Source organism: Papaver somniferum, unplaced genomic scaffold (genome assembly GCF_003573695.1).
Source record: "Papaver somniferum cultivar HN1 unplaced genomic scaffold, ASM357369v1 unplaced-scaffold_19, whole genome shotgun sequence".
In the NCBI taxonomy this organism is placed as follows: Eukaryota; Viridiplantae; Streptophyta; class Magnoliopsida; order Ranunculales; family Papaveraceae; genus Papaver; species Papaver somniferum.
In genome coordinates this window covers 3,490,323-3,562,411 of record NW_020628818.1, presented here as the reverse complement: position 1 = coordinate 3,562,411, position 72,089 = coordinate 3,490,323, and the positions used below count along the sequence as shown (strand labels likewise).

Here is a 72,089-nt window from a genome sequence, read left to right as displayed (position 1 = left end):
GCAGGGCTGGGGTTTCACCTGTTCAGGAAAGAAGATTTGCTGAAAAGAAGCAGAAATGGATGAAATGGCAGAACCAGGTTTACAGCGCTCAGAAATTCGGCGCTTTTTGTGCAAGGAAGACGGTCGTGCCTCATTCCCAGGAATATTACGAGTACTGAAGTGTTGGTGGCGGGGCTACAAAAAGTCATCTTCTACAGCATGACATATCTGCTGAATCTCTCCACAGCCAGACTAGATGCAAAATAAGAAAAAAAAACTTCATCAAAGAGTAGTTTTTGGTTTATTCTTTTAGTATGTACGAATTCTATTTGCTATATAAAACTTCAGAATTCAGATCAATATATTTCTTGTGTCAAAAGAAGAATTAGTAGACCACGTTTTTTTCTTAGCTCATCTCCAAAATTAAGAACATCAAATTTCTTGCTTCTTATCACCCCCAAGCTTCAACAGTCTCATTTTCTGAAACATCACCCCCAAGCAGGGGGCGGAGCCAGCCTGTTGCCCAACCCGGTCCAGGTTTAGAATTTTGAAAAAATTCGGCTCCCACCATTTATCATTGGGCCCATCCATAACAAGATTTTAAAGAATGATTTTTTTTAGGGACCATGGTTTTTTGAGGGGATCATGGTTTTATTAAGCCACCTTCCCTATAGTTATATGGGGTGTCTTAAAGTGTTGAAATGACTAACTTACCCTTAACCTAATTTAATTTAAAACCAACCTAATAACCACCTATATATATATAACCACCACCTCCTCCCACCACCACCGCCCACCACCGTCGATTACCACCACCACCACCACCAACAACCACCGATTACCACCACCACCTCCTCCCACCACCGCCGATTACCACCACCTCCGATTATCACCACCACCAAGCACCGATTACCACCACCACCGCCCACCACCGCCGATTACCACCACCACCACCTCCGATTATCACCACCAACAACCACCGATTACCACCACCACCTCTATATATATAGCTTAATTTAAAACATTAAACAAAGATATTCTCACAAACCCATTACTTGTCATTCGTTTTTGGTTGAATAAATGAGAAGTAATCATCAAAATGAGTTGAAAATGGAAGTTGCAGAGAGGTTTAATGGAGGTTCTTTTTTTCAAAGAAAAGTTCGGCTACGTCGCAAAACGTTCGGTCTCATCGCAAAAAGTTCGGTTATCACGAATTAATATTTTCTTAACCGAACTCAGAGTTCGGTTGATTCGCAAAAAATACTTTTAACCGAACTCTCTGTATTAGAACAACACAAGTCCGTAAGTTCGGTTCCTTCGCAAAATAAGGATATCAACGAACTTTAAGTTCGGTTGGTAGAGCAATTTGATATGTAACCGAACATACAATATGTACCCAAATAAATTGTTAAGTTCAAAGTTCGGTTACGTACCATTTTATACTAGGTAACCGAATATAGCACTGTAACTTTGGGTTTTTTTTTATCGGTTAGATACGCTTTTGGATAAAAGTTTGCTAACCAACCGAACCTCTAGACCCTAAAGTTCGGTTACATTGCGGGCAAACCAAACATTACACTGTACAACCAAAACCTCCATTAACGAGCGAGTTCGTAACCTGCGTGTTTGGAAAACATAACCGAGCTACACTTTCAGGTGTGTTCGGTTACATGTTCTTGACATGTGGTAACCGAACTGGCCCAAATCTACATAAAAAATTTCATTTTTTTGAAAGTCTGGAGCAATTAAACCAACATTATATAAGTTTTAAGCATACCTGATAACCCAAATGCTCTTCCTCCGGTTATGGTTGGTAAAATCCATCGTTTTCATCTTGAGATTGAGTTTGGGGAAGAATATAATCACCATCTAAGAAATAACTCATATCCGGATCATTGTGAAGATTAACAAATACTCTAGGAGAGGAAGATTCAGATGTGCTATCATCAATTGAATCATCACTTGAATACTCAAGATTAGTGAACTCAATTTTTTATTTTATTTTCCACGTTTTTCTTCTTCATCTTCTCTAACTTCACTCTCTCAATAATTCTACTTCTTTAGCTTAATCATTTCACTAATGATTTCACTAATCATTACCCAAAATTAATCAGGAGGGTAGTTTAGGTATTAATATAAATATCTAGGTAAGGGGTGACCTAGATTTACTTATGAGTGTCTTACTAAAAATAGAACCATGGTCCCCCAAAAAAACCATGGTCCCCAAAAAATCGTTCATTTTAAACTTCCCTCGGTCCCTGACTCCGGGTGTCGGTAACATTTTAAAACCTATTCAAAAGTTACATTTTTTTTTTGAAAAAAGAATGGTTATATTAGAAAAAAATAATAATTACAAGCCCAGGAACAGTACATTCACAAAATTACATATGGATGACTGTATTCCAATGAAATAAGACCTGATTAACAGAAACATATTTAAACACATCCTTGTCCAAAAACTAAAGAAAATAGTCTGCTTTATAAGCAAAATAATAAGTTCCTCAACTTCCATAGCCCTATCACCAAAATCCATGTTGTTCCCTTCCTTCCAAAGGTGCCAAAAAAACAGCATAAATCACCTTCCACCAAATCTCCCATCATTTTCCTTTAAGATTATTGAGTTTCCAAGCCTCAAAATGTTTCTTCACAGTATTAGGAGCAACCCAACAAATCTTGAACGCATTGAAGAAATGCGACCAAACTTCAAAAGCATATTGGCAACACAACAAAAAGTGATCACTAGTTTCTTCCTACCTTTTACAGAACAAACACTTATCCTCGTGTACAATCACATTTTTTTATAGTCAAAAGCCTTCAAAAAGGCTAATGGTCCCCGTCAACTGTTGGTGCGAGCCAAGCAGGAGGCACGTACCAGTACATAGAGGATTTCTACGTTTTTCCCATTGAGATAGCTCATGAGCAACCGAATTACAAATTCTAGGTTGAAAACTAAAGATACAGGCAGATATCTTAGAAGAATACAACTTAATGTCTTTAAATATGGCATCTGTACTAGGAGCACCATCAAAAAAACCAGAAGAGAATTGTTCCACCAACTTCTTAGCATCGCTTTCTATGATGATATGAGTCATCTTCTGTTCCACTACTTTCTTAAGAACTTCCCAGATAACTCTAGCTTCCGCTTCTTCTGCAGACGAAACTTCAAACACCATATCAGTACAAAAAGAGGCTTTGCTTGTGAAATCTCTCATCACATAACCTGCACCATTATCTCCAGTAATGTCATTGAAGGCTCCATCTGTATTACATTTTATCCAACCAAACGATGGGGGAGTCCATTTGTGACTTAGAAAAACAGGGGTAGTAGGAGTAGCTACAGGGGTAGTTTTCCTAGTGAGAAGCATATCTCTAGCTCTTTCTATGACAGAAGTATGATTTTCAGACAAATTTTGAAAAACCAGATTGTTTCCACTAGTCCAAAGAGACCATGGGATGGAAACAAAGAGACTTTGAGAATCGTCAGGCAATCTGGAATTTTGGTCCAGGAGCCAAAACATAAGCCACTGATAAAAAAATTTCAGAGAAAAGAAAGAAGTGTTTATGCAGAAACTGGACAAAAACCAAACCTTAGAGGAGAAATGGCACAAAACTAAAGCATGCATAATTTTTTCATGAGGATCCTTGCACCTTGCACAATCAACAGAGTGCATAGGCATTCGAGTGTGAAGGACAGTTCTAGCAGGTAATGCATTTTTTGCTGCTTTCCAAAGGAATAATTGAATTCTGTAAGGAACTCTAATTTTCCAAATATGCAACCAAAGATTTTTACAGGGAGAGGTTTTGATGCCTCTGAGTCCCAAGTAGGAATATTTTGAAGAAAATTTACCATTCTTTGAAAGATCCCAAGCCCTCCTATCAGGAGTGCAAAGCTGGCTTAAGGGAATAGTGACAATATTCTTAACAGAAGCATTATCGAAGTGGGTAATGAGTCTAGACACATTCCAGGTTCTAGTATTATCATCAATAAAATAATCAACTTTAATATTAGGGTCAGGAGGGACAAGAGGATTGGGGGTCGCAGAACCCAAAGATGGGATCCATTTATCACACCAAGGGTCAATAAATTTTCCATCACCAACAATCCAGGAAAGAAAAGGTTTTATCAAATTCTTTATAGCATGTAAGCATTTCCAGGTCCAAGAACACTTATCAGGACATTTAGCATTCAGAGAAAATCAGTTTTAGGGAAATATCTAACTTTTAAAATCTTGGCTAACATGCAGTCAGGATTTTTAATAATTTTCCAGACATTCCTATCTAACATAGAAAGATTGTTTATTTCAGCTTTTCTGAATCCCAACCCACCTTCAGATTTAGGAGAGCAGAGAGTATCCCAACCCAGAAGGTGAAGTTTCCTATCTTTTGGGTCAAGAGTCTCTCCCCACCAAAATTTGCAAAGGTGAGCATCCATATGTCTGCAAAAATGTTTTGGGATTAAAAAAGCCCCCGTCTGAAATAAAGGAATGGCTTGACCAATATGTTTGACCAAAGTAGTTCTAGCAGCCTGAGAAAGGAGCTTATGTAGCCAGACAGTAATTCTGGCATACACAGCTTGGAGAATACCCATATGGGTTTGGATTTTTGAAGCTTGGAAAAAGGTAGGGGTCCCAAGATATTTATCCCCTAAATCTCTACTTTGAATCTCCAAAATATTAGCCAAAAGGGCCTTCCTATGTTCAAGAATTCTTCTACTGAATAAATACCAGATTTATCAAAATTAATTTCTTGCCCAGAAGCTAGGCAGTACTTTTGGAGGTAGTCTTTTATGGTAGTGAAATTTTCTATGGTAGCAGAAGTAAACAGAAGTGAATCATCATCAAACAGAAGATGAGTCATCCCAGGGGCATTTTTACAAACTTTGATACCACTCAGGGTACCCTTCCTTTGAAGATTATCTATATAAGAGGAAAGAGCCTCAACACAGATAATATAGAGGTAAGGGGATATAGGATCCCCTTTCCTTATACCTCTTTCAGGTTGGAAAAAACCAATAGGGCTACCATTTAAAAAACAGAATAAGAGACAGTAGAGACACATTGGTTTATGAGTTTAATCCAATTTTCGGCTAACCCCATTTTCCTCAAAACATTTTCAAGAAAAGACCACTCTAATTTATCATAAGCTTTATACATGTCAATTTTGATTGCAGCAGTACCCTCGACTTTGTCATTATGATTGACAGAATATATGGCTTCATTTGCTAGAAGAATATTATCTGAAATACTCCTATTTGGTATAAAGGCACTTTGGTTTTGGGATATGATATTGTTCATAAAGGGTTTTAACCTGTTAGCTAGAGTTTTAGAAAGGATTTTGTAAATGAAGTTACATAGTCCTATGGGTCTATACTGGCTGACCAACTCAGCTAAAGGGACTTTAGGGATAACAACAATATTGGTATGATTGGAGACTTTAGCAATATGCCCTGTTCTGAAGCATGTTTGGGTCATATCAACAACAACTTCTCAAACAATATCCCATTTTTTTTGATAGAATAAGCCTGTGAAACCATCTTGTCCAGGGGATTTTTCCCTCCCATTTGAAAGACAACATTTTTAATTTCCTCAGCAGTAAGGGGTAGGTTTAGATTATCATTATATTCAGCAGAAAATTTTACGTGCAGATCATTCAAAATTTCATCTTGAAACTGATGTGGCTGAGAAGAATAAAGATTTTTGAAATAATTTATGAAAAAAATTCCCAATACTATCTCTATCAGTTAGAATAGTATTAGAGGAATCCTTGATCCAGCTGATAGCATTTCTCTTTCTCCTGAAGAGAGTGACTCTATGGAAATAGGGTGTGTTTCCGTCACCTTCCATAATCCATACCTCTCTAGACTTATCTTTCCAATAGAGTTCTTCCAGAGTGTAAAGGTACTCTAGTCTAGCTTTGAGTCTAGCAAAAGTAGTAGTATCAGTAGGGGCAGAAATCTGTAAATCTAACAACTCTTTCCTGATGGTAGATATATTATTTTGAATATTACCAAAAGAAGATTTGTTCCAATCTTTAAGACCTTTTTTTGTACTAAGAAGCTTGGATATTAATTTGTAGGCTGGAGATCCTATAACATTAACAGTCCAAGAATTTGCTATAATGTCTCTGCAGGTTGGATCTTCAATCCACATAGCCATGAAATGGAAAAGTCTAGGCATGCAAATATCCTCATAGTTAAATCCTATATGCATGGGACAATGATCTGAAGAATCCCAAGGGAGGTTATTAACACAAAATTTAGGACAAAGGTCTTCAGCAATTTGGTTTAAAAAACATCTGTCAAGCCTTTCAAGAATTAAATCAGGACCTGGTTGCATATTGGACCAAGTAAATCTAGGACCTGAAAAGCCAGGATCATGCAGGTTAAAAACAGAACAAAAGTTTCTAAGATGTTCAAAATCAAGATCATTTACTTCAACATCTCCATTTTTATCTTCAGTTCCTAGAAGAGTGTTAAAATCTTCAATGAAGAAAACATGATCATCTATGGGAGCATTAGGTTGTTGGAATTGTTGTTCCAAAAAAGAAGGTCTTTGACTACTATTAGGTTCTCCATAAACAAAATGAATATGACAATTTTTTGAATGTATGGTGTCAGTTGAAGCAACATAGATTCCCCTCAAGCTGGATGAGATAACATTCAGGTGAATTTCCTTTTTCCAAGCCAAAACCAGACCACCACTTCTACCAACACTAGGGACATTAAAGGTGCAGGGAAAACCCATATTTTTAAGTTTTCTAGACGCCATATCTTTACCCATTTTAGTCTCAGAGAGGAAAATGATATCAGGGTTAACATTCTTACATAGCAGACTAAGTTCTTTATTTGCAGATTTTTTTCCAAACCCTCTAATGTTCCAAGCAACAATATTAATGTTGTTGACAGGGAATTGATTCAAAGTAGAATTGATAGAATCAAAAAAAGGATTTGAGGGTATTGAGTTTACCTGAGTGGTAGAATCAGATCCACCACCAAGAGAAGCACGGGTACCATTACCACTCTGAGAAGTGTGTTGGGAGGAACCGAGGCTAGAACTAGCAGCATAGAGAAGAGAGTTGTCATGAACACCATTGTTGCTTGAGGGATTGTCAACAGGTACATTATAGCTCCCAAAGGAGTTGAACATCGGTTGGGTGTTGAGGGAACATGTTGAGAGGTCAATAGCTGGTAAATCCCCCAATTTGGTAATTGGAGGATACAATTGAGCATAATCTGGTTCAGTAGATGTTTTTTCTTCAGGGATAACCACAATGCTAGACAAATTGGAATTATCTCTGGTACGTTTCCTTAACTAAGCCCTGGGGTTAATTTTTCTTTTGAGATTTGCTAGAGCATCTTGTTCAGCTAAGTTAACTGATCCTCTAGTGATGATAGGGTTGGTATTTGGGATTGCAGCAGTTTTGAACCTTCTTGATGAGTTAGTGGTACGAATCAGACCACTAGGGGTTGGCTCAGTACCAGAGATGGAGGCAGCAGCAATAACGTTTTGAGTGGTAACTTGATTGAGACAATTGGCATACCATTCTCCAAATGAGTTAAATGTTGCTGAAAATGACCTACATCAAAGATCTCCAGGGTAGTGGATCTATTGACAAAAGGGCCCATCTAGAAAGCATTTGTTAAGCTCTTCCTGATAGTGTTTTCCATTCTTTGATCAATAGCTTCAACTTTTCCTTTATTGTGCAGCTCAATAACTGGTGATTCAACCTGAGTTTCTGGTATTATTTCATTTTGTTGGATGATAGTATTAGTGATAGCTGCAGAAGAAGTGTCGACTTGCTTGGTTGTAGTGGGCATCATTAGCTTTGAAACGGCTGGAAGAACATACTTACTGCAGGAAACATCAAGTTCTTTGATATTCTTTTATTTTAAATTCCAAGCAGGACACTTCTGATCTTTATGGTCAAGGATGCGACAGGATGTACAGAAATACCTTGGAACTATGATGTGTCTACATTCAATAAGGAAGGGTTCACTTCTACCACTTGTAAAGAGAGGAATACCTGTTGGTAAGGCTTTCTGCACTGGAATTCTAATGCACACTTTGACATTCTTCTTAAGGGGATGTTTACCAAAAGGATTTTGTGCTTCAAGCAGTTCTCCCATACTGAGAGGGAGTTTTTGTAAATCCTCAAATCTGTACATTCGTTTGGAATGTTGCACAGAATAAACCACATAATTTCTTCATCAAAAGAGAGTTGATGGTTTACAGGCCATCCTTCCACTGGTACCACTTTTAACACCATAAGGTAACCACAGACAAACCAAGGCTTTTGAGAATTGATTCTGTTGAAATCCTCTTTAGATAAGTAACGGATGAGAATTTTGTTTCGCTGACCATTAAAGGTGGTAATAGCTGGATGTTGAGCTAAAGGCCAATTATTGCAGATATAAAACCTGATGGAAGAAGTTGGAATCAAAGTTTCACAGCAAGCATATCCCACCATACACCATTTCCAATTGTTATCGGCTTCATCTAAAACAACTTTTTTGTCAATGAAAACTGGTTTAGCAAGTCTAGATGGTAAAGTTAGTTTCTCAGCCATTTGAGTCGAGAGGGTTTGGATTTCTTGGTTCAAGTTTTGAGTGTTATCTGAGGAACTTGAGATATCCATACTGTAAGAGAGTTGGATATAAATGACAATGGGTTGATAGAGATCAGTGTTCCAAAGAACTAATATAAAATACAGGTGTAGAGAAAAGAATTTCTTGTTGGTACTGTGTTGATATTGATTACAGACAATATGAATGAAGGAAAGACAGGGAGGGTTTGTTTGTTTATGGGTTTGAACCTTAAAAATGGAATAAGAAAATTGTTGACTATGAACTGAAAAGGGTTCAGGGGAAATTTGGAGTAAGGTAGTTGTTGTTGTACTGCAAAGCTTACTTTTGGGGATAGAGTTAACATAAAGAATGTCACTTTCGTATCCTTTCTTCTTGGGCATTATCAATTTTGAAGTATTCACGTGAGTAGTATGGACAACACTCCATATATGGACAAAACCAATAATACAATGTTGTGTTTTATGTGGTAGGTTATGGTGGAAATGTATGACGTAGTTTGAGATAGTTGGATATTTATTTGGTTAGTCTTTTATTTGGTAGAAATCATTATAGTGATACCGCCAAATGTAGTAATGGTAAAAGAAGAATATGGAGAGAGGTAAAAAAAGAAATGAAGGGAAAATGTTTGATTTTGAAGATGGTTTGGAAGGTATTGTTGTGGTTCAATAGAAAACATAGGTTTGGTTGTGATGCTAGTAACCCATCTGGCAGACATGCCCCAGACCCCAATGGTGCCTCTCTACTGATGTTGCCTTCTTCTAGTCTGCATAAAACACAAAATTTTAATTAGACCCCAAAACACTTTGTGGGAGTTAGGTGACCTACCAATGCAGCACTTGAAAGAAGTTCTGTTGGAAGTTAAGGGTAATGAAGAGGTTAGGTGTTTAAAATAGGTGTTTATAGAGTAATTATGAAGAGGAAGTTGGAAGGGGTATGCATGGCTTTGAAGGGGCGTGAGTAACCAGGCAACGAGACTGATTACCAACATCCATAAATGGCAGTTAATGAAGGCAATTTTACTTTTAAAAGGTTGGTTTTGGATGGACTTAACATCTCCGTTAGTTATTTTACCAGAAGGGGAAAAGATTAGGCTTAAGATCTCTGAGAATGGAGGGATCCAGTAACTCTAATCAAACCAATGCTCAACTGAATTGCCGGGGAAGGGCTTCCCATTGCACCACCAGAATCTCCTGAATATGCACAAGCCAAATCACTCCTTTCTTCTTTGGGTTTAGAGGAATTGCAGAAGTTAAGAATTGATGTCCAGGTTGATATCGATCATCAAATTCGAGAGCAAATACGTCGGAGGGAAGAGGAGGAGGCTGCTCGTCAGAGGGAGGAGAGGAGGATCGATGATCTTTATGCTGTGTAGCTACCCAAATACCTTGGGCTACGAGATAGAAAGTATGAGGAATAGGCGGAGAAACATGCAAAAGCACGGGTTATAAACAGATGTACCCCTATATTTACACCCGACTTAACTATGTACCCCCGTTTTTTTCCCATTTACAAATATGCCTCTGTTGGATGTTTTCCATCCAAAAACGTTAAAAAAGTCAATTTCTCGGTCATATGTCAATTTATCTTGACCGAGATGAGAAAATGATGCCACGTATTTGTGAAAATGAGGCCACATGTTTGTTTATAATTAAGTATTATGTGTCACAGATCTCGGACACACATCTAGGTCAAGGAGATCCCTAAGATATCTGATGGTATCGACTAAGTTACTATGGTTTCTCCGCCAACACGTGTAGTTACTTTGTTTTCTCCGCCAACACGTGTGGGCTTGCTGGACCAGAAACACAACACGTGGATGTGTGATGACCATAAATCTGAATTTCAGCACATCTCTATGAAAATTAACGGTATTCGATGGAAGAGTTTTAGATGAAGATGGGGGAAAAGAAGAGAGAAGCGTCATAATCTCGTAAACCCTTTCTTCTTCTTCCCTCTTTTACTCTCTCTGTTGCTCTTCCCCCTTCTCTGTTCCTCTCTCTTTTTCAGATAGAAACGTCGATTTTCCACTCTCTGTTTGTAAACGAGTAAGTAAATATGGTGAAGTTAAGACGCGGAAAGAAGAAGGAGAAGAAGAAACCAGAAAAAGAAGAAGAAGGATAAGAAAGGTAAGTGAAAAACATCATTGGGTTGTTCTGTGTGTTCGATTGATTAAACTTTTTTCTAGGGTTTCTGTTTTTTTTTTTTCGATTTTGGGTTTGTTTGTTTGATTTTGGGTTGTTGTAAATGTTTGATTTTAGGGTTTTCAGTTCTTAAGGATATGGGTTTTGTTTCTCCAGTAATTGATGATTCGATTGTGTGGATTGATTAAAGTTTTTTGAATAGATTTTAGGGTTTCTGTTTTTTTGAAGTTTAAGTTTCAATTGAGAATGTATTGGTCATGTTAGGACTATATGGCTCTAATTGGTTGATTTGTGAGGTTAGTTTGAAGTAAATGATCCTTGTATATGTATGTTTGAACTAATACTATGTTTATTCATTTGGTGCAGACCTGAAGTTGAAGATAAGTTTCTTAAGAGAGACATAAAGGTGAAGGTTATGAACACTGTGATGAGTTTTGAATTCAAAGGGTTAGCTAGAACATATATGGGTCTCCTTCAATTGAAATAAAATATCAAGCCCCTAATTAGATTGCAGCCTAATGAGGAAGTGGATTTAATATGTTATAGTAACCCCTATTTACCAGATTCATTGCTTACTGAAAAAGAATTTTGGAGGTTTTGGGATAATGCAGAAGTACATGAGAATTGGACTACACTGCATATGCAAGTTATCATTCCACATGATTATTCTGAAGGGTTAACAGAGGTAGCTATTCACACAAGTATTTGACACCAAAAAAGTCTTCAACACCAAAGAAACCAGTGAGCAAAACCAAGCAAATTCCTATAATAACAAGTCCTAGACTATCTAAGAAGAAGAACCAATGTCAGGCAGCAAACAAGAAGTTATTCATTGACTTAGATAAAGAAGAAGTATATGTTCCTCAATTTACACAACAAACACAGTCTAGTGTAGCTGGTAACATACCTGAAGAACAATTTGAAACATTTAATCATGACTTTTGGTTTGAAGCAACACATGCAGCAAGCGTTGTTGAGGATGATCAGTATGTTGTACAACTTCCAAATGAAGAACCTGATGAGTGTCACCCTGAGAAGGATTTAGAAAAATTCAACTGTGGGTATGATAATGAAGAACAACATGCAAAGGACTATGAGGAATTTTTGATAAAGGCTGCGGATGGTGGATGAGAATGCTGATGCTGCTTGGTATCTCTTGAAAGAAGAAAAACCCCAAACCTGGTCCAGGTCCCATTTCGAAAAATACAGCAAATGTGAGCACCTTAATAATAACTTTTCTGAGTCCTTCAACAATATGGCAAAGAAGATGAGGGATAAGCCCATCTGCAAGTTAGGCCTGATGTATGGAGATCTGGTGATGAATACTTGGTATAAGAGAAGAAATGAGTCTGCAAAATGGAGAGATGGTGACATAGTTCCTAAAGCAATGAAGTTGATAGAAAAGATGATAGCTTTGAATCCTAATTTTAAGTTGGTTCCAGCTGTGAAGTACAAAGTCTATGAAGTGATTAGTGTGCATGAAGCAGTTTTTATTGTGGATATTGAGAAGAAAATTTGTAGCTGTTTGCAATGGGAGTTAAGGGGATTTCCATGCCAGCATGCTGTATGTGCTTTGGCTCCAATGAGACCTAACTGGGCTGAGTTAGTTTCCTAAACTTGAACCCCTTTGTACATTTTGGTTTGTATTACATTTTTGCTTGGACATTGTTTAACCAATGCCATTTTGTTTTGTTATATATTGTAGGTACTGTAGCCCTTACTACACAGTGGACTACTACAAGAAGACATATGCTCCTGAATTCAATCCACTAGAGGGTGTAGCTGACTGGATAGAGGTACATTTAATTTTAAATATTTTTTGTTTAAAATATTATATGTTTTGTCTTTATTGTTTGTTGTGCAATAAATCAGGGTAATAAAGTAGAGTCCTTTAGGGTTTCATTGTACTAGTATAACAGCCTCCACAAGTTTTCTAACTCTTATCTTCTTCTTATTCTTTTTCTTCTTACTTCTTTGCAGCCAGAAAAACCAGAAATGATGAAGCCACCAGTAGACATTAGAAAGCCAGGCAGGCCAAGGAAGAAGAGGATATTGTCATATGATGAACCAAGAGGTCAGAAGAAGGCTAAAAGATGTAGTAGGTGTAAAAATGAAGGTCACTACTCATCAACTTGTGTTGGTGGTCCAGTTGGAGGAAATCGTAAGGGATTCAAGCCTAGAACATGTGTTGATGGCACAAAGCAGACAACAGTTGAAGCTCCACCAAAGAGAAAGTACAAAGCTAAAGATGCTGCAAATTCTGGAGGTGCATCTGCTGCAAATTCTCAACCTTGTGCTAGCAGATCTAAGACGCAAACAAGCGTTGCTCAATCTTCCCAACCAGCTGCAACATATTCTGCAAAATCCAAAGGTGTCATGAGAAAGGCAGGTGATGAATCTTGTTCTCAGCCCAGTTTCAGTCAGCACAACACCCATGTTGGATCTGTTAGCAACAACATAACCTTTACAGCTCCAAACCCAAAAGGAAAGAAGAGAGCAAAGAAGTATATGAAGCTTTAGATGTACCTATTTTATGTTGGTTTGTATTTATGATGACTCTATTTTATATTTGAATGTTAAGACAATTTCTGGAATGTTATGTTAAGATAAGACAATGGAGAGTTACTGAAATAGATAGTCTTTTATTACTATTGCAGTGTAATGATAAACTCACAAATAGGAAAAACTGAGTCGTTTGAGCGTTGCGAGGATGACCGTAGTAGTGCGTGTATGAGTCTCAATATTCCCAGAAGGTATAGTACTAGAAAGCATCCTATAAGCTCAAACCACCTCCCAAGATAGACCTCTCTCTCTCACAGAAAACCCTTTTCTCTCAGAACTTTTGTAAACCCTAGCAGCCAGAGCCTTCCCCTGCTCAGATTGGCTCTATTAGAGCAGATCTGAGTAGGGGAAGCTCAACCCACCCTTAATCTTCTTTTAATCTTCTGTATTTCGTTTTTTTCCTGCAATTTCTTTCAGTTTCTAGGTTTGAACCTGATTGATTTTAGATTCAAAATACATTTGTTTCTTTACAAGTTTTTCTTGAATTCCTTGCATACTTCATATACTATTGTTTCTATAACTATTGCATCTTACACAAGTTCAATTTGAGTTTGGAATTACAATTCTCTTTGGAGCACTGTTGATTGTTAAGTGAACAATTTTGAAAATAGTAAGGATTGATTGTCTTCTCCACAGGCTGAGACTTACACAAGTTCAATTTTAGTTTGGAATTACAGTTCTCTTTGAAGCACTGTTGATTGTTAAGGGACCAGCAACGTGTACACAACTTACGTGGAAGAATATACGAGTTGGCAAGTGAGTTGGATGATTTAACTGCTGACATGGAGGTTAACTTTCCGTTAGCCGTTTTTTCAAAAAAACGGTCAAAACAGGAGTACATTTGTAAATGTGAAAAAAAACGGGGGTACATCTGTATGCGCCCAAAAAACAGGGGCACCAAGGTACGAGAGTGCAACGAGAGTGATTCTGAGGCCTCTGAAGGGTTTGAGTATAATGTGGAAGAAATAGACACCAGTGACCTTGATTCTGATGCTGCAGAAGACAAGAGCAAAATGGAGGCTTATCATGAAGGGAAGTTGAAGAGAAGGTTTGAATATGAGCTTGCAAATCCCAAGATATTTGCACGCTCCATGAATGAAGGCGATTCAAGCAGAGTGAATGTGAGGATGCTAATTGCCAAGTCCGATGAAGATGATACTGATGAAGAGGGTGGTGGGGATAGCAGTGAGGATACATCATCTTCCAGTGGGACTTCGCCAGCACCATCTGACAGTGATGATAGAGAGTTTTATGAGGAAGAAGGTTGGGGTACTGATGAAGAGGATTTATGGTAATCTCTTCAGAATTACCAGGAAAGGCTAGATTTTCAGGTTGTGCATACAGCTTGAAAACGGTTAACAAGTTTTTAACAAAACAACTTTTCTGGTAATTCTTCTTTGTTCCGACCTTTTTGAATCTACTGCTGATGATGGTAATCTTCTTATTTTGTCGTTTTAAAGTTTGGTAAGCTTTGTTTGATGTTTCTTGATGTTTTTGGGTTTGATATGTGATAAAGTTCGGGGAGGGTTTTTGTTTTAAGGTAATATAGCTGGAAGAGGTGAGAGTATTTTGTTTAGTGGTATGGAAATATGTAGTGACTGGGATTTGAATGTTGATATCCAGATGTTTGAAGTTAAATTTGGTAGTTTGGTAAGTTTCAGTGTTTGGAAAGTTTGATAGATTGCAATATGTAATGAAACTTTGGAAATTTTTAATGTTGAACTTAGTGAAATGTTTGTACTTTGTTTCAAGAATCTTGAATAAATTCTTGCAGTTCTTAATGTAAGAAAGAACTATGTTTTGCACTGATTTTCTAATTGGAGTTGTGGTAAGAATCAGTAGAGATTTGAAGATGATATAACAGCTAATGAGAATTACAAAGAGAATGAAGGATTGATGAATACTAGCAATGTTGAATCTCTGGGAGAAATTTTCAGATAACATGAAAGGAGAGACTAGAATGCATACGTCAGGATGACGTTGCAGAGCTCTGTTGTAATAACTCTACTTGATTACAATCACATTTCTATGTTTTACATTTGTTGTAAAACATTTTACAAGACCTGGGGAGAAATATTAATAACCTCTCTATTTCACTCGCCTAGACATTCCATCCTAATTTCATTGTTGCAAAAAGAAAAAACCAAAAAAGAAAAAAATATTAGTTCTTGTTTTCTTTTCTTTGCCTTTTTCATGATAATTATACACTAGAATTTAAATCTTCAATGAAATTCCTAAGAACTTGTGATATCGGTGTAATGCATTGTTTTGTTTTTCTTGGTTGAATGTAATTAGGAGTATATAATTGGTTTAATGAAATGAACGGACCATTTTGACTTGAACAATGAGAATAATAGAAAATCTTTCTAAACCATCGACTTGACTAACAAGGCTATAAAAAATTGGTATCAAACAGTAACAAGGTTATAGACAAGTAAACGATCTCATCCTGAAAAGGTATAAACCAGAACGTAAAAGTAATTGTACCTAATTGCATCCAAATGATTAAAACACCATTCTCATAAATTCTTTTAAACATCTAAAAAAAATATGATTATGTAAAATATAGGTTCGTTGACACCAGTGAAGGTGAAATACATGAGTTTTTTATGCTCATGCGGTTGATGTGAAATTTCCAATCTTATTGTCACCTTTATTTTGGACATGCAAAGGCCATAGTTCATTACAAGGACAAAGATATTAAAGATATACAAAATCGAGTGGATTATATAATATAACATTGGGTTACAAATTATAGCCAAAAAACTTGTCAGCATCTTATTATCAATAAATTTGTGTAATCACGCATAGCAGTTGGGAAGTGAACTTATACATCAACGTCAATTTATATATTAAACATAAAGTATTTTTCCTTCATGCACATGAACACTATAGGTTCTCTAAGTATATGAACAATTACATGAGTTTCAGGTTTCCATCAAATTAAAAAGAAAATGGGTCTTAATCAAGTTTTACTAGACATACTACACATAAACAAAAAAGAAGAATGATGATAATCATCATCATGATTAAAACTCAAAAATCCCTAATTCCAGTTGGGATTTGAGCAACAAAAAACCAATAAATCAAAATCCTATTTTGGTTTCTTGAGTTGGATATTATTTTGATAATCCTTAATTTGATGTTGGAGTACTTTTTACATGTTTAAAATGACAATTTGTAAAGTGTGGTTAGTGATAAAGAAAGAAAAAAAAGACGGAGATGCTTCAGGCAAGTTGTTCATTGAATTTTCTAAAATAATTTTTTTTCTCCTAATATTTGCTAATGATGTGTATGGGTTTTCAACATATAAGGGTGTGTTTATACATATAACATATCCTAGATCAAGTCGGCTACAATTTTTTTCTCCTTAAATATGTTTCAAGAGGATTGCCACTAAAACTGCTCAGATCTAACACTTTTTCTTGATATGCAGTTTAAATTTTATGCTATCTTAAAACTTGTGTATGATATATACTAGAGAAATTATCTTGATTCGTGTTCTGTGAATTTCTCATATAACTGATTTAGCATCTATAAAGACGTCATATATTGTATATTTTTCCCGTATTTTCAACTTTTGGATCATGTAGTATTTCTAATAAGGTGTTTACAAAGCTACATGTGGATGATGTTGAATCATCACAAAAATGATATTGTGCTACTTCTCAATCACCTAGATTTTCTCTCATTTGGCTTTTATTATCAAGTTTTTAGTGAGTTAAGTTATTCAGCATGATGGTCATTCAAGGAGAGTTGTATTAAATTCGGTTATTTGGTGAATCCCCATTATGGACTTGGCTGGTCAATTTATTCACCTAAATGAACATAACCATCTTCTATGTGTTTGGAAGTCATTTTGATCCATAGAGGGTATGATCACAAATGTGATACTTGTTTACTTGTGGCAGTGCATCTTTATTTTGGCAATTTATTGGAGAAACTATATTAATTAATTATACAAATTTTCCCGAGTATTTGGCCATGAAACAAGTCCTCTACTCGTTGAATAACAATGCACTAGTAACAAGAGTATTATCGAGGACTATATCGCTTGTGTAACTTAAAGAAACCCAATGTAGGATAAAACTTTGGATCCTCTGAATAAAAAACTAGACAACAAAAATAGTTTTATAAGATTGAAACTAAATATTGCTCTGTGTATGTTAAACCTGTTACCATTTTAGGCATTTGTCTTGCTCTAATTGACTACTGGTGAACCATATCTAAAGCAAGGGGACTGCAACCAATTGCATAAAAAAAGAATAGTTAGAGAAAAAAAGAGTTGAAACAGGCTTCCAATATGCAAAAAAATAGAATGGATGCAGTATCACCTTGGGAAGTGATCTTAAACCCGCTCTAATATTGTTTAGTGGAAATATATGTTAAGTTAGGAAACATAGACACAACATTAGCTTTGTTTTGTGTACAAGTTACACACCTTTTATCAATTTCAAAGTCTCTACTTTCTCTTTTTCAGATTAGTAAATATGTTTCTTTGAAAGCAACTAACATCTCAACTTTTTGTAGTAAAAATTCTCTACGTTTAAAACCGTATTAACTGTGTAACTATAATGAATCCACATCTTAATACCAATCAAAGTCTTATACTTAATGAGATTATTTTTCAGAAAAATAAAAAAGTTAAAGAAACAAAGAAAGAATATTAAGCTGGTGAACAAAAGTGCATGCAACTAGTTGTTGATTCGGTTCGGTGCCCCTTTTGTTGCAGCTCGACACATATATATATATGCATAATTTAAATTTTTTTCCTTTATTGAATTAAAAAATAAATCTGGCTCGTTTTTTCTATGCTCATCTTAACATCGGTACGCGTTCATCTGGAGATTTTTATTTTAACTCTTTAAACCTTAATTACTGGTTGTCAATACAATTTAAAGTGAAACAATTCTTGTTGATATTTGTAAAGAGCAATTCTAAATCCGTTAGTATAAATGTTAAACTGATGAACTTATTTTAAAAAATAGTGGATTTCACCTAAATGTCATTAGACCCACCGACAAATATTGATTGATCTAAGCAGTAAATTTCTGATTTGTAATGATTCTCAACCTCGAAAAATATTCCGTGTGGGATCCAACGGATAAGGGATGGATGGCTATCATTTGGATCTGGAGTGGTGGAAGTAGGCCCACCACCCTTCTTCTCATTTGTGAAATCTTGAGGTTCCCGTTACATTAATCATTTTCCAAACTTTACATGGTTGCGCCAAATCTAATGCCAAGATGGTTTAGAATGTCTCTCTCTCTCTCAAATCAAAGAGAAGCCGTTGCCCCATTAAACTTCAGTTTTAGTTTGAAGAATCACCGCGTGTTAGCATTTTTGGTAGATTGAGCGTTAAATAAAGACGAAAACTCATGGCTTTGCCTTTGGATGCCCTCAAAGTTCTAGTTTTCCAACTCTGGCTTATTAAATCTCTTGGTCGGTAAAGTCAAACAATATTTGCGTACTACTTAATAATCTCCTGAGAGAAAAATAATCTGAAAACCCAATCTAATTACTTTGCCCTTTTCACAATCAACTTCCAATACCCATAACAATAGAAATGAAAAATAATTTCAAAAGTGAACAACCTTAAAACTCCAACCAGCATCATGTATCTTTATGTGTTATGGAATCTTCTTATACTCTAGCAACTTTTTGGCATCTCATTTACGTATTAGGATCAAATAAACAGAAAAGTGCTCTTTTGTCAACCAAAGAAATACAGTATAAGTTACAAAAGTATTAAGTTAGGTCAGCTGGTTATATATTAATTGTTTATCGATAAGGGGTGAACTGGGATCGATTAGAGCGAACTCCATGCATGAACATACCAGCCCACAGTTGTACTGCCACTCTCATTTCTTACGCCAATCTTTCACTATATAAAGAGTTGCATCTGTTCTTCATTAATACAAACTACACTTACTAATAATTAGCTAACTAATACAATTTAATTAGCTAGCTAATTATTAATAAGATGGACAGGAGACTCGCATGTTTTTTCGTGGCTTTCCTTGTTGCCTTCATCGCCATGGAAGCCACATTTGTTCAAAGTGATGATAGTGCTGGCAACGGCAATGGAAACAATAACAACGGCGATGGAAATGGCAATGGAAATAGCGGTAATGGCAATGGAAATGGCAACAATGGTGATGGCAATGGCAACGGTAACGGCTCTGACGGAAATGGAAACGGTAATAACGGTAACGGCAATGGAAATGACAACGGTAACAATGGTAATGGCAATGCAAATGGTAACAACGGTAACGGAAATGGAAATGGTAACAACGGCAATGGCAATGGAAGCCCAGATAAGTATACATGTCCTGCCACTGCTGAAGGGCGATGCTCTAATGTCCCCCTTATCTGTCCTCCTGAATGCCCTTTAAGAAAACCTAAGAAGAACAAGAGGAATAAGGGATGTTACATCGACTGTAATACATGTGAGGCAACTTGCAAATGTAAGTCTCCTAAATCTTACAAAAATTACTTTTGCAAGCAAGCTATTTTCTCAATTATAACTGCATATATGCGCTCGTTATCTCCATCAACAAGTAATTAATAAATTTATAAAAATGAGAGGGTGCTTGTTTTTAACCATGTCTTTTCTGTTACAGTCAGGAGAGCAAACTGTGAAGGTTATGGATCCATCTGTTACGATCCAAGATTTGTTGGTGGTGACGGTGTTATGTTCTACTTTCATGGAGCTACTGGAAGTGACTTTGCACTTGTAACTGACGATGAGTTCCAAATCAATGCACACTTCATTGGAACCAGACCACAAGGAAGAACCCGTGATTTCACTTGGATCCAAGCTCTCTCGGTTATGTTCGATACTCACAATCTTGTTCTTGCAGCCAAGAGAGTCTCAAAATGGGACGACAAGGTTGATTCTCTTATTGTTCGATGGGATGGAGAAGATATTGAAATTCCCACAGATGGGGAGGCAGAATGGAGAATCACTGTAGACGGAGATAGAGAAGTTACTGTAGAGAGAACCGACGATACAAACAGCCTAAGAGTAAGCATAGCCGGGTTGGTAGAAATGGACGTAAAAGTAACACCAATTGGCGTTGAAGAAAACCGTGTCCACAAGTATCAAATTCCATCTGATGATGTTTTTGCTCACTTTGAAACTCAATTCAAGTTCAAAAATTTGTCAGATTCAGTTGATGGAGTTCTAGGCCAGACATACAAGTCCGGTTACGTTAGTCCCGTTAAGGTTGGTGTCGCGATGCCAATGATGGGTGGAGAGGGACATTTCAAAACACCATCCCTTCTTTCACCTCTATGCAAACATTGCAGGTTCAACAGTAAAACCACCAAATCCGAATCTGGTGCCATCAGTATGGTGGTTTAGTAATCAATTTGTCTGATCAATAAAAGCCAAGTTAAGCATTCTAACTTGATAATCATGCATGTACTGACAAGATCCATTGGTTCACTATTTCGAAAGAGTTAATGGTTCTTTGTTGACTTCGTTTAATTTTCTGTAAATAAGGGCAATAATAATTTGCCCATGTATACAAGAATACATTATTCATCAATGTGAGTTTATTATTATTATTAATAACTTGCGATATTTACCACTGTGGTCTCTGGTTTCGAATTTGTCTTACCAAGTCTAAATACGCGACATGGAAGCTTGCAGCTTGATATATAACGGGGTTAGAACTCAACATTTGGAAACCCCTTATAAGGGCCTATTGGGTGGACATATCGGACTTCAAAACGTACTCCCATTAACTTCTTTCCTAATAGACGTCGAACCCCAATCCGTGCATGTCCCCTTCCCGAGTTACATAAACCTTTTATTCTATTCCTCTCTTTGCGGCTATTCTGAACTGTGGTTTTTCTCTCTCGTTAGAAGTTCTAGTTGTACAAGTTAGGGTTTCATCTATCCTTTCTGCTTTACAACATGAATATGGATTTATCTATAAAATCTGTAAGTTGTCTTTGATGCTTGTTTTTGTTCGATCAATTTTGATTTTGTATAGAAAAATTCTATAAAATCTTCTTTTCGTTCGCATGGTAGATTTTGCTGATTAAGTTCTTTGATTTTGAACTTGTAAACCTTCCGAGTGTTTTAAGTTTGGACTGTTTTCTTACACTTGGTTGATTTTCTTGGAACTTTTTTCATGTGAAGTGGATTTCTTGTTTTGGACTGGATGTCTGTTACTTGTGACAGTTATGCATAATGTTCTTTTTGCTTTGACGATTGTGTATTTGCATTGCAAAATCTGTTCTCACCTTAAGGTGTTAATGTTGGAGGTGAGGATTTCTGAAGAAATTGCTATTAACGAGAAGAAAATGAACATGACTTCGGATGATATTAACAAGGAGAGACAATATGCTTGTCGCTACGAGGGATGTGGAAGGGTAACATGTTTAACATTTTCACCTTATTTGATATTTGACACAGTCAGGCCAAACTCTAATTCCAATATGGCATTTTCCTCTTGTATCAAGACTTCCTGGTGAAGCCTAATCTTGCTTACGCTGCTCTTTTTTTAAAGACTGGGTAGCTGGATACCTCTACGTAGAATTTGATATGGAATATTGGAATACCTTTCAAATTTCTGAACTTTTCTTTGCTTTTATCTATAGCAACTGGTTTCTAAAAGAATTTGTATATATATATAGTAACTATCTACATAAAAGTTTCCTGTCCTTGGGTTTTTGAGAAAATGGCTAAATCGCGGTCCATGATCATGAACATATATGCAATTTACACCTTTAAGAAATCTCAAAATTTTCATTTTTGGAATTGCTAATCTGTTTTGCCTGCTTATTACCGGGTTATATATGCATGATTTTCTGGGACATTTATTCCAGAATCAGTTGATACAACTTCATTCTTCCCCACATATTTGGCATCAGCAAATTATGAAATTGTGTTTTTGTGTTGCAGGATTTTTCGGATACTTCAACGCTGAAAAGTCACGTTCTTCTCAATCACACGGGATTGAGGAATTTAGAAAAATGTCACATTTGCCCATATGCTCAATGTGGGAAGAGGTATGCTCAATGTGGGAAGAGGTATGCTCACGAGTACAAGCTGAAAGCCCACATTAAGTGTCGCCATGAAAAGGTTGGTTTCATTCTCTTTCCTCCCTTTCTTTTTTTCCTTCTAAGATAGCGAGACGTTAGCAGACAACAGTCTTTTGATTTCTGCCAATCCTTCTCATTTGGGGGTAGCATCTCCTTTCTTTCTTTTTACCTTATTTACTTAAGATCTGCTCGCTTTCTAGAATCTCCCCATTGGCAAGCACGGTCGTCAAGAAAGTAATAATCCTAACGGATTGAAGCGTCGTCGAACTACTAGTACACAGTTAAATAAAATCCCTTCTCTGGTTGGAAAGGCAACAGTGTTCACGTTCAAAGAGGATTCTGCTGCTTCCTCAACTTTCTACAGCCGCGCATTCTTCAAGTCTGTATACAATTTTCTAGTTCCTCCGGAACACAAAGAATTTTACAAATGGGTGGTAGAGATCTCCCCGTTAAGCTTCAACCTTACCCGTGACATATCTTGTACTCCAATCAATTGTCTCATTTCTTCAAACTTGATCCGAGCTAATGCCTTTGTCAATATATCTGCTTTCTGCTCAGTTCCTGGTATGTGTTCAACGTTAATGACCTCCTTCTCGATGCATTCTCGTATGAAATGATACCTTTTGTGAATGTGTTTCGTCTTCCCATGAAACACTGGATTTTTAGTGAGTGCAATTGCAGACTTATTATCAATCTTGATGAGAACCTCTTCAGGTTCTCTTCCTTTGATTTCACCCAACAGTTCTTGAAGCCATATTGATTGTTTAGCTGCTTCTGTTGCAGCCATAAACTCAGCTTCACAGGATGAGAGGGCTACAATGTCTTGCTTCTGTGAACACCATGTAATAGGTTCTCCTAGATAAAATATATGACAAGTTGTACCTTTTCCATCATCTTGGTCAATATTATGACTGCTGTCACTATACCCAACAATTCCTTTTGATCCTCCTCGACCATACTTCAATCCACAACTGATTGTTCCTCTTAGATATCTCAATATCTGCTTTATTACATCACCATGAGACTTGCGTGGACTCTGCATATAACGGCTTGCTACTCCCACAGAGAAAGCCAAGTCTGGTCTTGTGTGTAACAAGTATCTAAGGCATCCAACATTTCTTCTATAACTCGTTGGATCAATCTCAGCTTCTTCTTGTGCCTTTGAAACTTTAAGTCCAAACTCCATTGGTATCTTAGTTGGATTACAAGTTTCAAGTCCTGCTTCTTTCAGAATTCTCCTTGCATAAGCTTCTTGTTTAATCTGAATCCCATCTACTCCTTGATGGACTTCTATGCCAAGGTAATAAGTGAGTTTTCCGAGGTCTGACATTTCAAACTTTGATGACATTTCTCTCTTGAACTCATTGATCACCTTAAGGGAGTTTCCAGTCAAAAATATATCATCTACATAGACTGCAATCACAAGAAGCGTTCCCTTTTCTTCTCTTCTGTATACTGATGTTTCTTTAGAGCACTTAACAAATCTGATTTCTCTTAAGATTTGATCTAACTTTGTATTCCATGCTCGAGGATCTTATCTTAGACCATATAGAGCTTTTGATAACTTATAAACCTTATGCTCTTGTCCTTTTACTTCAAAACCTTCTGGGTTCAACATACACATCTTCTCGCAATTCACCATGTAAGAATGGTGTCTTAACGTCTAAGTGGTGAATTTCCCATGAGTTTGATGTTGCTTCAGCTATTAAGAGACGAATTGTCTCTAGTCTAGCAACTGGTGCGAAAACTTCATCAAAGTCTATACCTGATTCTTGAACGTATCCCTTAGCTACAAGTCTTTCCTTATATTTGTTGACAGTACTATCAGCATTCCGTTTTATTTTGAAGATCCACTTAAGACCAATCACTTTTACCCCACCTGGCTTATCAACTAGAAACCAAGTCTTGTTTCTGTTGATTGAAATAATTTCTTCTCTACATGCTTGTGTCCATTTAGTCGAGACCTTTGCTTCCTGAAAATTCCTTGGTTCATCATTAACAGAAAGTAGCATAATCTCACATTCTTCTGCAGCTTGAAGAACATAATCCTCCAGATACTGTGGCTTTTGTATCTGTCTTGTTGATTTTCGCAGTGGAATGGGTTGAGTTATTTCATCGATCTCCTCTTCTTCTTCTTCTTCTTCTTCTTCTTCTCAGTGTTTTCATTATTCTCTTCTTATTCTTGATTAACATCATTGTTTCCATTGGTATTGATGATTATGGTTCCTTCGCCTTCATCAATTACTTGACCCCATCTCATGTGAAACATTCCTGGATCCCTACTTGGTCCATCATTAGTTTCTTTCCAGTTCCAGTTTGCTTTTTCATCGAATACCACATCTCGACTCACTATCACTCTTTTCGTTGTTGGATTGAATAATCTGTAAGCTTTGGATCCAGGCTCAATTCCTAGATTCACAAGAGTCTGATATCGATCATACAGTTTCTTAAGAGTTGCAGAATCAACTTTTGCGTATGTTTTGCAACCAAACACTCTTAAATGATCTATGTTTGGTTTTCTCTTTCGCAAACTTTCATGTGGAGTCATGTCTTTTAGAGCTTTCGTAGGTATCCTGTTTATTAGGTATGTGGAGTGTCGTACAGCTTCTCCCCATAGATAATTAGGTACCTGCATAGCCTTTAAAGAACTTCTTGTCATCTCCATTAGAGTCATGTTTCTCCTCTCCACCATTCCGTTTTGTTATGGTGTATATGGTGTAATAGGACCACATAAATCAGCATGAAGAAGCTCTAATGGCTTTGAGGCTCTGAATGTTGTTGCTTTTGGGAAACCTTGACGAGTTTGTTTCCCAACTAAACATGATTCACAGATTTTTGCTTCATCATTTATCTGTGGTAGTCCTCGAACCATCTTGTTCTGAGACATGCCTTTAAAGTTCTAAAGCTTATGTGTCATAACCTTGCGTGCCACTTCCATTTCCGATCTTCCAGTCTCATATTCAGACACAATGGCCTTCCAATCATGAGACTTATATTGTAGAGTCTATTATGTGAGCGTGAGACTCTAATTAAAAGTCTTCCACTTGGGTCATGAACTGTTAGATAATCTTGTCGCATTCTAACATCACATCCAACTTCTGTAGCTTGTCCTAAACTTAGAATGTTTCTTTGTAAGTTTGGGATGAAGTAGATGTTTGTGACAAGCTTCTGTTCTCCGGTCTTGCTCTCAAATAGAATTGATCCTTTCCCTTCAATTTCTACAGAAGATCCATCCCCAAACTTCACTTGTCCTTTGATTTTCTTATTGAGTTCAGAAAATTAGTGTCTCTTACCAGTCATGTGGTTGCTGGCTCCATTATCTAAATACCAGATTCCTTCTTCTCGATCCTTTGATTCGTATTTCTTTGTTATTAGTTTCCCTTCGTTTAAGAATACAACTTCGTGCATGAAAAGAGTTGTATCTGCTTCCCTTGTTTCATTCTTGTTTGCTTCTTCCATCTTTTGTATTCTTTCAGGGCATACAGAGGAGAAGTGTCCTGGTTTATCACATCTGTAACAAATAATGTTTGATCTATCCTTCTTTTCTTTCCCTTGGTTTAGATCATTCTGACTTGTTGTTCTATCTTGTGAGTTAAACCTTCCTCCCCTTCCTCGGCCTCTGTTTCCTCTACCACCTCTTCCACGACATCTTCCTCTTGTCGCAGAGTTTTGTTGGTAAGAGTTTGTGTACAAGAGTTTTCCTTGAGTTTCTCCATTGTTTTCTTCATCAAGGATTCTTTCTTCATATGCTTTCAATCTTCCAATTATATCTTCATAGCTAGTCTTCTTTAAATCTAAGACTTGTTCGAGAGAAGCTATGATATGAATATACTTGTATCTTGGTAAACTATTGAGAAACTTCTTTACCAGTTTATCTTCATCAATGGATTGTCCAAGTGACACATCTTTTGAGGCTATCTATGATAGCTTTCCTGCAAAGCTATCAATAGTATCAGTGTCTTTCATCTTCACTCTTTCAAATTCATACATTAAGGTTTGCAGACGGGCTTCTTTAACTCGATCAGCTCCGAGATTACGTGCCTTTATTGCATCCCAAATTTTCTTTGAATTTTCCTGTTCACCAACTTGTAGAACAAGACATTCTGGTATTGCTTGAAAGAGTAATCCAATGGCAACATTGTTTTTGTCTGGGTCCAATGTACCAGGATCAATTGTTTCCCAAACTTTGTAGATTTTCATCAGTACCTTCATTCTCATGTCCCACACTGTGTAGTTTGTGGCATTGAGGATTGGAACTTGTATTTATGGTGGCGTGAACTGTTTTGCACCCACAATGGTGGTTTCGTTTTCCATGGCTCAGAAACAAGCTCTGATACCAATTAATGACAACTGCAAGATGAAACTTAGCTTATATAAAGACAACTCTCTTTATTGATGTTTAGAAAATCTCTCAAAACTAAACACAAGCTCTAATCTTGCTCATATGATCAACCACAACTTTGGTGATCATATATATATAGAACTATGAATTCCTTTTCCTAGTCCTATTACCTTATTACATGTCTTTCCTTTTCTTAGAACTAAATGAATTCTAATTCCCTTAGGATTACATCAATTTCCTAATCTTGTCCTAACCAGCTTGTTAGTGACTTCTATGTTGAAGTTTAACCAACAAGAGACTCATGGTCATATACCGTCTACCGAGGTTCTTTCATAGAGGAACTTGATCATCATGTCCACTCGGGTACTGTTAGATGCTGCTGTTGCCATGCGTAACTTGGGTGATGCTTGTCCATCCGAGAAGGAGTGAGATGCTTTGAAAGAGGCTTTCATTCTCCCTCGCACTCTAAAATTCAACATTTCTTGGCTGGAGGACCTTCTAGCAGAAATTGAGGAGAGGCGTAATTCTCGTCGCCAGTTGTTACCAGGCGAGATTGCCCAGTTGAAGGAAGAGGTGGCAAGCATTAAGCATGAATTAAAGGAATATAAAGCTACTCAAGTTCGTTTGGTCACTGAAGCAGCCGTTGTTTCTGACCAGATACTAATGGCTAATACCAGTCTTGCTGAGAAGGAGCGGTCCCTTGTAGAGAAGGAGAGCGAGTTTCCTGCCTTCCCCTGAACACTGCTCGTGGCTTTCTTTGCTACTGTTGTTCCCTATTTTTTCCTTTTTATTGACGCTGTTGCATTAATTGATTTTTGAAAGGCTGGTGGATTATTTTGGATGGTTCTGCGCATTAAGTGAGCTTGTGCACTTCTTTTACTTTTGTTATAAATAGATAAATTATGTTTTTCAATAGGCATTGTCTTTTTTCAATAATGATAGCAATAAAGACAGTGCATCAATTCAGTATGATGCACAGGAGCAGGATAATGAGTTATGAAGTGGCGCAGGTTAAGAAGTTCGGCAGTGTAGGATAAGGATTTTTTCTGTTAACTGTAACACGTGTGTATCTTTATTAGCTGTCATTATTGTCTCTAACGGTTTGTATAAAAGCCTGTCATAACAACCTTTATATGTAATTGATTTCTCTGAGAAATAATCAATCTGTTTGATTGATTTCTATCACCATTTCTACCATGTCATTATGGTATCATACAGGTTAGGGTTTTGAAACCGATATTGATCCTGCAACCTGAAGCTTCATCACTCTTCTCCGCTGCCTCTCTACGTATCTTCAAGCTTCTCATCTGGTTTACTGGTGATCTTCTTCAAACAGAGACTTCATCTCTTCTTATTTATGTTTTCGAACACTCGCTAATTAAATCATTAGTTTTTTAATTCGATTTTCTTCTTTAATAATTCTGAGCATTTTTTGTTTCAGTTCATTTTCTTGATTCTTTACTTCAAATATCACAATTCTGTGATTTTCTTTCAAAATCTTGATCTTGAATCTCAGATCTACTTTTTCATTTCAAGCATTTCTTGATTTTCTTATGGAGAATCCTACTGCTACTTCGTTCTCTCGAGTACAGCTTAATCAGATTGTCCACCGCAATATACATCACCAAGAATTGAAACAAATGGAGTTGAAAATCAGGCATATACAGATTGGATTGAAGAAGATCCCACCATTATCATGTGGATAAACTCTACAATCTCTGAATCAGTAATTCCTTACTTCTCTATATGCACTACCTCTCATCAGCTTTGGATGAGCATTGAAGAAAGGTTCGTAGTCTGGCCATGTATCACCTTGGATGGGTTAGGGAACATCATGACACTGGCTTGGCGAGTTGTTGGTGTTGTCTGGAAAGTTGAGCTTGAGAGACTTTCCGACTCGGTGGTGGCCTTCGTCGGTCGAGATTTTGCATCTTAAGAGAAAAGGTAGCCGTTGATTATTGTAACCCTTCGTTTGGTAACCAGTGGCATTAAAGCATGATCCGTGTGGCTTCAATATGGCCTAGTTTAGGCGCGACTAAAAGTTAGGGTTTTGGCTTTGTTTAGGCGCGACCAAACTAGGGCCAAAGGTTGCCATGCATTAGCTGGTAACCTTGGACGCCTAAGATCTGCATCTTAGATGAAAAAGTGGTCGTTGATTGTTGCAGGCCTTCATTTTGGTAGCCAGTGGCATGAAAGCATGATCAGTATGGCTTTAATATGGACTAGTTTAGGTGCGGCCAAAAGTTAGGGTTTTGGCTTTGTTTAGGCGCGACCAAACTAGGGACAAAGGTTGTCATGCGTTAGCTGGTAACCTTGGACGGCTAAGATCTGCATCTTAGATGAAAAAGTGGCCGTTGATTGTTGCAGGCCTTCGTTTTGGTAGCCGCATAGGGAAGGCCGGGATGGTATGGCGAGGCAAGGTGGTTGGCATGTCATTGGCACATGTGGCATGGCATGCCTTGGCGCGATTTGGCATGGCCAACACTAGGGTTTGGGGCCAAAGGTTGCCATGCGTTGTTTGGCGACCTTGGACGGCTAAGATTTGCATCTAATATGGAAGGGTGGCCGTTCATCATCGCACGCCTTCGTTTTGGTAGCCGCATAGGGAAGGTCGGTATGGTATGGCGCAACAAGGTGGTTGGCATGCCATTGGAACATGTGGCATGGCATGCCTTGGTGCGGTTTGTCGTGGCCAAAACTAGGGTGTTGGGACAAAGGTTACCATGCGTTGTTTGGCGACCTTGGACGACTAAGATTTGTATCTAAGATGGAAGGGTGGTCGTTGATCATCACATGCCTTCGCGGAGGTGCGGTTTGCATGGCATGCCACTGGCGCAGTGGTTCAGCTGACATGGTTGGCATGCCTTGGCGCAGAGGTGCGGATGGCATGGCATGCCATTGGCGCGGTGGTGCGGCTGGCATGGTTGGCATGGATTGGCGCGGAGGTGCGGCTGGCATGTCATGCCATTGGCGCAGTGGTGCGACTGGCATGGTTGGCATGCCTTGGCGCGGAGGTGCGGCTGGCATGGCATGCCATTGGTGCATTGGTGCGACTGGCATGGTTGGCATGCCTTGGCGCGGAGATGTGGCTGGCATGGTATGCAATTGGTACAGTTGTGTGGCTGGCATGGTGAAGTGGCTGGCATGGTCTTCCATTGGCACAGTGGTGCGGTTGGCATGCCTCGGCGTTGTAGCATGAGAATTAGGGTTTGGCATAGATGATGTCAGTCAGTGTTAAGGGTTCTGCCGTGGAACATGACCCATGTAAAAAAGAAGGGTACCCCGGTAATTCTTACGTAGGCATGCTGATTGATTCAATAAATATGCTAATGGTCATAGTGAAGTCATGTTAGATGTACAGTTTTACGATTTTGACCCTAAGCTAAAAACCACCATCAACACTTAGGTAGTTATAATTAACCACTAAACATAATTAGTGAGGGTTATATTAGAAACTATTAATTAGGGTGAATTCGGGAAATTTGTTGATGATGTTTCCCTTATTTCTATGCACTCCCTAACAGTCACCTATTTTGACGCAGTTAAGAAGCAAATCCCAAACCAATTTTCTACGTCTGCAAATTTGTTGATGATGTTGCCCTTCGTGTTAAGCGATTACCTGTTGGACATACCCATCACTGGTTTAAATCAATGCCTTGGTCCAAGACAGTTTCGCGTTGTTGTTTGTTATCGACTTGGTATCCCCTTATTTGATGAAGGAAGCTTGTGCTCTATCTGCAATAGATCCATGGATATTTTTAGAGACCACGCCCTTCATTGTGCCAAAGATGTTGGTATCAAATTTCGGCATGACCTAGTACGTGTCATAATCGTTGACATTTGTTACAAAGATGGTGTGAAAGAAGCCACCCTTGGGCTTTCGTCTGATGATAATAAGGATCTACGCCCTGCTGACATTCTTGTTCTTAATTGGGAAAATGGTCAAGATGTTTGTATGGATGTTACAGGTGTTTCTCCCTTCACAGGTGATGGTGTCCGCGCTTTTGTCCCGGGCCAGTCTATCTCCAATGCTGTTTTGCGTAAACGTAACAAATATTTGGCTCAATGTTCTTCTCATGGTTATGGCTTAGTTGTATTGGCCTTTACTACGCTGGGAGAACTAGGAGATGATACTTTGTGTTTTTTTAAGAGATTGAAGAATTATCTTGTCATTAATGACATTAGTTGTGGTGTAGGAAAATTTCTTTTTTATAGGCTAGGTATTGATATTCAGAAGGGGGTTGGAGCTCAGCTTGTTGCTAGGCTACCAACTAAGGTCTTATATGATTCTATCGATTTATAGATCTTTATTTCTTTTAAATAGAAGTTAATTTAACTATTAATAATAATAACAATAACCAAATAATAATGTTATACTCCAAAACCTATAAGATAGATTCCAACCCGTCGTGTTCATGTTGGGCTTGGGAATATTTATTTTCTTTAAAAAAAAGAATATATGAGATAAATGCATATAATTATATTTTATCACTTAATTATTTGATTATATAATTTCTTAAATGGTAGTATGATTTTTTTCTTCAGTTATCCAGATAAAAAGAATTGGTGTATGTAACATGAAAGTCTTATATATATTTTTGTCTTTACGAGCCTCCGAGATTCCTTAAATATCATCCAGAGAGTCTCCCAAAATATATGAAGTCACAGAGAGTTTTTTTAAATCTCTTGCGCAAAAAGTTTCTTGATATCTCTACAAATCTCAATTGAGTAACCCCATGTTAATCTTGTTAACTGGGAAATCAAAAAATCTTAAATCATCATCGAAACATGTAAATTTTTTTTTTTTTGAAAAATCTCAACCCAGAATCGGTATATGATCATGCACTCGTAAAATGATTCTAAAAATCAGTTTATAAGACTTAGAACATAGACCAATTGTAAAATTCAAGAGTCTTTCTGTAATTTTTTTTTTTGCTAGAATCGGATTACATAAATACCTACGTTTAGCCAATTGTAAATATATGCATTTTTCTTTTACTGTTTTGTTCATAATTTTTTCGTCCAATGTCGGAATGACCTCATCTTTTAGCGTTCAACTCATATTTTCATGCTCTATAGTATAGAGATAAAAATTACAGGATTTGATATATGGTTAATGAATTGGTTGATTTATGCATTGGCGTATAACGATCGTTGTTGATGTTCATCAAACACAACGAACATCAAACTCGTAATCGGTTTATGTAGATGTACCATATACACCGATTCATGGAAACATCAACCACAATCAGTTTACGCTAATGCATACATAAACTGATTCTGGTTGAGTTTCAGAAAAATTTGATGAGGAAACTTTAGAGATTCATAGTTAAATCATTGATGATTCTCTCTTAAAAGGAAAAAGGTATTTAACTCAATCACTTGAATTGTTTGTCACAGAAAATATTGTTTAAAAAACCAAAAAAAAAAAAACAATTTGAATTATTATTTGAGATTATGTTTTAGCTTTTGTTTTTGATAGAAATTGAAATAGAAAAATTAAGAATTGATTAAAGTTTGTTAATAGAAATGATCAAGATTTTTGTATTTGTTTTAGATAAATTGAGTTATTAAGATTTGTATAAAGTGTAACTTAGTATTTTAACACACTTAAAACACCCCTTATCCTTCTCTATTGGGTTGATGTAGAAATCCATAAGCCTCAAATTATGGACAAAATTTTTATACCCCGTTTATACACCCAAAGTTTCACCGATTCACTTTTTGTGGTTTGATTTGGTGATTTTGTTTGTCGATGTATCTCTTATTCCGCTCCCAACTTCCTCGAAAGATAAGGGTATCAAGGTTTATAGGAATTCTCTACCGCATAGGAAATGATCTTTCCCTATATAAAGGTACAAATACCTCATTGGAGATGGCCTTAGACGTAAGCTTCAAAACTTTTACATGCAAAATCAATTCGATGTGGATAAATTGTTGGACTTTTAAAGATAATTCTCCGTATTGGATCAGGGACGGATTTACAACCAGATTTGGGCTGGCTTGAATATGTTTTCTAAATTAGGTAGTGGAGCTTGGCCCACCAAGCCCAGATAAAATTGTTACCAAACTAGGGTAGAAGTTACAAGTAGGTGGTGTTTACAATAGTTTTTACTTACAAATTTTTACCAAGCCACTCCTAGTTCGAAATCTTAGTTTCGCCCTTGTGTATGATCAACTCAATAGGCAACAAATTTCTCATTATGGATGTTATTCCACTCATTGGCAATTGATATCCCATTCATGTCGTACCGGAAGCTCTAGAAAGTTTTCAATAAAACAACATATCATACAAGATCTCGCTTTTAAGTATGCATAAATTTTTACCAAGCCACTCCTAGTTCCAAAATCCTACTTCCACCCAAGTGTATGATCAATTCGTTAGGCAACAAATTGCTCATTATTGATGTTATTCTACTTATTGGAAATTGTTATCCCATTCATGTCGTTCTGGGAGCTCTAGAAAGTTTTCAATAAAACAAGATATCAAACAAGAAATATCAAAAAAAAAAAAAACGGCAAAATAAAAATAAAATCATGAATAAATTTCAGGTTTTATAAAATACTTATCATTGTTATCAATATCGTTGATCAGTGACATAGCCAGGATTTTTGGTAGGATGGGGCATCGTATAAAAGAATTTTCCTTACGTAGTTTTTTTTTTTTGTTTTTTTGTTTTTTTGAGAAAAGTTAAAACTGATTATCAGGTGCCAAGGAGGCACAAAAAAAAAGAACAGACACAGCCATTAAAAAGATACTAGAAGTGCCAAATAAAGAAGCTAACTGGTGGCAGAGTTACATGTAAATCTTTGCCTCCCAATTGTGCACCAAATCATCAAAATACAAGCCTTCAAAAACTTTACAGGGAAGTCCCTATTGAAATATAAGTTACTTAACAACAACAATTACATCGTTTGGTGAAAAATCCTTGTTGTGGAAACCCTGTTGGTTAATCTTCAATATAGAAATCAATAACAAGTTGGTTAGGATAAGAATAGGAAATACATGAAGTTCTAAGAATTAGGAGCTATCTAAGTTCTAAGAAAAGGAAAGACATGTAATAAGGTAATAGGACTAGGAAAAGGAATTCATAGTTCTATATATATATATATGATCACCAAAGTTGTGGTTGATCATATGAGCAAGATTAGAGCTTGTGTTTAGTTTTGAGAGATTTTCTAAACATCAATAAAGAGAATTGTCTTTATATAAGCTAAGTTTCATCTTGCATTTGCCATTAGATGGTATCAGATCTTGTTTCTGAGCCATGGAAAACGAAACCACCATTGTGGGTGCAAAACAGTTCACCCACCATCAATACAAGTTCCAATCCTCAACGCCACAAACTACACAGAATGGGCCATGAGAATGAAGATACTGATGAAAATCTACAAAGTTTGGGAAACAATTGATCCTGGTACATTGGACCCAGACAAAAACAATGTTGCCATTGGATTACTCTTTCAAGCAATACCAGAATGTCTTGTTCTACAAGTTGGTGAACAGGAAACTTCAAAGAAAATTTGGGATGTAATAAAGGCACGTAATCTCGGAGCTGATCGAGTTAAAGAAGCCCGTCTGCAAACCTTAATGTATGAATTTGAAAGAGTGAAGATGAAAGACACTGATACTATAGATAGCTTTGCAGGAAAGCTATCAGAGATAGCTTCAAAAGCTGCGTCACTTGGAAAATCCATTGATGAAGATAAACTGGTAAAGAAGTTTCACAATAGTTTACCAAGATCCAAGTATATTCATATCATAGCTTCTCTCGAACAAGTCTTAGATTTAAATAAGACTAGCTATAAAGATATAATTGGAAGATTGAAAGCATATGAAGAAAGAATCCTTGATGAAGAAAACAATGGAGAAACTCAAGGAAAACTCATATACACAAACTCTGCGACAAGAGGAAGAGGTCGTGGAAGAGGTGGTAGAGGAAACAGAGGCCGAGGAAGGGGAGGAAGGTTTAACTCACAAGATAGAACAACAAGTCAGAATGATCAAAACCAAGGGAAAGAAAAGAAGGATAGATCAAACATTATTTGTTACAGATGTGATAAACCAGGACACTTCTCCTCTTTATGCCCTGAAATAATACAAAAGATGGAAGAAACAAACAAGAATGAAACAAGGGAAGCAGATACAGCTCTTTTCATGCACAAAGTTGTATTCTTAAACGAAGGGAACCTAATACCAAAGAACTACGAATCAAAAGATGGAGAAGAAGGAATCTGGTATTTCGATAATGGAGCCAACAATCACATGACTGGTAAGAGACACTAATTTTCTGAACTCAATGAGAAAATCAAAGGACAAGTGAAGTTTGGGGATGGATCTTCTGTAGAAATTGAAGGGAAATGATCAATTCTATTTCAGAGCAAGACCGGAGAACAGAAGCTTGTCACAAACATCTACTTCATCCCAAACTTACAAAGCAACATTCTAAGTTTAGGACAAGCTACAGAAGTTGGATGTCATGTTAGAATGCGACAAGATTATCTAACATTTCATGACCCAAGTGGAAGACTTGTAGTTAGAGTCTCATGCTCACAGAATAGACTCTACAAGATAAGTCTCATGATTGGAAGGCCATTGTGTCTGAATATGAGATTGGAAGATCAGACATGGAAGTGGCACGCAAGGTTAGGACACATAATCCTTAGAACTTTAAAGGAAATGTCTCAGAACAAGATGGTTCGAGGACTACCACAGATAAATGATGACGCAAAAATATGTGAATCATGTTTAGTTGGGAAACAAACTCGTCAAGGTTTCCCAAAAGCAACAACATTCAGAGCCTCAAAGCCATTAGAGCTTCTTCATGCTGATTTATGTGGTCCTATTACACCACAAACCCTTGCAAATAACAAATACATATTTGTTATTATAGATGACTTATCAAGATATATGTGGTTTATTCTTATGAAAGAAAAGAGTGAAGCATTTGACAGATTCAAAGCTTTCAGAAATCTGATAGAAAAAGAGCTAAAAGAGGAGGTAAAAATGCTTAGAACTGATAGAGGAGGAGAGTTCACTTCCGCAGAGTTCAACAAGTTCTGTGAGTCAAATGGAATCAAAAGGCAACTCACAGCACCATATACACCACAACAAAACGGAGTGGTGGAGAGGAGAAACAGGACTCTAATGGAGATGACGAGAAGTTCTTTAAAGTATATGCAGGTACCTAATTATCTATGGGGAGAAGCTGTACGACACTCCACATACCTAATAAACAAGATACCTACGAAATCTCTGAAAGACATGACTCCATATGAAAGCTTGCGAAAGAGAAAACCAAACATATATCATTTAAGAGTGTTTGGTTGCAAAGCATACGCAAAAGTTGATTCTGCAACTCTTAAGAAACTGGATGATCGATCTCAGACTCTTGTGAATCTAGGAATTGAGCCTGGATCCAAAGCTTACAGATTATTCAATCCAACAACGAAAAGAGTGATAGTGAGTCGAGATGTGGTATTCGATGAAAAAGCAAACTGGAACTGGAAAGAAACTAATGATGGACCAAGTAGGGATCCAGGAATGTTTCACATGAGATGGGGTCAAGTAATTGATGAAGGCGAAGGACCCATAATCATCAATACCAATGGAAACAATGATGTTAATCAAGAAAAAGAAGAGAATAATGAAAACACTGAGAATAACGAAGAAGTAGAAGTAGAAGAAGAAGAAGAAGAAATCGATGAAATAACTCAACCCATTCCACTGCGAAAATCAACAAGACAGATACAAAAACCACAATATCTGGAGGATTATGTTCTTCAAGCTACAGAAGAATGTAAGATAATGCTACTTTATGTTAATGATGAACCAAGGAATTTTCAGGAAGCAAAGGTCTCGACTAAATGGACACCAGCATATAGAGAAGAAATTATTTCAATCAACAGAAACAAGACTTGGTTTCTAGTTGATAAGCCATGTGGGGTAAAAGTGAGTGGTCTTAAGTGGATCTTCAAAATAAAACGGAATGTTGATGGTACTGTCAACAAATATAAGGCAAGACTTGTAGCTAAGGGATACGTTCAAGAATCATGCATAGACTTTGATGAAGTTTTCGCACCAGTTGCTAGACTAGAGACAATTCGTCTCTTAATAGCAGAAGCATCATCAAACTCATGGGAAATTCACCACTTAGACGTTAAGACAGCATTCTTACATGGTGAATTGCGAGAAGATGTGTATGTTGAACAACCATAAGGTTTTGAAGTAAAAGGACAAGAGCATAAGGTTTATAAGTTATCAAAAGCTCTATATGGTCTAAGACAAGCTCCTCGATCCTGGAATACAAAGTTAGATCAAATCTTAAGAGAAATCAGATTTGTTAAGTGCTCTAAAGAAACATCAGTATACAGATGAGAAGAAAACGGAACACTTCTTGTGATTGCAGTCTATGTAGATGATCTATTTTTGACTGGCAACTCCCTTAAGGTGATCAATGAGTTCAAGAGAGAAATGTCATCAAAGTTTGAGATGTCAGACCTCGGAAAACTCACTTATTACCTTGGCATAGAAGTCCATCAAGGAGTAGATGGGATTCAGATTAAACAAGAAGCTTACGCAAGGAGAATTCTGAAAGAAGCAGGACTTGAAACTTGTAATCCAACTAAGATACCAATGGAGTTTGGACTTAAAGTTTCAAAGGCACAAGAAGAAGCTGAGATTGGTCCAACGAGTTATAGAAGAAATGTTGGATGCCTTAGATACTTGTTACACAAAAGACCAGACTTGGCTTTCTCTGTGGGAGTAGCAAGCCGTTATATGCAGAGTACACGCAAGTCTCATGTTGATGTAATAAAGCAGATATTGAGATATCTAAGAGGAACAATCAGCTGTGGATTGAAGTATGGTCGATGAGGATCAAGACGAATTGTTGGGTATAGTGACAGCAGTCATAATATTGACCAAGATGATGGGAAAGGTACAACTGGTCATATATTTTATCTAGGTGAAACACCTATTACATGGTGTTCACAGAAGCAAGACACTGTAGCCCTCTCATCCTGTGAAGCTGAGTTTATGGCTGCAACAGAAGCAGCTAAACAATCAATATGGCTTCAAGAACTGTTGAGTGAAATCAAAGGAAGAGAACCTGAAAAAGTTCTCATCAAGATTGATAATAAGTCTGCAATTTCACTTACTAAAAATCCAGTGTTTCATGGGAAGACGAAACACATTCACAAAAGGTATCATTTCATACGAGAATGTATCGAGAAGGAGATCATCAACGTTCAACACATACCAGGAACTGAGCAGAAAGCAGATATATTGACAAAGGCATTAGCTCGGATCAAGTTTGAAGAAATGAGACAACTGATTGGAGTACAAGACATGTCACGGGTAAGGTTGAAGCTTAACGGGGAGAATGTTGGTTAATCTTCAATATAGAAATCACTAACAAGTTGGTTAGGATAAGAATAGGAAATACATGAAGTTCTAAGAATTAGGAGCTAGCTAAGTTCTAAGAAAAGGAAAGACATGTAATAAGGTAATAGGACTAGGAAAAGGAATTCATAATTCTATATATATATGATCACCAAAGTTGTGGTTGATCATATGATCAAGATTAGAGCTTGTGTTTAATTTTGAGAGATTTTCTAAACATCAATAAAGAGAGTTGTCTTTATATAAGCTAAGTTTCATCTTGCAGTTGTCATTAAACCCTTCCATTTCTCTCGATCCATAACGCTCATCAGATCGCGTAAAATCCATATGAGGTTATGGGTTGCATTTTGGATTTCCTCTTCCATGACCTAATGCAGCCTTCCCTTGTCTGGCACGATGCTAAATCAACTTTACAATATTCAAGAAAGTACGACCACCCCTTATATGAAAACGTACAGTGAAGTAGCACATGAGATATTGTTTCATCCTCAGCTCTACACAAAACACCCTACTACTCTAACTCCCCTTCGAACTAAGTTATCAATGGTTGGTTTAGCATTCCAAAGAGTAGACCAAATAAAACAAAGGAGACTTTAGGAGTTACAGTAGCATTCCAAATAAGTTTGGGATCCGGGAGACTATATGTAACGGGGAGGTACAGTACCTAGTTTTTGTTCTTGTAGCTAGCAAACCAGTCATCTTCAGGATCATCACGGTTTATATCATACACTATAAAAAGAAATGGTAAGAAAACTGTATATACTACTTAAAAAAAAAAATTGTTCCCCACTTAAAAATAATAATAATAATTTGCATTACCTCCCCTGGCAAAGAACATAATTTGCGTTACTTCCCCTACAGAGATAAAATTAGTGAAACCTCCCCTTGTCATATTTTCCGTCTAAGGTCAGTTAGATGAGTCACCAACTATATACAGGTGGCAGGGAAAAGAAATTAATCCAAAAAAATGAAAAAAAATCATACGAACTACCAAAAATACCCTCGTCTTCTTCATTGTACCCTACTCAGAATACCCTTCACTATTCCCCTTCTTCCGTTCAATCAAATAAACCACCACCAGCATAATCACTTAACCTTCTCCATCTAAATCTAAATGTTCAATTCGCAAATAAAGTATTCGATTCTCAGTAAATTTCTCTCTCAATTTATCAAGTTCAAATCAAATCGGTTTGGCTCCTCATGGCGATTGAAAATCCAATCTCGATCCCAAGTAGTGGTATCCGTGAAAACATAAGAGATCTACAATCAAACCCAAATAAATAAAACATGTGTGGTTGTACACATGGGAACAAAATGATCCGTAAACAATATGTATTTGTAGCGTGAACTACACATTAATTCACCCTTTTTGTCAATATAAATTGGCAAAGGTACGAAAATTAGTAGGATCCTAATGAATTTCCATAGAGATACTTCACGGCCAAAAGAGAACATATCAACTTTTTTAGATGATTTCACATAGCCGAAACTAGTGTATTCATCAAGGAGTTTATAAAGATACAAGAAAACTCCTACAATATTCCACAGCTGTTCAATTAAGAACTCTCCCCCATAAAATGTCATTCCCGAAAGAACAACAAGAACGACCGTACTTTCACAAGAGAAGAAGGATTTTTTTGGACATAAATAATCACATGAAACATCGTTCTTATGTCACCTTTCTCTATCCTCTCTGAATTAGTACTGGTTGCCTCTATGTTGTTTGATAATAGTCACGAACTGTTGCCTGTGAGTAATTAAGTTCTCATGCTTCCTATTTGGTGTTTTTTGAGTACTTGGGTCTCTTCTGTCTAGTCTGCAAACATGATACATGTGTGGTTACTATCTTAAAGTAAGTATTTCAGGGATTTTTCCCATGTTCAGGTGTAGGTGCATCTGTTCATGTAAAATTTTCATGTCTTTTCCGTTAGGTGTATGTTAGAAACAAGTGTATGTGCACTTTGTTCTAAAGGAATCATGCATAATTTCCTAGTTTCTCTTCCAAAATTTGGGTTTTCATTGTTTCTTAGATGAGAATGGTATTTCGCTTCTAAAGAGGAGAAGTTTATTTTTGAAGAACGACCCCTCATTTTGTTTACTTTCATTTATAAGTTTGTGGAATTTTTAAGCAGATTAAATGATATGTTTTGTCTTGTAGTAGAAAATTTTGGTTATGTCATTTACAGTGATGTTCTCTTATTAAGCAGATTAAAAGATCTGTTATGTCTCTTATAGTGATGGTTTCTTTTTAAGAAAACTAGTTTTTCACCCGTGCGATGCACGGGTACGTTTGTTGCTTATGAAATAATGGACGCTTGTTATAAAAAATATTACTATGAAAATAGGTAATGAATACTCTTCTTATAAATAAATGATAAATAATCTAATATTTAAGGTGGTCTGCGCAAGAGAATATAATGTTGGATATTTTCAATATTGTTTGCCGCTGTCCGGGGGGCGTAGCCCCTCCTGGCTGCGTTCAACCTGAAAGGTCAGGTCGCGGGGGTCAGAGTGTGAGACAGCGTCCTGTAGAAATGTTTTTTGGTTTTGAATTTTGAAAACCTATTTCGATTTTTAAAAATTTCTATCGACACGTCTCTTCCCATAGGGTTTTCTTCCCTAGAGAAACCATTAATGGATGCCCGTTGAAAGCGTCTGTTGGAGATGAAACAACACCTCCAAAAGGCATGAATTCCTCTTTAAATAGCGAAGGCTTTCTCCCACAAAAATTATCAAAAACTCTTTCTCTCTAAGCATCTTCAGAATCAATTATAGTGTGTTCTTGGTTGGGTCAAGGGAATACAACATTTGAATCCAATAACGTTGTTAGGGCTTCATTATATCGTGACAGAAATATATCGTTGACCGACTGTACTCACTAATTATTTGGGAAGGGTCGAAATAATTGCTGAAAAGAATCGCAAGGCCTTGAAACTCCAGTGATACAACATTCTTTTCTTTTCGTTCTTTGTTTTCATCCTCTATTACTCTGAATTTTCCAACATATAATGAGCAGAGAGACCGGTGATTTTTTATTTTGCTAGGAAAGGAAGATATATTGATATATATAAAAAAAGATTACATCTGATTAAGGTCGAATGGAAGATTATTTCCCAACCATTCACCTGATACATTGAATCTTCTACTATATTTAGTTGTTTTATCATCCCAGTCATTAAATTCTCCACTAACATAATCAAATCCTTATCTTCATTGAAAAAGGATATGGAGTTCTTCGCATCACTTCTAAATTTTTTTGCGTAACCTCTTGCTTTAACCCACTTCGCAGCTTCAAGTAGGGCTAAACATTCAGCTTCTTCGGGGTTTATTGCTTGGCTCACAACTGTTTTGCACCTTTTGCACTCATATGTTTGGTTGAAAATGACAACTCCAGCACCAGATTTATTAGAATCTTTATCATAAGAAGCATCACAGTTTGCTATAGGGAGATACATGAACTTGGACAACAGATGAATGATTGTTAGGATCCGTAGAGATTAGGAAATCATTGGTATCACGAATCATTTTAGAAGTAAGTCTAACAGTATACAGAGTATTAAGAGACACTTGTTGGAAGATGTGAAAGCATTGTCCCTCCAAATACACCACGCAATAGTTAAAACAGAGCAATAAAAATCCTTGTTGGACGAAAGATATTTGCTAGTGCAATCAAAAATATTTATAAGAGTCAACGAATCTTGAAGAACCAGATTATAAGAGTGATTTTGCGGAAGGCCTCCCCACTTGTTGTTTTACTTTTGGTCAATGCATTGTAAGGCTTAACATACTGTCTAAATAGACAACCCAAAAATAACCCTCTCATATGACATCCAAGTGTGGGGCCCAATAGCCCATTCGAATCCAAAGAACAGCGGGCCCACCTTATGTGAGGGGATCGTTTTTCGGCTGTTTAAGAGGGTGGTCTGTTTAGAAGCATTGTGTAAAGGCTAAAGAAAAGCTTCCGAACATATAGCAACATAACTTATCATTTTCAAATGTTTATCATTTCACTTTCGGCCTGACAACAATAAAAGCACCAATGAAATAAAATGCAACATCCTTCATGTGTGTCTAAATTTGAAAACTCAAACGGAGGACTGAACCTCTCCGACACTCTGTCAGTTGTTAGGCGCCCCTTATCAAATAATGTAGTGGTTGGTTTAGTAGTTTCCAAGGACTTTATATATTCGGAAATAAAAATGCAAGTTTAGGTGCAAAAAATGAAAGTTTAGGGTTTTACATTTACTGGTCTCTCTCTCCTCTGGCGAGCGAAATTGAGTGGTTCAATCTGAATTGGAGTTTCTGAAGGTTTTGAGGTAAGAATTTTTTTTCCTTTGGAATCAATATCATCCAGCATCTGTTATGATCCAACATTCTAACTCATTGAAAAGGGGAAAGAAATGCACTTGCGCTGCAAAGAGGCAACATCCAGAACTAAGAAAGAAATAACAACGCCACAAAAGCAAATAGGATTAGATCCTTTTATTTATTTACCTCATGGAAGTATGGTCCGTACTAACCGTGATACGTGCATGCTTAAAAAATAAAGACAACAATACATGTTCATTTCTTTAACACGATACATCTCCCACACAATCACCTCGATATTTTCTGCAGGAACTATGATTGCGCAAATATTCTGCTTTTCTTTTTGCAAGTTCTATAAGTAGCAAGTGGTCTTTCTGGTACGTACATACCTTGTTTCTGTCATAATTCTGTCACAAAAGTAGCTTCCCAGTCACCTCAAAGAACAAGGACGGTCCTAGCAAGGGGCTAATACGAGTTATTGCCTATTCGTACTTATGACCCAGCAGATTTTTATCTAGAAAATTTAGTATCTAGCCCATGATTATTATGATTAGTTAATATAGCCCAAATAAATTTTAGCCCATGATTTTGTTCACAGTTTGAAATTTCAAAAAAAAAAAGTACGTGGTTCCGCCGCGCGCACTTGCCATTACTCATATTCTATCCCGACACTACCAATATTTCTTGGTCCGTCTCTGTCAAAGAGAGTTTCTACATTTCCGTATGTATGGATTTTGTCCATATTTACTTTACCAACCTACGTGGTCTCTAAATCAAGTCTACTAAAAGGAATCACGGTTGCAACATGTGTAGTATTAATTTTTCTATATCTATTTAGCACATATTGTTCACAGCAACAAGAATTCATGCACTTGTTTGGAGGACATCCAAATTGATGAATACCCTTGATGCAACTATAGTAAGTAGGCTAAGAGTACCTGTAATACCACAATAAGTAAACTACACCAATTTTCTAAAGCAAAAAAAAATGAAAAATATTATTACCCAAGTCATTTTTCACCCATTTTATCACCATTGTCGGTATGTTCCTAGAGTTTTCTGTAATCACACTTGTAATTACGTGAACTAATCCAGCCCACGGTGTTACATTCATTGTAGTTCCCTTAAAAAAAAAATTAACCGGTATAATCCACAAACTTTTACGAAAGAAACGCGCAAATGGAAAGCGTATTATACTTCCTCATTCTTGATCACAAACTCTCCCATCAAAACTTCATTTTCTCTGATTGATTTCTTTATGATGTCTAACAAATATTTGAGCAGTGGAATCACACTATCACAGCTATAAAAAAATACCCAACTTAGCAGTCTTGTTTAATTAAAATACTAATATTAAATCCACCAATTGCATACATGTATCGTATGTAGAATCGTTTTTCCTGCTAGCCACAATCTCGAGAGAAAAGAGATAAAGAGATGACAACTGGATTAGGTTAGGGTTAGGTTACATACCTTGATTACTGATCTCCACCTTTATCTGATTCTCTTTCCTACCTGTTAAATGCACATGTAGGTCCGGTGGTCTTGTATTTTTTGTAGAACTTGAGCACTAAGTCATGTATATTTCCGGTTTTCGACAATTAATGGTGTCATACAGCTCCAACAATGCTTCAACTCGCCTAATGCTGCTTTGCCAAGCATAATGGAAACCATTATTGTTTGCTAGGGTTACATAATGCGTCAAGCATTAATCTAGAGTATCAAGGTGTACCTAGTAGTTTGGCCCACCAAGGAAGATAAATAGGTTATAACTTCTAATGTACAAAAATAATTAGTACATCAGACTGGTCTACAATCGAACTTCGAGTCTGAACTTCTCGGCTTGTTTACAGAAATTCTCAATTACTTCCTTCATCTCTACTCTACAAAAGCACGAATTAAGTTACACAGATATATAACACCAAAACATAAAAGGAATTCTTCAAGTACAATATCACCACCTTGGATTTATAAAAAGCCAATATTATGATTTTCTGAGTAAAATCTAACAACACCCTAAAGAACAGAAACAGAAACAAAAACATCAAGATTAATTTTATTATGAGTTGCGAAACAAACAAAAAAATAAAATGACCAAGAAAAAAGTGAATTAGTCTTAACGAACAAAATCCTAGAAGTGAAAAGCAAGCTCAAAAACCTTTTTATATTTTAAAACTTTGCAACAAAATCATAGAAAAAAGGTAAAAAACAAAGAAAACAACAGAAAGAGAGAAAATGATATTCATCACCAGATCCATGTATTGAGCTTTCTATTTTCCAATCTTATAGATCACACAACAACTAAAAGTAAAATGGGAAGGTTAAAAACTTAAAATCATAGAAAACAAATAAAAAGAAAAGTAAGTGCATTACCTAATCCATGTACAACAGCAAAAGTGAACCAAGAGATTATATTTCATCGTTTCATTCTTCACCGCCCGAGAGGATATATGACCAACAACTGCAAAACAAAATTAAAAAAAAAAAGTCATGATTTCACCATTTTATACATTACATGAGTTAATTATGGCTATGAAGATCCGCAATGACAGAAATCAACCGAAACCGGAAGAAAACAACCGAGACCGGAAGAAAACAACGATAAACCCTATAAGAAGGAAAAAAGGCCAATCAAATCCTCAAAGAAGGGGGGAAAAGGCGACACCTGAGCTTTTGCCTTTGCATGAATGCATAAATAATATTAATTCAAATTCAAATTTATACGACTTTTATAAGTGAACCCTAATATCAAAAATACATGCGATAACATATCAAAAATAATAAACCCTAATATCAAAAATAATAAATCCTAACTGTGTAAAAAAAACTATCGGGAGAATGAAAACAGTTTAAAAAGCTCTTTGAAAATATTTAATAATGGAAAATGTGGTTTTAGGAATGTGCAAAAGAGTAGAGTCAGAGAGAGAGAGAATGAATTTCTTTATACCCCTAATTGTTGATGGGCCATTGACATTTACGGCTGATGACCTTTTATGCGCAAATGCAGAAATAATGGGGAAGAGTACTTATGGGACAGTTTATAAGGCCTCATTGGAAGATGATAGTGAAGTTGCAGTGAAGAGATTGAGGGGAAAAATTACTAGAAGTCTTAGGGAATTCGAAGTAGAGGTTAATTTGCTCGGGAAGATTCGACATCCGAATCTATTGGCTCTTAGAGCTTATTATTTAGGCCCCAAAGGAGAAAAGCTTCTCGTGTTTGATTACATGCCTAAAGGGAGTCTTGCCACTTTCCTCCATGGTAAGGAACTTCAACCAACTCTATTTAGTTCTTTTCTGTCTAAATTATAGTTGAAACTTGAATTAATTGGTTTGATTGCTGCTTTGGTTGTACAACTTCAAATTGTTTTTGCAAAAAGTTAATTGCTTATGTTGATATATGCAGCTCGAGGTCCTGATATGCCCATTGATTGGCCAACAAGGATGAACATAGCCATTGGTGCAGCTCGTGGTTTAAGCTATTTTCACCACAATGAGAGCATGGTTCATGGGAATTTGACGTCCAGCAACATTCTACTTGACGAATAAACAAATTTGAAAATTACAGATTATGGCTTGTCACGACTCATGACCACTGCTGTCAATTCAAATGTGATTGCAACCGCAGCAGCTCTAGGATACCGTGCTCCAGAACTGTCGAAACTTAAGAAGGCAAACACAAAAACTGATGTCTACATTTTAGGAGTTATCATATTAGAACTTCTAACAGGGAACTCTCCTGGAGAGGCAATGTATGGAGTTGATTTGCCACAATGGGTAGCTTCGATTGTAAAGGAAGAATGGACAAATGAAGTTTTTGATGTCGAGTTAATGAGAGATGCTTTTACAACATGAGATGAATTTCTTAATACTTTGAAACTAGCTCTACATTGTGTTGATCCATCATCAGCAGCACGGCCAGAAGTTCAACAAGTACTTCAACAACTGGAAAAAATTAAGCCTTAGTTTGCTTCCAGTTCTGGTGATGATAGTGGTGCTGGTGTTAGTGGCTCTGGTGACGGTGCCGCCGTCGCCGCCCTTACAAATTGATGGACACCTCTTAGAAGTTGATGTTGCTTTTGGTAGAAGATAGTATAGATATAGTATTAGCCGTTGTAGTAAAGTTATGTCTGAGATTAAATTCTTTTATTCTTAAAATTTTGTCTAATGTTTGAGAATGGGAACTTGTTCTTAATCTCTCGGTATGTAAATATAAGTTTACTACTACTAATTTAGTCCATTTCACCGTAAAATATGTTGTTTACGTGCCCGCATTAGTATTATTATCACCCACCTCTTTAAGAGTCTTACATAATAAGGCGGCAGGGATTTTAGAAGTTAAAATTAAAACCCAGCAGAAAGCATTGGTTTATTTTCTTAGGGGGCACACAGCAAGATTATGGCTGGCACTTTTGAATTTGCTAAGAGAAGGTTTCTATTTCTTGAACTTCCAAGTTCTGCAACGGACATCTACCTTCCGACTTCTAATTCTTGCCAAGTTTCCTTTTTCACGCTGCCCTATTTCAAATTTCTAAACAGAACACGCTTTCATATTTCTTATATATTATCGTCTGATCTCCCTATAGATCCACATTTCATCATAATCCTTCATTATCCCTCACCTTTCTTTCTTCAATCTTCTTCTCTAAATCACTCATCAATCTTCTGCAACCCCCTCACCAATTTCTCTTAAAATCCCTGTTCAATCTTCTACACTTCATTCATCAAAAATGGATATTGAATCAGGGAAAATTGATTCACAGAGCAACAATGGCAGATTTTTAGAAAGTGGGTTTGAATGGTTTAAGGGTTTCATTGGGAAGCTCATACAAAGTGGAACCAAATTTGAGGGTAAAGTAGAAAAATTGGGGAGAGACGATCCAAGAAGACTAATTCACTCCTTGAAAGTTGGAATAACCCTAGCATTGGTCGCTATTCTCTTCTATTTTAGTCCCATTTATGGTGGATTCAAGTCTGCAACAATGTGTGCAATCTTAACAGTGGTTGTCGTTTTTGAGTTTAGTGTTGGTGCCACTTTGGGTAAAGGAATGAACAGGGCAATCGCAACATTTGCAGGTGCTGGTTTAGGGGTTGCTATTCATCACCTAGCAGACCTAGCCGGAAAGGGAGGAGAACCCATTCTTCTCGGTTCTTTTGTATTCTTATTGGCCGCTGTCGGGTCCTTTTCTAGGTTTTTTCCCGGTATCAAAGCAAGATATGATTACGGAGTTTTAACTTTCATATTAACATTCAGTTTAGTTTCTGTATCGGGTTACAGGATTGATGAAATCTTTGAATTGGTTCTTCACAGATTCTCCACTGTTTTGATCGGTTGTCTTATATGTGTGATGATCTCAGTCTTTGTTTATCCTGTATGGGCTGGAGAAGATTTGCATAATCAAACTTGTCTCAACATGGAAAAACTTGGGGATTTATTAGAAGCAATTGGAAGAGATGTCTAGTTCATGACAACACTAGCAAATACTTACTTCACCTTCCTGGATGTGAAAGTGTTATAAACTCAAAGGCAGCTGTAGAATCTCTTGTTAATTTTGCAAGATGGGAGCCACCACACGGAAAGTTTAGATATGGTCATCCATGGAAGCACTATTTGAAGATCAACATGGTAACTCGTCAATGTGCATACAAGATTCAATCTCTTTGCAACTCCATCAAAACTTCTCAAACCCAATCAGTGGAATTAAGTAAGATGATTCAAAAGGAAAATATGACAGTGAGTACAGAGTTAGGGAAAGCATTAAAAAATTATCAAATTCAATTAAGATGATGGCATATTCTGAATCTATTTTAAAACATCTTAGCAACTCAACGGATGCCGCAGATAATATCAAAGTTTCCCTACAGTCATGTAAATTGGAGGATACAAACATCTTTGAGCTGATGCCGGAAATTCAAACAACTACTCTACTGATGGAAGTCATTGAGAGCATAGGAAGTATTATTGATTCAGTTCATGAACTTTCTAGCCTAGCAAAGTTCAAAGGCTCAGAGGTGCCAAAAGCAAGTGGAGTGTATTTGTAGTGATGATCAGGCAGCACATGTTGTTATTATGGTATGTGCACTATCTTCAGATCTGGAAAGTGGAGTTTCACAAGACAATTGCCATTTGTGATCATTGTAACTGTGTTAAAAGAAACTTGTAATTAGAAGCCTTCGATTTCTGCAACTGTATATGTAAAGGTAAATGGTGAGCTTACCTGAATTACCATGAGCAATTTGGTGATTCATTTATTCTTTAGTTAGTAAAACTTATTCCCTTCTGGATGTTTTCTTAAACGTATATTGATCATTTCTTTGTGCAATTGAACATTTTTAAAGAACTGTTTATCTTGGTGATGAGGTCTCACTGCATACAACGCAAAAATAGAGCATGCCAGACATTAGAGTTGAGCAATACCCGAGAACTTGAGGATATTTGAGATGGAAGTTCAGTTCTGACTTTTAAAATATTCCATAACATTATGAGGCTTTTGTGGTTACACTAGATGGTGTACAAAAATGGTTGTTTATATACGGATGGTTGTTTTGAGATGGAAGTTCATCAACTGGAACAGCTTAGGTCTTTCGAGCTGATGGTTCTGCTATCGGATGTGCTCCCCAACCCAAAGCTAGAATCTTTGGTGTAATCAATCTGGTATGTATTTTAGAAATGCATGTTCTATTTTTCTTTTGAGTTTCATAACTGTTCTGATAAATGTTTTCGAAATGCAAACAACAACTCTGAAATTCTGTATGGTATGTATTATGGAAAACTAAAGGGAGAAAAAGATTATTGAATCATTTTTTTCCTGTTTACTATAGATCCTTGGTATTCAGCCTTAGCACATGTGCATTACTCTGGATGATCCCAACTGGACTTGGTGGGTCTTTGAGGCCAGTTGTGTTAAATGAACTAGTTTTTCTACAATATTTATGATTATGCTGAATTGCATGTCTTTGCTACGTAGTTTTGTCAGGTACCCTATATAGGGATCCTCTATTGTCATTGTAAAAAGCTCTTACAGTAAAAGTTTTTCTAAAAATCTACAGCACAAGAATTTTGAATGAGCTAGGAGCAGGTCATCCTCAAGCGGCACGATTAGCAGTACAACTTGTGTTTGTTTTGGCAGTCACAGAGGGAATTCTAGTAGGCACAATCATGATTTTGCTATGCCGTACATGGGTCAGTGATTATAGTAATGAAAAAGTGGTGTGATGGATTATGTATCCAAAGAAACAAACAAAACAGAAGGATCATTTACATAGACTACTAGAGAGGACACACACAGGTACACTCATTTCAGGTCCTTAGAGTTGGGGAGTTTAGAAGGGAAATTGAGAGTGGGTGATTAACCTTATCACATGGTAGAATGGATATAGGGTGGAATGAAGTGGATGGTTGGCAGTGGGGGGTGCAGCTGCAATGGGGCCTGAAGTGGAAACTGGGGGTGAAGTTGGTGGGGAATTAGTTATTTTGACGGGCCATTGCCATTGCCTGAAGTGGATCCTGGTTATGTAGTAGTGTATGATCCAAAACATGAAAGTGCTATTGAAAGAAAATTGGATAGGTTTGCAAATTTGATATCTGAAGTTAACTACTCAGAAAGCTTAGTTTCAGTCAATTCCGCGAGGAAAGAACGGAAAAAGGAAGTAACCCAAGACCACATAAGAATCTTTATTATACTGCTCCTTATATGAAACGATGAAATAGTTTGCGGTTTAACATTTCATGTATTTTGTTTTAGCTTTCGAAATCTATTAATAGCATGTAATTGGTATGGAATTATGTTCATCCCATTAACTCTTGATCAATGCATGTTCCTATTTATAAAAATTTCTGGTTAGCTATTTTCATTGATTTTCTGTTTTGATTTTGTGCGTGCAATTCTGAAATATAGATGACATGGTTGAGTGAGTTGATCTGCATTAAGCACCTAATTTAATCAATGAGTAGTTTTCTGTAACTTGTGGTGGATAACAAATACAGGAAAAATGAGACAGCAAGGGAACTGTTCCCATTACAGCCCCATATTTGAAGTTTAATAACTTGTGGGAGTGGTTGAAGATAGGTTTTATTGTGTAGTTGCTGATAATGGTGATCCGGTTAGCAAGTTAATGGAGTTGATGAATCTGGTTCCGTTATCATCAACGAGACAATAGCATTAAGTCACGGACAAAGACTGTGGTATGAAGATTATGTGGTATCTTGTTTGCGATTTAAAATATTTCAGGTATTTCGTTTTAGGATTAGAACCTATTATCAGGTATGAAATTTATGTTCATCCCATCTTCCTATTGTTAAAAGATGGGAAGGAAGTACTTGCAATAGTTCTTAAAAATTTAAATTTTAGATATACAAATATCTTTATCTTTTGAACCTCATTTATATAAAAAGCCTGGCCTGAGTTGCATCCTTGTCTGAACACAGAAAAGTTGATCCTGACACTTCAAGGAAGAAAATTGCTTCAAATAGGATGTCTTCAGTTTAAGCAATTAGTGAAATGAAAATGGAGTCTCTTGGCAACACAGAGGCATCACTGAAGACATCCTATTTGAAGCAATTTGACAGTTGGAGTTTGAACTCCTCTAACTGTTGTACAACTTCAATTTGTTTTTGCAAAAAGTTGATTGCTGGGTTTGAACTCCTCTTAACTGTTGTTATCTTCATATATGCAGCTTGAGGTCCTGATATGCCCAGCTTGTGGTTTATGCTACATTGACGAACAAACAAAAATCACCGAGTATTGCCTGTTACAACTCATGACCACTGCTGTCGGTTCAGATATAACTGCAACAACAGCAGCTCTATGATACCGTGCTCCAGGACTGTAAGGCAAACACAAAAACCGATGTCTACAGACTACAATTTAGCAGTAATCGCATTAGAATCTCTGACTGGGAAATCTCCTGGAGAGGCAATGCATGGTGTTGGTTTACCACAATGGTGAACTTCAATTGTGAAGGAAGAATGGACAATTGAAGTTTTTGATGTCGAAATACATCTACAACAGGAGATGAGTTGCTAATACATTGAAATTAGCTCTACATCATGGTGATCCGTTACCAGCCGCACGACCAGAAGTCCAACGATTGGAAGAAATGAAACCTGAATTTGCTTCCAGTTCTGGTGATGATAGTGGTGCTGATGCTGGTGTTAGTGGCTCTGGTTATGGTGCCGCACTGCCGCTATCGTCCCCCCTTCAAATGACTGAGTAAAATGATTCTCTTATCTCACCTTTTAGAAGTTTCTGTTATTTTTCGTAGGACATTATAGACATAATATTAGTGGTAGTGAGGCATTTGTTCTTGATGGGCTATGGGTTTCAATCTTTACATATGCAGCATACTCTGTTAACAAATCTTGATGGGTAAGCATTTATTCTGTGTTCTCTACTTTTATACTTCTCTGTCATCAAATCAAATACTGGTGGCTGTTTAGGTCTATATATATCACTACTGGTGGCTGGTGGTTGGAGACAAATTCACTTGGAGATGCTTCGTATCTGACGATTTCATGACATAATCCACTGGCGAGAGTAATTTGCTATTGCTTTTATCTCACCCACTTTGACAATTCTAGTAGTATATATCACTACTCCGATGTTGCCTTATCACATAATGTTGTGTACATTTGTGGAAGTCTTCAGATTTTTTTCCAGAAACGAGTGTATGTCGTAGGGCCTACGACCCATAGATGTGGGCCCATCTTTATAGTTAGGGTTCACCTTCCATGTATATAAAGGATACTATAGCTATGTAATAAGGTTGATCCATTATTAATAAAAATCTCTCTTATGTCTTTGTCTCTTTCTTTTTTCCTATAATTCTACTGAAACACGTTATCAGTCACGATCCTCTAACCGAGCAGCCAACTTTTTTTTCTCTCTTTTTGATCGACTGCGCTTTTAGGATGCACGTTCTTTGGTGACTATTTTTTTTTCTGGGTTATCATGGTTCAAGTACGATACGGGGATTTAGGTCTGTAATTCAATTTTTTTTTTTTGTAAACTGGATCTTGCAGCCAAGTAATACCTAAACAAATCTCATTTTCTTTAAATATACTTCTTGTTATCAAATGTTTTCTGATATATCTATATCTTCAAATGTGTAAATGTTGTTTCATCCGTTAAGAATTGCACATGTCATGTGAATCATGACTGTATTCGTTGATGATTGATTTGATTAATTGCTTGCACATGATGTTGTTGTTAGTGATTTAAACTTTGTACAAGCCTTTTTGGTAGTTAGCAGCTGCATATGTTTTGACAGTATATAGACTACCCATGTAATGATTTCATATATTTTGATTTTTATTTGAAACAATATATATAGTTTGATGATTCTGAGTCTAATCCGTGTTGTACTTTTTATTTTTTGTTTCTTTTTTTTTGGTGCGGCGGTTGATATTCCCGTCCACTGTGTGATTGAGGAAGAAGACATTAGGTCATGAAGGGGAATTCGAACCGATCCCGTTCTGTCTTGTTCCGACTCGTTCCAACCAAGTCCCCTCCAGTCATGTTCCGACTCGTTCCAACCAGGTCCCGTCCAGTCCTGTTCCGACTCATTCCAGATCAGATGCGTCCTATTTTGTTCTGATTTTGGATTGTGTGCGATCCAGGACGTTCTGGTTTTTGGCCATGTATTGTGGGAACCAAAATTTCGAGGTATGTAACTAAATTGTGGATGGTTACATTGACTATTTACTAGGCTTATTTATTTGTTTTTAAGACATGCTTAGTATTGTTTATTTTTGTCTTAAAATAAGTCTACATCATAGAAATGGTCAATTTAAATTATAATTGTTGATCTAGATCATTAGGAATTTTGGTCTTAATGATATTTTGTTCTCTTGAGTATGATATTGGATATAGTTGAATGGTGTCTTTTGTTCAATTGGTTGTACCAACTCTATTTCAATGTATTCATTTGGGGTTTAAAAGGACTTAAGCACCATTATTGTGTACTTGATATTTTTCTCCCAAAATTTGAATGTTCCTTGAAATGTATCCACTTGCTCGACTATTAATATGTCAGTTATTTTCAAAAGATACGTTGCAAACAAAATCACATATATTCCAAATTTTGTGGAAGAACTCAAAAAAGATGATATGAGTCAGAAAATTTCCATATTTCTCTACTTCATCCATGATACTAACGAACCAGTATATGTTGAAATATGACAACAAGAGAACTATATATAGTAACCTACTCAACCTAAAGTAATTGGTTGACATGTGTAGTGAGATTCTCTTAGCCTATTGAGATAAAGAAATTTCTCAAATTAAGCTAAATGTAGCAAAATTGAAAATGGAAAGAACCCCGAAGTAATAAGGGTTAGACGTACTGACTCATATAAAGCATGTGAAAAGGGACATATATATCATGAGACAAAGATGTATTTATTTCCTCGGTAGTGATGACACCAAAATATAGGTATCAACTGAATACAGGACGAAGCTAAAATGTAACTCTAGCTCCCATCATAAATGAAAGAGTTGGAAATGCACCTGGTCACAAATGTTGGTAAATACAGTGTACTGTATATGTATCATAATAGCAACCAATTTTCACATCAATTTTAGTGGCAACAAGAATTTTGCCTGGCCAATTGACTATCTTATCGAGCGTAGCACTGCTCATTTTTTTCAAGATAGAACGAAGACGTCGCAAAACCTCTAGATGTACCAAGAGATAATCATACCTTGTTAAATTCCCAAGTAATCCGTGCAAATGGATATCATGTGGAACATCAAAATGATGATAATGTAATTGATTGCATCTTTTATTGTCTCTAATATATTTGGAAGGAAATATATTCTAGAGAAACGAATGAGTCAATCTAGTGCAATGTAATTCACTATAATATTTGGATTATTGAATCCATATTGACCCCGACGATGAAATGTTGGAAACTGACTCATACAGGCTTTGGGCATAACCATAAAGAAACTTTGGTTGTGACATGATGATTGTTTTGAAAGAACTCATACAAATATCACTTTATTTGAGTGAACGAAAATGGAAAAAAGATTGACAGAATGCAAAGTGATGGCATATCTCTCAATAAGTGTTTTCTAAATTACTAGATGCACAACTCCCTTCCCATTATGCTTTTAGGTAAGAAAGCTCGTTGAATCCGTAACAATGGATTTCTGGTCTGATACTCAAATAAAAAGCAATGATCGAAAACACTGTCCCAATTCAATTAGCTTCCAACTTTGGTAATTATGTGGATTTTTAGTTGTTGCAATATGTTGTCCTTCGATGATAATTTTTTAATGGAACAATCCCACTTCTGCAGTTCGAGAAACAAAAAGGTTTGTCACCTTTTCCGGGGCTTAACTTCAATTGGTCTTCTGGTTCTGTACTCTTGACTCTTGTTAATGGATAAGAAGAACAAGAGAAGATACGCGGAGAACAAAAGATTTGTGCTATGTGATTTGAAATCTCAGCCATTGATTATTTGACTTTAGCTACCACCGTTACATCAAATAAGTGTAGGAGGGTATTTAGAGTACTGAGACTGCCACGTGTCTATTTTTTCCACGTGCATGATAATGCCAAGTCAGCTAATATGGAATGGACGGAAAATATAACGAGGGAGGTTTCACTAATTTTATCTATAGGGGAGGTAACGCAGATTACCCGAAAAAAACACGAAAATTTCCAATGACAGAAGAATCGTTTCATAGCTCTCTTGTAATACCTTTCTGTTCCTATTGAGAACACAATGTAAATATATAACTTCAACAACTAAGTAATTTAATTTACAGTGATAAGAAACATCCACATTGACAATCATCAGTAATATCAATGTGAATATCAAATGGAAATAACGGACTTGATATCATCTGATCATATTATCCTAATCCTAATTAGTAACAATCAAATCATTAAAATAATATAAAATTGAACTAAACCAATCAATCATAATATTCAGAGTTTATGAAAAACTGTAGTCATATATATAATTATAGGACGGCACTATACCAGTGCTCTTTGATGGAAACCGAGCATGAGACAACACTGCAAACTGCCTAATGAATAGCTCCGCCCCTGTCTTGGATCGAATTTAAAACAAAATTCAACTGTTGTTCCGCTCCGATTGCATTATTAGATATATTTTTTTGATTTTTTGCTTGATTTCTACTTCTTGACAGACAAGTAGAACTTCCGATCAATGACGTGTCTTATAGAAATATTATCTCCTGCCTTGAGAGGTGCTTCCATGATTAAAAGCAGCAGCATCAATAACATAAACATTACGATCACGCTTCAAAACCACATTCGTTCTTCCATGTTCATGGACAAGAGTGATTGCTACTTCTTGTTCTTATTGGATCCAAAATGAAACTCTCAACCGAGTCGTCAAGGAACCGAATCTTTTCTTCTCTAATATTAGACCCTGAGAGTTTCTTTTGGATGCTCATGATGGTTGTAAAATTGTATTTTTGTTAGGTGATAATTAGAATGATAATGAATAATCACCCACTAATTTTCTGAATTTATACTCATTCACGAGGTGATGGGAAATGAGATTGAGGAAAAACCACCCACTAATTTTCTGAAACAGTTAAAATGGAGGAGATGATTTAGTAGTCATCTGTGTACTAAAGAGTTAAAGATGGTGGAAATGTTAGGTTTGTGTTAAAGGAATTTGCAGGCAGATGGGTCTTTTGTTTTTATGAGCAGTGACAATGTAGTGCAGGTGCAATGGGTGGGTGTTTCAGAGAAAGATCATAATGTAGGAAGAAGAGAGTATCAGAAGGTATTTAGTGTTACGTTTGATGAGGGTTTTGTAGACCCACATTATCTAATTATTAAGGTAGGAAGAAGAGAGTATCAGAAGGTGTAAGTCAACGAGCGAGTACTAGGAAGTGGGTCACTATGTTCCTTGTTCAAGTACACCCGTGGCTGTGCTGTGGACAGTGTTAGAGGCTATTGGGAGGAGATACTGATTTGATGGGAAGAAGAGAGTGAGAGTCCAACAATGCTACATTCACCGGGTGATGAATCCCGTGAATATCATCACCGCAAGACAGTGGGATCCATAGCCCACCCTCTACAAGCTCCTGTGGGTTCCAGAGGCTGTGAAGTGCGGTGATATTCACGGTGAAAACCGCGGTCAACGTAGCATCACTCGTGAGAGACGGCGAAGTGAGTAAATTTGCATCGAGAGTTGTTCCGTTGCTCGTCACCGACCTTATCCCAAGCCTAGTTAGCAATACGGGATTTGGCATGCGTACGGGCATTATTTGGACTCATGGAAATCAAATTCGGAACCCATACATACGTATATAATTGGTTTTAAAGATACGCATTCAGCATACAAAATTGGGCGTGTATTAAATGTGAAGAAGGATAAATATGCTGGAAATGTTGGGTTTGTGTACTAATGCGAATGCGAGGAGATGATATACCACACCCTTGCACGTGGGAGTTACTTGGTATCAGACAGGTGAAGATAAAAAACCAAACGGGATTTTCCGACTGGTGGTTTGCTAATGGTTTGGTCCAGTGATGTTGCACGCTTTAGTGCCAACCAGAAAAAATGTTGCATTCTATAGTAGTCCTGCGTCTTATGTTTCCTTTCAGAAATGTGTACTGTCTCACTTTTCTTGTCCTAAGCTTTTTCGCATGTGCTACTGCTACGTACCTGGCTTTTTCTCAACCTTCTTTTGATTGAACCATAGTCGGTTCTCTCATTTCACCGTGTCAACTTTTTATCTGCTATATTCACAACTCATCTAAAATTATTTGATGCTTGTTTCCAGGGTCAGCTCTGCTTGTCTGTTGGTAGGCGCGTCTCCCAGTTTTACCGGTAGGAAATACATTAGTGAATATCTTCTGATACTGGTAAAATATGTTTGAATTTGTGCTTGTTTTAGCTGCTGAGCTTATATTCGGTTGTATTGGCAGGCCTGGCATGATTTTCTTGTCTTTGCTTCGCCTAGATTTTGCCAGCCATTGGCTGGAAATGTACGGGTATTATTTTGTTGGTTAAACTTCAACATAGAAGTCACTAACAAGCTGGTTAGGACAAGATTAAGAAATTGATGTAATCCTAAGGGAATTAGAAGTCATCTAGTTCTAAGAAAAGAAAAGACATGTAATAAGGTAATAGGATTAGGAAAAGGAATTCATAGTTCTATATATATATGATCACCAAAGTTGTGGTTGATCATATGAGCAAGATTAGAGCTTGTGTTTAGTTTTGAGAGATTTTCTAAACATCAATAAAGAGAGTTGTCTTTATATAAGCTAAGTTTCATCTTGCAGTTGCCATTAATTGGTATCAGAGCCTGTTTCCGAGCCATGGAAAACGAAACCACCATTGTGGGTGCAAAACAGTTCACGCCACCATCAATACAAGTTCCAATCCTAAACGCCACAAACTACACAGTATGGGCCATGAGAATGAAGGTACTGATGAAAATCTACAAAGTTTGGGAAACAATTGATCCTGGTAAATTGGACCCAGACAAAAACAATGTTGCCATTGGATTACTCTTTCAAGCAATACCAGAATGTCTTGTTCTACAAGTTGGTGAACAGGAAACTTCAAAGAAAATTTGGGATGCAATAAAGGCACGTAATCTCAGAGCTGATCGAGTTAAAGAAGCCCGTCTGCAAACCTTAATGTCTGAATTTGAAAGAGTGAAGATGAAAGACACTGATACTATTGATAGCTTTGCAGGAAAGCTATTAGAGATAGCCTCAAAAGCTGCGTCACTTGGACAATCCATTGATGAAGATGAACTGGTAAAGAAGTTTCTCAATAGTTTACCAAGAACCAAGTATATTCATATCATAGCTTCTCTCGAACAAGTCTTAGATTTAAAGAAGACTAGCTATGAAGATATAATTGGAAGATTGAAAGCATATGAAGAAAGAATCCTTGATGAAGAAAACAATGGAGAAACTCAAGGAAAACTCTTTTACACAAACTCTTACCAACAAAACTCTGCGACAAGAGGAAGAGGTCGTGGAAGAGGTGGTAGAGGAAACAGAGGCCGAGGAAGGGGAGGAACGTTTAACTCACAAGATAGAACAACAAGTCAGGATGATCAAAACCAAGGGAAAGAAAAGAAGGACAGATCAAACATTATTTGTTACAGATGTGATAAACCAGGACACTTGTCCTCTGTATGCCCTGAAGGAATACAAAAGATGGAAGAAACAAACAAGAATGAAACAAGGGAAGCAGATACAGCTCTTTTCATGCACGAAGTTGTATTCTTAAACGAAGGGAAACTAATACCAAAGAACTACGAATCAAAGGATGGAGAAGAAGGAATCTGGTATTTATATAATGGAGCCAGCAATCACATGACTGGTAAGAGACACTACTTTTTTGAACTCAATGAGAAAATCAAAGGACAAGTGAAGTTTGGGGATGGATCTTCTGTAGAAATTGAAGGGAAATGATAAATTCTATTTCAGAGCAAGACCGGAGAACAGAAGCTTGTCACAAAAATCTACTTCATCCCAAACTTACAAAGCAACATTCTAAGTTTAGGACAAGCTACAGAAGTTGGATGTGATGTTAGAATGCGACAAGATTATCTAACAGTTCATGACCCAAGTGGAAGACTTTTAGTTAGAGTCTCACGCTCACAGAATAGACTCTACAAGATAAGTCTCGTGATTGGAAGGCCATTGTGTCTGAATATGAGACTGGAAGATCAGACATGGAAGTGGCACGCAAGGTTAGGACACATAAGCTTTAGAGCTTTAAAGGCAATGTCTCAGAACAAGATGGTTCGAGGACTACCACAGATAAATGATGAAGCAAAAATCTGTGAATCATGTTTAGTTGGGAAACAAACTCGTCAAGGTTTCCCAAAAGCAACAACATTCAGAGCCTCAAAGCCATTAGAGCTTCTTCATGCTGATTTATGTGGTCCTATTACACCACAAACCCTTGCAAATAACAAATACATATTTGTTATTATAGATGACTTCTCAAGATATATGTGTTCTATTCTTATGAAAGAAAAGAGTGAAGCATTTGACAGATTCAAAGCTTTCATAAATCTGATAGAAAAAGAGTTAAAAGAGGAGGTAAAAATGCTTAGAACTGATAGAGGAGGAGAGTTCACTTCCTTAGAGTTCAACAAGTTCTGTGAGTCAAATGGAATCAAAAGGAAACTCATAGCACCATATACACCACAACAAAACGGAGTGGTGGAGAGGAGAAACAAGACTCTAATGGAGATGACAAGAAGTTCTTTAAAGGCTATGCAGGTACCTAATTATCTATGGGGAGAAGCTGTACGACACTCCACATACCTAATAAACAGGATACCTACGAAATCTCTAAAAGACATGACTCCATATGAAAGTTTGCGAAAGAGAAAACCAAACATAGATCATTTAAGAGTGTTTGGTTGCAAAGCATACGCAAAAGTTGATTCTGCAACTCTTAAGAAACTGGATGATCGATCTCAGACTCTTGTGAATCTAGGAATTGAGCCTGGATCCAAAGCTTACAGATTATTCAATCCAATAACGAAAAGAGTGATAGTGAGTCGAGATCTGGTATTCGATGAAAAAGCAAACTGGAACTGGAAAGAAACTAATGATGGACCAAGTAGGGATCCAGGAATGTTTCACATGAGATGGGGTCAAGTAATTGATGAAGGCGAAGGACCCATAATCATCAATACCAATGGAAACAATGATGTTAATCAAGAAGAAGAAGAGAATAATGAAAACACTGAGAATAACGAAGAAGTAGAAGAAAAAGAAAAAGAAGAAGAAGAAGAAGAAGAGATCGATGAAATAACTCGACCCATTCCACTGTGAAAATCAACAAGACAGATATAAAAGCCACAGTACCTGGAGGATTATGTTCTTCAAGCTGCAGAAGAATGTGAGATTATGCTACTTTCTGTTAATGATGAACCAAGGAATTTTCAGGAAGCAAAGGTCTCGACTAAATGGACACAAGCATGTAGAGAAGAATTATTTCAATCAACAGAAACAAGACTTGGTTTCTAGTTGATAATCCAGGTGGGGTAAAAGTGATTGGTCTTAAGTGGATCTTCAAAATAAAACGGAATGTTGATGGTAGTGTCAACAAATATAAGGCAAGACTTTTAGCTAAGGGATACGTTTAAGAATCAGGCATAGACTTTGATGAAGTTTTCGCACCAGTTGCTAGACTAGAGACAATTCGTCTCTTAATAGCAGAAGCAGCATCAAACTCATGGGAAATTCACCACTTAGACGTTAAGACAGCATTCTTACATGGTGAATTGCGAGAAGATGTGTATGTTGAACAACCAGAACGTTTTGAAGTAAAAGGACAAGAGCATAAGGTTTATAAGTTATCAAAAACTCTATATGGTCTAAGACAAGCTCCTCGAGCCTGGAATAGAAAGTTAGATCAAATTTTAAGAGAAATCAGATTTGTTAAGTGCTCTACAGAAACATCAGTATACAGAAGAGAAGAAAAGGGAACGCTTCTTGTGATTGCAATCTATATAGATGATCTATTTTTGACTGGCAACTTCCTTAAGGTGATCAATGAGTTCAAGAGAGAAATGTCATCAAAGTTTGAGATGTCAGACCTCGGAAAACTCACTTATTACCTTGGCATAGAAGTCCACCAAGGAATAGATGGGATTCAGATTAAACAAGAAGCTTATGCAAGGAGTTTGGACTTAAAGTTTCAAAGGCACAAGAAGAAGCTGAGATTGATCCAACGAGTTATAGAAGAAATGTTGGATGCCTTAGATACTTGTTACATACAAGACCAGACTTGGCTTTCTCTGTGGGAGTAGCAAGCCGTTATATGCAGAGTCCACGCAAGTCTCATGGTGATGTAATAAAGCAGATATTGAGATATCTAAGAGGAACAATCAGCTATGGATTGAAGTATGGTCGAGGAGGATCAAAAGGAATTGTTGGGTATAGTGACAGCAGTCATAATATTGACCAAGATGATCGAAAAAGTACAACTGGTCATATATTTTATCTAAGAGAAGCACCTATTACATGGTGTTCACAGAAGCAAGACGTTGTAGCCCTCTCATCCTGTGAAGCTGAGTTTATGGCTGCAACAGAAGCAGCTAAACAATCAATATAGCTTCAAGAACTGTTGGGTGAAATCAAAGGAAGAGAACCTGAAAAAGTTTTCATCAAGATTGATAATAAGTCTGCAACTGCACTCACTAAAAATCCAGTGTTTCATGGGAAGACGAAACACATTCACAAAAGGTATCATTTCATACGAGAATGCATCGAGAAGGAGGTCATTAACGTTGAACACATACCAGGAACTGAGCAGAAAGCATATATATTGACAAAGGCATTAGCTCGGATCAAGTTTGAAGAAATGAGACAATTGATTGGAGTACAAGATATGTCAGGGTAAGGTTGAAGCTTAACGGGGAGAATGTTGGTTAAACTTCAACATAGAAGTCACTAACAAGCTGGTTAGGACAAGATTAGGAAATTGATGTAATCCTAAGGGAATTAGAAGTCATCTAGTTCTAAGAAAAGGAAAGACATGTAATAAGGTAATAGGATTAGGAAAAGGAATTCATAGTTCTATATATATATGATCACCAAAGTTGTGGTTGATCATATGAGCAAGATTAGAGCTTGTGTTTAGTTTTGAGAGATTTTCTAAACATCAATAAAGAGAATTGTCTTTATATAAGCTAAGTTTCATCTTGCAGTTGCCATTATATTTTGTCTGAAATGATTGGCGTATCATCCTAGTTCCATTCTTAATAAAGCTTTTTTTGTACGGGAAAAAATCTATTTAGGATTTGTCTTCTTGAGATTCTGTGCTTAATTAAACACTTGTTAATTTTATCATCCGTTTCAGCACTCTCCTATCAGGCAAGGCAAGTCATAAAGATGTCAAAAGACCGTACAAATTGACTCTTTGATGCAAAAAAATTTATTGATGAGATTTAATCAATTACAGGGATATCCAACCTTGGATTTCTTGTGGAAGATCAGTCCAATAACTAAAACTAGTTCTCATAACTCTAGCTCTCTTTGCTAGTTTATCAGCAACACTATTTGCATTCCTCCTAACTGAAATGCATCTCCAATGAGACTTTAAGTTATAATGAGGTAATTTAAAGGATTCAATTATTGTACTCAGACTCAGTGACATTCATTTAACTGGCTGATTAGCCACATCCAACACAGCTCCGCAAAGGAGCTCACAACACTACCAACTGCTTAGCAGTTCCTAGAATAAACTTTGCCTACAGCATCTTCCTTGACAATCTTCTTCAAATCCTTAGTAAAGGAACTAGGGATGATCTCAACAAACTCTCCAGTAGGGTGGTAGCTTGCCAGCAGATTTGCTGCTCTGTTAGCTTCACGAAATGTATGGACTGCACTGCACGTCTGCAGTTGACTACGAAGTCTTCTTATAGACTCCCACACCACACATGATGGCACATGCATAGATCGATCCTTCCCGAGTTCAAAGATCACGCACATAAGCCTTGATTAATTCTTCCTCTCTCTGGGCTACACTGAACTGTGGTTTTTCTCCCTCCCTCAGAAGGCTTTTTTTTTTTTTTTTTTGAGAGAGAGAGAAAGAGCTTGACGCCTGGCCAATCGGGCTATTTCCCGTTGCAAGTTCCTAGTTGTACAAGTTAGGGTTCATCTGCTTTACGGTTGGATAGAAAACATGGAAGTTTTCTTCGGTTCTTGTTTTGATCCTATCAATTTTGGTTTTATATAGAGAAAACAACCAATATAAACATGTCGTACTGGAAGCTCAAGAAAGTTTTCAAAAAAAACAAGATATCAAATAAGAAATATCAATATCATTGATCGAATTTTAAACTTAACTGTTGTTCCGCTCCTATTGCATTATATAAGATAAATTAAAGTCTTAATTGAGTTTTTGCTTGATTTCTACTTCTTGACAGACAAGTTGAACTTTCGATCAATGACGTGCCTTATAGAAATATTTTCTCCTGCCTTGATACGTGCTTCCATGATTAAAGCAGCAGCATCAATGACACAAACATTACGATCACGCTTCAAAACCACATTCGTTCTTCCATGTTCATGAACAAGAGTGATTGCTACTTCTTGTTCTTTCTCACTCACTCTTATTGGATACAAAATGCAACTCTCAACCGATTCGCCAAGCAACCGAATCTTTTCTTCTCTGATATCAGACCCTGAGAGTTTCTTTTGGATACTCATACTCATGTAAAATTGTATTTTCTAGGTGATAATTAGGTGATGGAGAATGAGATTGATCTTCTCAGATCTCTTAGCTATATATACAAGTAGTAGTGGAGATGAATCCGTAGCAGTAACTGATTCGTTTTCTTCTCCTCTTTGAACTAAAGACAAGAAAGGGTTAAAGATGGAAGAGATGATTTAGTAGTCATCATCTCGCATGTGCTACTGCTCGTCTGCTACGGAATTTACCGATATTGATAGTGATGTTGCATGCTTTAGTGTCCACCAGAAAAGATGTTGCATGCTATAGTGGTCTTGCCGCTCCTGCGTCTTATGTTTCCTTTCAGAAATGTGTACTACGTACGTCTCACTTTTCTATCGTCCTTCTTTTCTTGTCCTAAGCTTTTGTTTCCTCGCATGTGATACTGCTACGTACCTGGCTTTGATGCTCCTATGACCTCTAGTTTGGAAAAGAAAAAAAAAATAATAAAGAAAGAAAGAAAGAAATTTGTTGGCAAGGTCTTTGGCCGAGAATGTTTTTCTTCCGATAATTTGAATAAGTAATCTTTGAAAATGTTACCTGCAACGTTTCAGCCGAACGCACTCATCCTATGGCCAAGCACTATGATATTTTTATTAACTGATTCTGGGTATAACTAATATTTTGGAAGTTGGACCATTTCGTTGCTTATCTATGCATGTATAGCTAATCTAATTCAAATAATCCGAGTCAATCTACTGTCTCATGGCAAAACCTAGCATGTATGTTAACAACCATTTCATTTCATCTATTTTCTTGTTTGTTCTTAAGGAAATTACACACACGTTGTTTCTGTTATGTCAGAGTCGTTGAGGGTCTTGGTAAATTGTTTATGCAGGGAAAGAGGGACACAGTGAGAGAATAGTAGTTGGTGATAAATGATAATGCACTTTATCTTGTAACAAATTGGAAACAAACTATCGTTTCTAGAACCTTCTTATAGAATCCTATTCTTGTGGCTTGAAATCCAAATTTTTTTGGGGGCTTTTTTTGATCATGAAATAGCAAATCCAATAGCCACTTATCCTATTATTGAATTAGTGTTAATTAGGGTGATTAAGTAAACTAATTACGATGAGTGTATGAATTAGGATTAATCACTGCACTTTTTTTTTTTTATGAATAAGGCATTTCATTGAAAAGGACTAAAGATCCTACGAGGCTTAGGTTACAAAAAGAGTAGAGCCATCTAATATTGATCCACACGAGGATACGTTGATATTAGATTTATCTACTAATAGTTGGTTTTCAATACAAGTTGGAGGAGTGTTTCCCCACAAAATAGGATAGCTTAAGGATTTAACATGTTTTGCTAGAATGTCTGCTACCTTGTTTCCTTGTCTTGGAACAAAATAAAAACCTAGGAAATTATTACATAATTGAGCCAGTCTTTTTGCTTCATCTAAATATGCTTTTGTACGCCAAGAGATGTCTGAGTTCTTTCCATGCAAGAATTTGAACAGGCTTTCACAATCTCCTTCTATGCTGAAGTTTTCCAATCCATTTTCCTGTGCCCAAGCAGCTTGATATACCCCTACAGCTTCTGCTTCTTGTGGATCTTGAGATGTGGACTGGCCAGCTTTTCCTCCTCATGTGTTACCTGCATTGTCTCTCAAGATTATAGCATAACTGGAAGGTAAGATGTTAGAAATCCAAGCAGCATCAACATTGATTTTAAAGTTTTTTCCTAGTGGTGCCTTCCAGACAGCTGCTATATTGTTCTTCTGATGGTTGGTTTTTGTACTCTGTGAACTCCTTTTATTTGACCAGAAAGCAATATATCCTTGAATTTCCAGAGCTAAAGATTTAGCGGATGTTGATTTGTTTTCAAATACTCTGTTTCACCTCTCCTTCTAGATGAACCCATCTTAGTTAGCATTAGTTCCAATGAGATCTCTCTTCTAGGGTTATTGATCCAATCCTTATAGAGTGATAGGAAGTTACTGGAATTGTCTATGTTAAGAGAAATTGGGTTGGGAGCTAGGTTCCATACTTCTGTGGCATAGGGGCAATGTAGTAGAAGATGTTCAGTAGTTTCGGTTGCAGTTCCACACATAGTACATTGTAGCTCTACATCCCTTACCTTCCCATACAATTTAAAGTTAGTAGAAAGAGCATTTTGTTAACATTTCCAAAGAAACAATTTAATTTTTTGTGATATATCTAATTTCCATATAGTTGTCCAAAAAGATTCAGGTAGGTCTAGACTAACTATTTCAGTATTAGTTTCATTCTGTTTATCATACAAGGACTTAACTGTGTAATCTCCTGACTTTGTTAAAGTCCATCTTAGTTGATCTTTTCTAATGATATGGTTCTTATCTTTAAATAGGGGAATGTTCCTAATTTTGTTAGTTATTTCTGCAGGTATAATAGAGTTTATGATATCCATATCCCAAGAGCTAAAGATTGGGTCATTCAGTTCTGATACTAAGTTAATGTGAGTGTATTGAACTAGACAAATGTTTTTGAAGGTGTATGTTAATCCTGGGATCCATTTTTCCTTTCAGATATTGATATCCCAACCATTACCCACTTCCCAGAATCTATATTTATATATTAGTTTTAAACCTTGACTGATGCAGTTCCAGGTCCAAGAACCATTGGTTTTTTGCTTTGGCTCTAAGAGCTAAGGAATTTCGAAAATATATATAACCCATTGTTCTAAAATAGATTTGCTTATCACAGTAATATTGGTTTATTACCAACCCCCAAACCTTCATTATAGATTATGGCATAAAATCTTTCAGTATACTTGCTAGGGTCTTCTCAACTTCTGTTTTGAAGTACTGGGAAGTGAGAGGAGCTCTTAATAACTTCCGGGGGAGCAAACTTATCTTTTCAAATTAGGGAAGTAGATCCTAACCTGTTCATCATCACCTTTAGGAATAATGAAGTCTTTGCATGGATCTCAACCGATGGACCTGTTGGGGTTTTGTTCCGTATACATAACCATATGGATGAAATTGTACTTTAGGTGACAGTTTTTAAAGCAAAACAGTGATCTAATGCTGTCAAAACCGTGGCTAAAAGGCTATTTCGGGATTAAAGTGTCTACAAGGTTTGTTTGGATTAGGAAACTCGTATGACGGTTTGGAGGAGTTTTTTTCCAAGTTTAGGGTTTCCTAATTAAGGTGTTAGACTATTTTTAGGAGTTTTCTAAGACTTGAGGAGCAAGGATTAACTACTATATAAGAGGGATTATACGGTGAGGAGAAATCATTCTCTTGGTTAATTCTCTTGAAGAATCCTCTCTTTATGAGAGTGTTAGGGTCACAAATGTTGTGTCCTATAATGGTTGGTGACTGGGCAAATCAATGTGAGAAGAGAGACTTGTAGTGAGAACAGGTATGGGAGAAATCTAGGATTTCTAGGGTTCATATGGGGAAGCTAGAATTCATGATGTTCTTCATGTTCTTGTCTAAAGTCGAAGCAACCATGGCGGTGGAGGTTTATGGAAGAAGGAGAGGAAGAGGTAAACTCTTTGTAATATGTCCTGTTGTTTCTAACATTTAGCGCTAGTGGGTTACATAACTAGTTGATTATATAATGTGTGTCGATGTAATAACTTGTTATGATAATGAAGATTCTCGGGGTGGTTTTGGCCATGGATGTAGCCTACAAAGGTGAACCACGTAATCTTTGTGTCGTGTGTGATTGTCTATTATCGTATCTATCATATATTCGTGCTAGTATTATTCGATCATGCTAATCTAAAGATGTAAGTAAAGGATTCGAGATAAGTTATCCAAAGTAGGATGTTTCGTGGAATTTACTTCTATGGAAACATGTTGGTTCGAGATGAACGTAACCTCGGTTTCCCGACAGGACCTTGGTATTTATTCGGGAATGTTCTTGCGGCAACAACAGCTTACCAAGGAATGAGTATCTCTACAGATAAGGTCAAGGAAATTCCTCTATGGGATACTTTGTCTAACACTAAGTCCGAACACAGGAAAAACCATGAAATGATAGGGTTAATTGCAAGTAAGATCGGTCAGGTATCAAGTGTTTTCAAAGGAAGTGAAACACCTGATTTCCAACCAAGAGTTCTTGTTTGGGTTAATATTGAAAAGATCGTAGTGGATCACTTGTTAGTCAAAGTAGAAAGATTCCCAGTCAGTTCTATCTATTTCAACTATTTGAACCCACCTTCTAAGTTTTATACGCGTTGTTTGCGTCTAGGGAACAAAGTAGGTGACTGTGCCATTCTAAATGGCAGACCCCTAGAAGATATCTATGATATCTCTGTAGATTCACCATACCCAAGTGATGATATGAACTGGTTGAACGATGAACTATTATAAATCTGGAACCTTAAAAACAATCATGATTGTCATGGGAAAACTGTTCTTGTGGATTCTTATCTATATCAACTAGGATTACGTGAGACTTTCATTTATTTTTAGGAAATATGTGCAAGAAACTGCTTTTCAATATCATCAACAATCCTATGAAGTTCTTGGATCGTTCGTAATTGAAGAGGATATGCCTTAAACATCGTCAACTGTTTTAGGAAAACGAACATTTCCTTTCAACTTGCAGGAAAACTTCATTCCTCTACCGGACTCGGAGGATGAATCGTTTTGTTCTGCGAACTCGGAAACTTTCCAGTTATTGCTGAGCCTAGATCTTCATAATCGGTGCTACAGAACGGATCCGGTCTTCTGCAGGATATCTCTAACCCGGTTCAAGTTCGGAGTTCTGGTTCTCCCCCTCATGTGGGGAGAAGACTTCTTTTAACTCTTTTGAAAATGCTAGGGACTCATTCGAATCCCCAATTCCAGCTATCCCCTTATATCCAAATCCCTCTGTCTCCTCTTCATTCCCTGATATCGAAACCCAAATTTTCATTTCCTCCAATTTTAAAACTCTTATAACTCATCCAAAATCAGCTTTTAAAATCTCTGTATCTAATTTTTTATCTTCATCTCCTTCGGCAAATCGTTGTTCTTCTTCCTCAATTAATGAAAACATCCTACAAATTGACCAATATGGATCCAATATTGAACAGAAAGTTCAATCAAGTGCCATCTTTCTAGTTCCATTCCCAAACTTAACCCCTTTGAAGCAGCAGGAGGAGACATAGGTAATTTTTTATAACCATCTCTTTGATTATTACTATAACCTTCTTTTGCTTTATTTAAAGAGGAATGATCCGTTGACATGGTTATTGTTTGTGGGTGAAAAGTGCTTCTGCCAGTTTTGGTAATTTTGTGTGTATGGATGAAAACTGCTAAACCAAGAAATGGTCATTCCAGGTTTGCTTCGGTCACAAAGTGAAGGAGAAGGGTTGGTCTTAGGGAGGGAAGCGAAGAGAGTGTTGAGACCAGGAATAGTTGATTTTGAAGGTGGTGGTTATTTATGACTTGTATCAGAAAGTAGAACTGGCTCGCAGAATGGAAAGTTACTAGGTGATTTCTGGATATTGTGTTGTTCTCCGACCAAAACTTGTTGTTTGGTGGAAATAGGTGAAACCTATTTATACAAGTCGTAGTAAAACGCACCCTGGTCTCGTAGGAAGTGGAAACGATTGAGTAGTGGAAGAGTGGAGTAATGTTTAACGTCGGAATTTATGCTTCCATGATCAAGGAAACGTTTACACCATTACTTCTTGCCACTACTAACCGCCCTTCTTCATGACACTTTCTTGTAACAGGCGTATTGCACGCAGCACGCTGTAAACCGCCAAACCAATACCCTGATGAGTATCCCCCAGTTTGTGACATGTTTGATGTCTCGAGTGTTTTCGTGGAAAACATGTAGCACTTTGCTACATGTGGAAAGTTAAAATCAAGAGGCTTGCCGCAGGAAAATATCATGCGATGCTATTAGGCTTGTCTTGGCAGGTCGCCTGAAACTTGCCACAATCCCGCCATCTCGGTGGCGAACTTTGATGTCTCGTGCATGTGAGTGGCACGGTGGTGCAAGTGGCGCCTGGCGTAGCCATGGCCACTAGATTTAGGTGGCGGGTCGCCTAAAAGTTGACACAAGTCTGTTAGTTTGGTGTCAAACTTGGATGGTTGAGATTGCATCTCATGGGGAAGGGTAGCCGTTGATTGTGGCTACCTTCCGTTGGCGCCTGACAATGGCACGATGGCATGCTAGTGGTGTCGCGGCATGGATGGTATAGTTTGTGCATGCCAGCGGCATGATGGTGCAAGTGGCGCCTGGCATAGCCATGGCCGCCGGATTTTTTGGCACGTTGGTGTTAGATTCAATCGTGGTGTGGAAACATCAGTTTTAATGGCCACATTGATTCCCATGTTCTGTGGAACATTGTTTGGTTCGGTTGGCGCGGAAACTTTGCCTAAATTAGGGTTTGGCATGTTGAAACCCTAATTAGCGTATATAGCATGTAGTATACAGTAGGTGGCACGTTTGACATGTGCACTTGGCATGCCTGTTTGGCGTGTGCGATTGGCATACTTTTGGCATGTTTGGTATGTCGTTTGGCATGTGCGCCTGGCATGCGCGTTTGGCATGTGCGCATGGCATGTTTGTTTTTGGCATGTTTGACATGTCGTTGGCATGGTTTTGGGAAGCCAACTTGGTAGGGTAACCTTTTGACACAATTTCAACCCTTTTTAAAGTTGTGCCAGGTTTAGAGTAACCTGATTGGTAAACGAAAGTAGGGAGCCAGCCAAGCATGGGCGTGGCCACACCTTTTTGTGCGCGTGTCAGGTTTAATGCGACCTGATTGGTCGATGGGAAATAGGGACGGCAAATATGGTCCCAGCCACAACTCGTTGAGAGTGTGCCAGGTTTAAAGCGACCTGATTGGTCGACAAAGGAACAAGGGATGGTTGGTTAGCATGGGGCGTGTCCAAGTGGCGCCGGCTAGCCTATGCCATGGCCACGCTTCCCTCGTTGTTGCTCCTACTCCGAGGCTCTGCTTATTCTTTGCTTTCTGACTAAGTATTTCGTGCAAGGGTCTTAACCTTGGTACTTGGAGGTCCGTTCTACTCTGCTGCGAGTGAACACAAATCCGTCATGCCATACCAATATTAAGGGTTCTGTCGGGGAACATAAGCACAAGAAAAGTACTATTTTGTGCAAGGGTCTTAACCTTGGTACTTGGAGGTCCGTGCTACTCTGCTGCGAGGGAACACAAATCCTTCATGCCATACCGATATTAAGGGTTCTTCCGGGGAATATAACACATGAAAAGTACTCAGTGAATCTTATATTAATAAGTAATATAGGCAAGGCGCCGAAATTTACAGAACATCTGGGATGGTTGCTACATGCGCCAGTCTGGATAAATTTCATGTAAATATATTGAACGGCTCAATAAATATGCCAGTGAAGAGGTTGACACTTATGGCTCTGCTTCCTTCCAAAGTGACGTCACATCAGATGCAAGGTTTTACGATTTTAACCCTAAGTTAAAAACCACCATCAACAGTTATAATGACATAATCCGTTGACATGGTTATCATTTTTCTACCAAATTCAACCGACAATGAATTTAAAGCTAATATTTTGGCGACATGTTCCTTATATAAAACTCTACATTTTACTAAAAATGAGAGAATTCCGAAATACGAAACTTCACCATCCACAAATTTTAATTTCAACTGTTAATCTTCAACGGTTGATATTCAAAATGGTAGATGGTGGTCGTACACATCTCGGAATGCTCTCATTTTTGGTGGGAGTGTATATACTTGGTAGAAAAATTAGCGTCAAACTCATCGCCCTTGGGTTTGGTAGAAAAAATAACGTTGAAATGTCAAGATTATGTCATTATAACCATGTCAACGGATCCTACCCCTTAATTAAATTGCTTGATTACTTATATTAGCTCATATTATTGTCCATACTAATTCTGCTAATTTAAATTTTTTACTTACTCATTTCAGCATAATTTTATTTACATCTTGTTACAACGTTTCATTCTTTCATTTTGGGATCTTTTAAGTGCCAGCTTCACATCTCTACAAGTTAGCATAACCTGTTTCGATAAGATTTTCCTTAGTATAGGATGAAGGTCTTAGCTTGGAATGTGCAAGGATGCAGGAATCCATTAACACAAAATCACTTGACAAACTTTATAAAGACTGAGCAACCTGAAATCCTTTTCCTTTCAGAAACAAAAAATTAAAGAGGCTTTGTAAAATCCTTAGTATCAGCCTTTCCAAATTACCACATTGATCCCATAGATACTGCAGGAGGCCTTGTAATAGCATGGATATATGGATTTTATTTTTAAGTAGTATAGTGGAATATCAATATGATAAATGTAATAGTTAACACAACATTCGACACAAAACAATGGGCTCTTACATGTTTATATGGCAGTTCATACCCTTCCAACAGAAATTTAGCATGGGACTTCTTGGAAGATTATAAGTGTGCAAATAAATAGAAGGAAGATGTCCTGGATAGTCCTAGGAGACTTTAACATGATATTTAACCAATCAGAAAAGTTAGGAAGGCTACCTTTCAATAAAAAAGAATAGCGAATATTATTATAACATTTTAGAGAGAGCTGGCTT

General features: G+C 37.1%; 3 protein-coding genes and 1 pseudogene across 3 annotated transcripts in view; all 4 read left to right on the top strand.

Moving 5' to 3' along the window:
• The window catches only part of LOC113338391, a 2,659-nt gene extending 2,330 nt beyond the window's left edge, over positions 1-329 (top strand). The window contains exon 3 of the mRNA XM_026583827.1: positions 5-329. Coding sequence (XP_026439612.1) covers positions 5-158 — 154 coding nt within the window. The 3' untranslated portion in view covers positions 159-329. The remainder of the gene's footprint in view (positions 1-4) is intronic.
• Positions 330-19,295: 18,966 nt separating this feature from the next.
• Positions 19,296-20,703, top strand: LOC113338349. Its single transcript, XM_026583791.1, has 2 exons — positions 19,296-19,733; positions 19,890-20,703. Exons 1-2 carry the CDS (start codon positions 19,304-19,306, stop codon positions 20,630-20,632), a joined length of 1,173 nt encoding a protein of 390 aa, XP_026439576.1. The 5' UTR covers positions 19,296-19,303; the 3' UTR covers positions 20,633-20,703.
• A 24,794-nt stretch (positions 20,704-45,497) lies between these two features.
• Positions 45,498-46,340, top strand: LOC113338689 (annotated as a pseudogene).
• Positions 46,341-47,104: 764 nt separating this feature from the next.
• On the top strand, positions 47,105-47,836 carry LOC113338421 (aluminum-activated malate transporter 2-like). Its single transcript, XM_026583851.1, has one exon. It carries the CDS (start codon positions 47,105-47,107, stop codon positions 47,834-47,836), a length of 732 nt encoding a protein of 243 aa, XP_026439636.1.
• Positions 47,837-72,089: the final 24,253 nt, after the last annotated feature.

Bases quoted from the DNA above. Each gene is read 5' to 3' on its own strand.
- LOC113338349 (XM_026583791.1), top strand. From the start codon at position 19,304: ATGGAAGCCACATTTGTTCAAAGTGATGATAGTGCTGGCAACGGCAAT. The intron at 19,734-19,889 runs GTAAGTCTCCTA...TTTCTGTTACAG, and splicing joins ATGTGAGGCAACTTGCAAAT to TCAGGAGAGCAAACTGTGAA.
- LOC113338421 (XM_026583851.1), top strand. From the start codon at position 47,105: ATGGATATTGAATCAGGGAAAATTGATTCACAGAGCAACAATGGCAGA.